At 41.0% G+C, this 68,309-nt stretch overlaps 8 protein-coding genes and 2 long non-coding RNA genes across 19 annotated transcripts in view; 7 read left to right on the top strand and 3 right to left on the bottom strand.

Moving 5' to 3' along the window:
• LOC307038179 (TOX high mobility group box family member 2-like) overlaps positions 1-6,455 on the bottom strand; it is a 108,828-nt gene extending 102,373 nt beyond the window's left edge. Inside the window, exon 1 of one of the 3 annotated variants that reach the window (XM_079679501.1) lies at positions 6,433-6,455. Coding sequence is in view for 2 of the 3 variants with exons in the window: in XM_079679497.1 (XP_079535623.1) it covers positions 5,653-5,742 (90 nt within the window). In the remaining variant the exon portion in view is untranslated. Of the gene's footprint in view, positions 1-5,652; positions 5,768-6,432 lie in introns of those variants that run through there. The other 2 variants (XM_079679497.1, XM_079679499.1) reach the window with 2 other exon arrangements.
• Positions 1,322-3,590, top strand: LOC307038180. Its single transcript, XR_013807914.1, has 2 exons — positions 1,322-1,571; positions 2,384-3,590. It is a non-coding gene; the product is annotated as an uncharacterized lncRNA (long non-coding RNA).
• Positions 6,456-11,006: 4,551 nt separating the features above from the next.
• LOC307037394 (uncharacterized protein) lies at positions 11,007-14,020 on the top strand. Of its 3 annotated transcripts, none has more exons than XM_079678235.1 (4): positions 11,007-11,166; positions 11,304-11,435; positions 12,480-12,623; positions 13,656-14,020. In XM_079678235.1, exons 1-4 carry the CDS (start codon positions 11,067-11,069, stop codon positions 13,793-13,795), a joined length of 516 nt encoding a protein of 171 aa, XP_079534361.1. In that variant the 5' UTR covers positions 11,007-11,066; the 3' UTR covers positions 13,796-14,020. The 3 variants fall into 3 exon arrangements, with proteins under 3 accessions (XP_079534361.1, XP_079534360.1, XP_079534359.1); XM_079678234.1 differs by having other exon boundaries at positions 11,304-11,447; positions 12,480-12,611; XM_079678233.1 differs by having other exon boundaries at positions 11,304-11,447.
• Positions 14,021-16,600: 2,580 nt separating this feature from the next.
• On the top strand, positions 16,601-20,574 carry LOC307037393 (uncharacterized protein). Of its 3 annotated transcripts, none has more exons than XM_079678232.1 (4): positions 16,601-17,707; positions 17,845-17,976; positions 19,021-19,164; positions 20,197-20,574. In XM_079678232.1, the coding sequence occupies exons 1-4, from the start codon at positions 17,491-17,493 to the stop codon at positions 20,334-20,336; spliced, it is 633 nt and encodes a 210-aa protein (XP_079534358.1). In that variant the 5' UTR covers positions 16,601-17,490; the 3' UTR covers positions 20,337-20,574. The 3 variants fall into 3 exon arrangements, with proteins under 3 accessions (XP_079534358.1, XP_079534357.1, XP_079534356.1); XM_079678231.1 differs by having other exon boundaries at positions 17,845-17,988; positions 19,021-19,152; XM_079678230.1 differs by having other exon boundaries at positions 17,845-17,988.
• Positions 20,575-23,777: 3,203 nt separating this feature from the next.
• On the top strand, positions 23,778-25,938 carry LOC307037396 (uncharacterized protein). Of its 2 annotated transcripts, none has more exons than XM_079678240.1 (3): positions 23,778-24,247; positions 24,385-24,528; positions 25,561-25,938. In XM_079678240.1, exons 1-3 carry the CDS (start codon positions 24,031-24,033, stop codon positions 25,698-25,700), a joined length of 501 nt encoding a protein of 166 aa, XP_079534366.1. In that variant the 5' UTR covers positions 23,778-24,030; the 3' UTR covers positions 25,701-25,938. The 2 variants fall into 2 exon arrangements, with proteins under 2 accessions (XP_079534366.1, XP_079534367.1); XM_079678241.1 differs by having other exon boundaries at positions 23,796-24,247; positions 24,385-24,516.
• A 2,215-nt stretch (positions 25,939-28,153) lies between these two features.
• Positions 28,154-32,479, top strand: LOC307037392 (uncharacterized protein). Of its 3 annotated transcripts, none has more exons than XM_079678227.1 (4): positions 28,154-29,612; positions 29,750-29,893; positions 30,926-31,069; positions 32,102-32,479. In XM_079678227.1, exons 1-4 carry the CDS (start codon positions 29,396-29,398, stop codon positions 32,239-32,241), a joined length of 645 nt encoding a protein of 214 aa, XP_079534353.1. In that variant the 5' UTR covers positions 28,154-29,395; the 3' UTR covers positions 32,242-32,479. The 3 variants fall into 3 exon arrangements, with proteins under 3 accessions (XP_079534353.1, XP_079534355.1, XP_079534354.1); XM_079678229.1 differs by having other exon boundaries at positions 28,157-29,612; positions 29,750-29,881; XM_079678228.1 differs by having other exon boundaries at positions 28,158-29,612; positions 30,926-31,057.
• Positions 32,480-35,903: 3,424 nt separating this feature from the next.
• Positions 35,904-37,823, top strand: LOC307035153 (uncharacterized protein). The gene is made up of 3 exons (XM_079674201.1): positions 35,904-36,149; positions 36,287-36,430; positions 37,463-37,823. Exons 1-3 carry the CDS (start codon positions 35,933-35,935, stop codon positions 37,600-37,602), a joined length of 501 nt encoding a protein of 166 aa, XP_079530327.1. The 5' UTR covers positions 35,904-35,932; the 3' UTR covers positions 37,603-37,823.
• Positions 37,824-47,861: 10,038 nt separating this feature from the next.
• LOC307035151 (uncharacterized protein) lies at positions 47,862-49,282 on the top strand. Its single transcript, XM_079674197.1, has 4 exons — positions 47,862-48,024; positions 48,165-48,308; positions 48,454-48,591; positions 48,676-49,282. The coding sequence occupies exons 1-4, from the start codon at positions 47,925-47,927 to the stop codon at positions 48,807-48,809; spliced, it is 516 nt and encodes a 171-aa protein (XP_079530323.1). The 5' UTR covers positions 47,862-47,924; the 3' UTR covers positions 48,810-49,282.
• Positions 49,283-49,847: 565 nt separating this feature from the next.
• pigt (phosphatidylinositol glycan anchor biosynthesis, class T) lies at positions 49,848-57,520 on the bottom strand. Its single transcript, XM_079674196.1, has 11 exons — positions 57,050-57,520; positions 56,251-56,428; positions 55,951-56,078; positions 55,685-55,785; positions 55,324-55,498; positions 55,079-55,176; positions 54,020-54,176; positions 53,257-53,457; positions 51,590-51,755; positions 51,364-51,447; positions 49,848-51,258 (listed from the first exon to the last, which is right to left on the bottom strand). Exons 1-11 carry the CDS (start codon positions 57,456-57,458, stop codon positions 51,009-51,011), a joined length of 1,947 nt encoding a protein of 648 aa, XP_079530322.1. The 5' UTR covers positions 57,459-57,520; the 3' UTR covers positions 49,848-51,008.
• Positions 57,521-60,324: 2,804 nt separating this feature from the next.
• LOC307036414 lies at positions 60,325-65,674 on the bottom strand. The gene is made up of 3 exons (XR_013807348.1): positions 65,545-65,674; positions 61,684-61,814; positions 60,325-60,795 (listed from the first exon to the last, which is right to left on the bottom strand). It is a non-coding gene; the product is annotated as an uncharacterized lncRNA (long non-coding RNA).
• Positions 65,675-68,309: the final 2,635 nt, after the last annotated feature.

The following is a 68,309-nucleotide window of genomic DNA, read 5'->3' as shown; positions in this document are numbered from 1 at the left end:
GCCAGAATCCTCGAGATTAAGAAACGGCCACACACAGCCGTATCGGCCCGTCTACACTACAGGCATGAACAAATCTTGAAGCTGGGCGTGTCTGAAGCTTGGCGATTTTTTGCGAGCAACCAATCACATGAATCTCCCACCCCCGACATACAAAGCAATAGCAATGTTAAAACGAAGTAAACTGGATATAAACTCTCCAAACAGGCGAAAAAACTATCAGTTTCACCCACTGTCTCTGCCACCTCCCTCCATGCCTGGTTCCTCCGGTTTGTATCCCGGTAAATAGTTCCGGTCGTAAAGAACCGGGTGATTTGCTACCGTAATATCTCGTTTGGAATATGAGGAAATGAACTGCGGTCTGGCTCTCCCAGCTTGCACGCGGTTTGATTGGCTGCGCTTGCACTGGCGGGATTTGCATAAACGGGATTTGATTGGCTGATGCCAAGCATCGAGCCTCAAAAGTTGAACATTGTTCAACTTTTGATGCCGATAGATGCTCGTGATGCTCGCAAAGCCATGCCATGCTCCCCACAATGCAGTTCGGCGAAGATTAAAAATCTTCTACGTCACCCCATTCAAGTGAATGGGCGAAACGTTGAAAGCATTTTTTGATGCCTGTAGTGTAGACGTACCGATAGGGTCCTTCTCAGGTCGATTAAATGGAATCCTTGCGTCCCTCACTTGCGTCACTTCCATAGGTCATTTCCCTGCGTTTAGTCCCTCCCACCAGGGAAGCATGGAGGGACGCAAGGAAACCACGAGAAGCAGGGAAATTAGTTTTAATAGCAATGGGACGTCCTTTCTTCCGGAGCGTCACGTGAAGCGACGTCCGTTTGTGATGACGCCGCACAGCTGTTCGTCTGACAGCAGCTCTGTTCCCGTTATTTTCACAAACACCCCCGCCTCTGTTAGTACACATTTACTGAAACAAACATTTGTATCATCTGTTGTAGACCCAAATACATTAAATAAAATAAGAACTGATTCTCAAAAAAGATAAACGCCATTCTTAAAATGTATAAACGCAAAAAAGCGATCATGAAAATGTTTCCAATAAATGAATAAAACATTTTTTGACAACTTTGTTGTTCAGACATATCACATATTTGTAACTAAATGATACATTAATTGAAACAAAACAGAGTATAGACTGAGGAATGACCCTCGTGAGTTTCATGTATTTTCTTCACTCCGCTGGGGTACTGCTCTCATGTCAAGAAGCATCAGATCAGTGCATGCCCTGCATTGTCCAATCAGTGAGCGATACACAGTAAGGGGGCGGAGCGAGTATCTGTGGTTTTCATCAGAGGATGGTCTGGGGATTTCTCGGTTATCGCTCCTCCATTATCGCTCCTCGCTCCTCGATCGTCGGTCCTCCGGCAGAAATAAGCGCCATGGGACGGTACTCAAGATGGCGCAGTCAAATCAAGTTCCGGTGATACCGAGGACCGAGGAGCGAGGAAATGAAAATAATCGACCTGAGAAGGACCCCTGGTCAGGTCGAACCAGATGACTGCGGGGCTAACGGACCATGTCGCTACCAGTCCGCTGACATGGCGTGTCAATCAACGGTAAGTTTTGCCCATTACTTCCCCAGTATTACTTTGAATATTATTATTGTGATTGAGGATTAAATCCGCAATGAAGACCACCGTTTTATATCGTGCAGTTTAGCGGCAAAAGGACGTCAGTTAGCCAGCTAACGCTAGCTTTGTTGAGTTTATGCTAGCTAAACAAGTAGTGGTTGTAGCCTATACAGAAGTAATTCATATATTATAGCCTACTGCTTTGGCACTAACGGTTAATAACCGTTTATGAAAATAAAACCATTTGAACTGTACTGAAATAATGACAAGTTTTATAATTGTCTTGGGCTCCTGCTGTTTTTAAAGCCTTTGTAAATTATCCATGCTATTTTCTATTTAGAACGAAGACTTCAGAATCTTAAAATCCCTTAACGTGTGTATGCAATTGTGCTAAATTCAACACTGGAATCAAGCAAATATGAATATGTTTGCATGACATTAGTTATTTATATTTTTGCCATCACTTAATTCTACGTGTAATACATTTAAGTCAAGCTAAGGTACATGTGATGGTAGCTAGTTAGTGCTTTTAACTATGAGGCCTCCTCCAAAAAGCATAATAACCAGACTGTATCATTACAACTAAGTACCAGTTCTAGATCCTTGACTTTAGACAAACAATTCAAAAGACAAAATGTACTTAAATACCTTATTTGAAAGTGCCTCTTAACCTGGGATATTAGTTATACAGTAATAGTATTGACAATCTAAAAAAACTGAGCAACTCAACGGTTCACTTTTATATTTCTTATTGTCTAAAGCATTTATTATTTTCATTTATCCCCTTTCATATTCAGTGTGGATGGATTGAGACAGCGTGGTGTCCAGAGAGCTGCAGAGACTTCAGGGAGAAACCTCCGTGTGATGGACATCCTGTCTGTTGGTTTGGAGAGGACTGAGGGTCTTTCATCAGCGAGGAGGACCAGGCCTGATGGAGGAGCCCATGCTGGGCATAGCTGATACCAACTGCGCAGGCCTAGTCTGTCACTTTATTTGACTAAATGTGTTTACTTATACATTTAATAGGTTTACACCTTCTTTCCATATGTACTTTTTATTTAAAACATGTTTGATTAACTTTTGGTTCACATTTCAATAAATTGTATTTGTATTTGCACTCCTTTCGTCCATTATTTTTTCTCTAAATGTTAGATTACACATTCACATCTGACTGAATATTGGCCCCATTTATTTGTGACTTTGCAAACTCTGCGGTACAGGGCAAAGGTGTTGTGAAGCTCATAAAGTGAGACAAATATAAATAATCAGCTGATGGAGTGTAGATGTAGAAATAGGTGCATTCGATCAGCTAACTGTGTTTTCACAATAAAAGTGTAGTTTCTTAGTGAATGTCCTGTACTGGTCTTAAAATCTCATAACATCAGCTTTTAATGTTCCTCTTGGATGTTCTTCTTGACCCTCAGAGAAGGTGAAAATGTTGAGTCGTGTCTTTCAGGCATGTCCTTTCCTAACAAAAATGACAGGAAACATAAAACATATTATTGCAGAACAAGTGTGTTATTTATGAAAGCGGTGTGTTTGTGTTTTTAGGGGCTGTAGATATAATTATTTTGTCATTTGAATGTTTTTTTCCAACAGTGACCTAGAAAGACAATCAGATTATGAATGAACAGTATGAAATTCATCAACATTGAAATATATTTTATTATCAAAATAATATTTAACTGTTATCAAAACGTAGTGCAACTGTAGAAGCTTGCTCTGTTGTCTCACTGAAAGAATAACTTTTACCACGTTTTTTACAGACAATATTGAGAGATAAATAGTAGCAGTTCTCACTATCTTTGCCTTCAATACATTAAATTAGAAAGCTGACAAAGTCATATTGCTTGTTAACATCTAAATGTAACTTTTTGCATGGAAAAAACACTCAACTTAACTGATGTGTAGGGATCTAGTATTTAGTATTGTTTAATGGAATGTATAGCAGTGTGTTCAAGTCAATACTTCATTTATTTAAACTAATATCTTTCTTGATTCTTTGTGCAGGATGAAAAAATAGTCTTTATACCTGTGCTGAAGTTCACTGCTGTGAGGAGTCCAGTTCTGTCTCTCACTCTCTGGTCCAGCCTGTCTGCATCACCTGGGGCCTCATTTATAAAGGGCTATACGCTCAAAAAATGGCGTACACCAGTTTCTACGCAATGTTTGCGATTTATATAATACTAACTTGACAGGAAAATGTGCGGTCCTCCACGCAAATTCTAACCCATGCGTACGCACTAAGCACATAAACGGGAGAGACGAGAAACTGCGGCGCCGTTGGCAGAAGGAAGAATGGAGAGAAATGTGTGGAAATAATTCCATAAATAAAATGTTTCCTCTCATTTATCATATATGAAGAATGCATTTTCACACATTGATTAAAGCCAATCTTAAAATGATTAAACAAACGCCTGTTTGAGACTCCTCAGTGCACACAAACACATAACTTGGAGAAATAAATAAATATGGAAATGTTATTGATCACCCCTGTTCTCTTGTTAAGAAATGTATTCTCATAAATGATGCGGTAAACAGAAGGACAGAATTACTTGAAACTGACGCCCTTTTGCTTTTCTATAGGTTGTATAGATACGAGCATGGTTTTATATACTATCATATTTAATCATGTTTTGTGCCATTCGCCAATAGCCTACTTGATAAGTCGCTCGTAAAACACAGGAGGTATGGAAACTAAGAACACCTATGTGGTCAATTGTACAGCTAATATAACACAACACATTCGTTGTATTTCCTTTAACTGGTGGATTATGGTTAGGCTATATAGTTGCTGATCAACAGCTGGAAAACAAACCACCAAATACAAACAAATAACAAATAATTCAGATCCAGTCGTCATGACTCCACTCCGGAGGGATTCCCCGATCGTTTCTTACAGTTTCTCAACAAGGGGGGGGGGGGGGGGGGGGGTGTCCTGTCTCCGCTACAAACACACTGCCTGAGGCATTTTTTTTGTCATTAACCTTTTTCGGACCACTTATTTATTTATTTTGGTGACGATCCGACCTCCATGCTGCTACTCTGGTTCAAACTGCATCCACCAAACAATAATGTATCTCGACCTCCCCAAAATAATCTAAATCTGACGCGGTGTGAGATGTCTTTTTTAGCTGTTCTGTCGTAATTTCCTGCGATCTTCTTCCTGCATTCAGTCAAAATGAATGAATGAATGGGCGTTTCTTTGACTAAAATATGGGCGTTACGTGAAGCCCGCAAAAGCTGCGCCGCATTTCGAGTTGATTGTGATTTATAAAGGGAAACAGGCGTAGGAAGTGCCATACGTACTTCCCTCGCTGATACGCAATGTTTACAAGGCGTTATAAATGAGGCCCCTGGACACCTTAAACAAACATATGTAAAGTACCATGTGTACAAACAATATAACTTATTCTCTTCTGTTGAACATCTTGCATTGTGCATTGTCCGAGTCAGGGTCCTTTTTATTTTACTGTAACTTTGGAAGTTGTGTTACTAATGCTTACTTTTTATTTGATACCAATGTGGTAATACAATTAATAAAAACAACAAGGTTTGGGTTCGTTCTTCAGATATGACTGACGTTAAGTTCATGTAAGCTCAATAATGAACTCCAGCTCAACCAACCATATTGTAATATCTAAGTAATCATCTTGAAATATGACATTAATAAAAATATACACACCTTATTGTGAGGTTGATCTCACATACACTACTTCGACATTAGCTTGTCTACATACTCGAGCATAGCGGATTTAAATTAACCTTAGCAATGCATACAGTTCCTACCTACATAATAAAATATCTCTCTAAGTTACAAGGATGACCTTATTTGATCAACCTCAAACAGAAGCCGTTTGTTCTACAGTATTATCCCACTTAACGCTTAACACTTGTCTATTTAGTTTTAACCTTTATATATAGTCGATGGTTTTAACTTGCAGGCTACGATTAGCATCATTAGCACATATGTAGCTACCACTCGCTTACTAACCCAAGCCTTAACATTCATTACGTAGCTGATTAAAATCATAAACACATAAATAAGTACTCAAATTTCCCTTACCGCAAAACCGCATTCATGCACCGTCTGTTTTAACCGCAGAGCGATAGTCCGATATAAGCATGAAGACACGACCGTTAGCACCGCAGTCATCTGGTTCGACGTGACTATGGCTGTGACTGTGTGACTGACCCTAGCCTCGTCGTTCTGATAGCTCCGCCCCTTCGTTCCAACCCCCCCTCCCCCCACATCTACAGGTGAAAATTACTTTTGCGACACATTCATTGCAAGAACTGTAGCAAAAGTCAAGGCCGCAGATTCGTCGATTTATACTACCACAGAGCAGATTTGTGAAGTTGTAATGACTGATTTGAGAGGTTGTATTTACCAAGTTGCAGTTGTAATGGAAAATATATTAAAAAAAAAAAAAATCTGCAAGTGAACATTTCAGCACTAAATTCATTTTTTTTCTACAATCTACAAAACTTATTTTTTTCTTCTGTGACTTCAAATGTGGTTCACAGATACGTGGATACTTTATACAAGTGTAAATGTATGCACACAAGCCCAGATCTTTTTTCTGCAAGTGCTCACATCAGGTTTTACACGCTCTCGCATTTTGCACCATATATCTACCTTCATAGCGGGTGGAACAGGCATTATAAAGCTAGATAAATAAAACAATGACATTGTTCATAGAATCAGCAGAATAAAACAGAGATGTTAAAACAATAAAAAAAAGGCCACCAAGCTGCAGCCACACACATTAAAGGTAAAAGCTGCTCAGTTTAAAAGGTAAATAATTAAGGTCTGCTCGAAAAAAGAGTATGTTGTTGTACTTACCTGTCTCTACGTCATTTGGCAATGGCACCAAGTCCTCCTCCTCAATCTGCTCCATCAAACTTTTCTGCTCCTTTTTTCTTAAATCCAGTCCACTCAGTCCACGTTGAGCTAAAAAGAGGCTCTGCTGTCACTAACAGTGGCAGGGCCTCACAATCCCTCACTGAAGGTAAAACTCCCTGAGTAAACACACAAGTTACAGGAGGGTCCACGGTTTAGCATTTACGCAGTTAGCATGTTAGCCAGATCCAAACTGCACCTGTAGGTCTGTTTGATTTAGGTCACTTAGCATGTTAGCATGTTAGCTGGGCGATGCATAACAATCTGTGATTTAGGCAGGTGCAACCTTTATTTATTGGAATTATCTATTATTTATACTTTCAATGTTAGGAAATAACTATAACCCAGTGAGTACAATTCTGTGCAATTGTTTACTTATAATCACTAACTATGAGCAGCAGGCCAGGTGAGGGACCTTCATGAATCATTTCCAGAGTTTTAGCTTCTTCTGCTGCTGCTTCTTTTTCATGTGACTATTATTTTCTATTGTTCTGCTACATAAAAACGTCTAACAGTTGCCTAAATATTTAGTCTAAATGTACAGTAAGCCTAATTAGTTCAACACCTGGTACAGCCAGAGCCAGCCCGACCCATTAAGCGACATAAGTGGCCGCTTAGGGCCCCACAGCCACTAAGGGCCCCCTAGCAAAAACAACAACGAAAAGATTTTATTTAAAAAAAAATGTTTAATCTCAATACACTGTCGCCATGATAAGTATGTTTAATTAATTTTGTTAATATGCCTAGATTGCCTACTCTCAAAATAATGTATTATATTATTGAGTCATTCATATAATACATTAACCATGCTTTACCTGAACTTCATCATGACACTAAAGAGGACGGCAGGATTGTAATTTCCCGTGTTCGGTGAATGCAACAGAGGCAAGGCACCAGACCAACCAGAGAGTAAAATGGAAATAAACATCTGTCTTATTGGCTGACAGGTACCTATCCTGTGAGCTGTGACAATATTTAAAATAAACTGTCTGTCTCAGACTCAGTTTTTGAAGATGGACATAAAAACATTTGTTCTTAAAAAAAGACGACAATTCTCAAGTGGTGGTTCACACAACAACCCCAGAGCCACCACTTGAGCCAAGAGAAATTATGTTGATGTTACTTTGAATCGCGGGGGTAAGCTAAACCGTTAGCAAGTAGCTATAGCTAGCCAGATATATTAAATAAACACTTTGTAATACAATCTAAATGTAATGTTTTTTAGCGTTACCTGGTGATTTCAAAGAAAGCTCTCTGGGAAATGTTGACTTACTGTTCGACATGAAGCTAGAAGCTACCTTACAGTACACAGTTGATCCTGAGTCCTGTCAGTTGAAGTGTTTCATAGTTAGCTTAGCTAAGCATCAACCTAGCACTGAAATATATGGATGTTATGTGACAGTATTTCTGAGAAAAAGTCAGCTGAAATGATGGTATAGTTGCCACTGCTTTAGTATCGACAGCATGTTTGAACGTATTTGCAGCAGTAAATGTGGCTGTTTGGCCAATGACGTTGCCATAACAACATCTGAATGTAAATGTGCAACCTCTTTTTGTGACAGATTTTTGCATGAAATTATAATTCTTCTGAATGATGTTCCTATTGACAGCTAGTTTTTATGTGAACATTATGAGATGGACAGCCAGAGAGAATAAATGAAAAACAGTTATGAAATACTATATGACAAAACAAGAATACAGTTTGAAAGTGGAGTGATATGTAAAATATCCATAAAGAAAAATCTGTTTAAATTTCATTTTCATATGGGTGTTGAGAGATGTATCCATTTATCTCTTAAAGGTCCCATGTCATGGCCATTTCCACTGATCATAATTCCATTTTTGAGGTATGCTAAAATAGAAAAATACTCTGCAATTTTCCAAACTCACATTGGTTTCGCATACAGCATCTCTGTAAAGTATGTGTATTCAGCAGTATTCACTTTCTCCACTAAACCCCCCCCCCCCCCCCCCCCCCTCCCTGTGAGCCCAGTGTGCTCTGATTGGTCGGTACGAATCGCGCTGAGCTCCGTGGAGGTGTGATTTCCCTGTTTAGCGATACACAGCCAAACACAGCCAAACTCAATCTGAACACACACAAAGTCACAGCCGAAATAAAAACAATAAGTGTGGCTTGATATTGAGTAAGAAAAATGTTTATTGGTTGATAAACGCTGTGAGAATGGGTCTGCAGAGAGAATTTCGCCGCGATCCCAACTGTCTGTTATCAGCCTTCAGCCAGGGAGGAGAGATCAGCAGAGCTGCATGCACTGGGTGTGTGTGTGGATTGGTCAATTTGGACCAATCAGCGGGGGCTTAACTTAACGGCTCCGCGGACGTAACATAACGGCTCCACGGATTGGCCCATTTAGTTCCGGGTACGTGCTTTCGTAAGCACGTACCCGGAAGAATCAAATGGATGATGACGTTTCACCAACGAGGCGTTTTGGGGAGGTATTTTCTGTGTTAGAGTTTTCACTACAGGGTGTACTTTAAGGGTTTTGACTCTGCACACCGTTTACCTGCAGAAAAACCTTCATAACACACAAGGGGACGGGTAGTAACCGGAAAAGCATGACATGGGACCTTTAATGTTGCTCTCAAAGTGCAACAGATTGATGCTTTTAACTTCAATATTTAAAACAAAATCTTCCCGGGGGAGCATGCCCCCGGACCCCCATAGAGGAGGTGAGAACCCCCTAGAGGATGTTAGGTCCACTGTGTTTACATGCTTATTTATACAATATGTGTGCTTATGCTAACATCATAAGACAAAAGTTGGTTCCATGTTGTGTGAAGTGAGAACGCGCGAGAGTGAGGGGGGACCCCAAGCCAAAGCTCGCTTAGGGCCCCCAAAAGTCTAGGGCCGGCCCTGGTTACAGCACATTTCACAGGGAGATATTACACCTATTTCCACATGCAATAATTAAACAGCTATATCTATAGCCTTCTTAGTTAGGCTACTCAACAGACTGGATTACATGTTTATATCATAGTTTAAGTTAGCTTGCTTTCGACCAGTTAGACCATTACAATGCAGCTTACAGTATCAACCACTATATTCTGCCTCCTTTCTGATAATATGGAGGTGAATGGTTCATGTGATATTACATTTAGAAACAAGGTACAGCAAATCATTCCATCTTTAGAAAAAGTAATTATGAAAATGTTCATGACTCTGTAGCTTTGACCGTCAGTGTAATGCTGATATGTTGTGCTTTCGGCTGGCATTACACAGCACATTATGTGCATGCATTGGCACCATCTTATCAGGATCAGGGGACTGGATCAGATAGTCTGGTCTTGTTGCTGCAGTGGGAGCCTCAGCCACTCTCATCTGAAATCTAATACATGCAAAGCTACTATCTGAATCATGGAGAAGCAAAATGCAATTGTGCAGACTATCTCTTGTTGTTTGTTTCTATCATGGCTCATGGGCTCTGTGATGGTTTTCATGCTCTTAAGCAAAGAAATCAGATTTCATTCATGGAATAACAATAATACTATAAGTGGAGTCATACTGGAAATAAAAAAAGGAAAAATAAAGATGATAGTAAAATCATAAGGGAATTAAAAAGTAACGAGGGAGAATATTTTAAATTAAACTTTCTGTTCCCTTCAATTTATATTTTGGCAAAACATATTTATTATTAATGTGTGATCATCTCCCTTCCTATAAAATGGTCAGCAAAAGCTAGAGTTAAATGAACACATACCTTTAATTGGGAGTAGTCCCCATATCTCGTCCAAATAAAATCGTTTTTTCCTTCATAACCATGGTGAATTGTAAAGAAAATACCATGTACAGTGCTTTAGGTGTGCATTGCAGCATAGTGTAACTGGGAACAGCTTACATGTAATTCCAGATGTTGCCAATAGATGGCCACACAGGGGCAGGCTGAGTCTCCATGCTTTGAGAGACACACAACATCAGAGGATCTTTATTGTTTCATTGTGTAGTTTAAGTTCCATTTGCATAAGAAAGACAACTGAAGCCACATTACAAAAAATAAAGCAACACACACAAAAACAACTTAGTAAATACAAAGTGCTGATCGAGTGCAGCCAAGTTATGACGGCACAAGGTTTTCATCTTAAAATAACATTAATGGAAACATGATCATGACTAATTTATTAAAAACAGTGTAATCACCATCTACTATAATTAGCTCAAAATAATTTAATTATGCCCAATCGTTGTAAGATTATTCATGCAATAATAAGCATGGCATTTTAAGTAAGTAATTGCTCCGTTTTTCCATGATAAACTAAAATGAAATCAAATGTTCTGCTGTAGTTTCATTCAAATCCAAATAAAATAGAGATGAATATGTTGGCCTAAGCACTCAAATTATGTTCAAACTATTACCTAAACTTCATGTAATTTCTAAATAAAGTCAGACACTCTTCATTATGAGGTCCACTAATGTACAAGCTCAGGACCCCTAAAGTGCAAAAATATGAATGTAACTCTACAGGCACGAAGACCCAGCATCCTTCTGGGCTGCTCAGCCTTCAGGTTGTGTACTGGGATATTTGTCCAAACAGGAGAACCTTCTTGTGAGAAAGACGGTAACATGGAGCAGCACTGGTCAGTTTGGGCACTGGTTTTAGCACTCAGTGCTTTGGTGCACTTTGACATCGTTTTTGCTGCAGATGCTGATGGCAATTTAACAAGTAAGTTTGTTTTTTAAAGTTCAACCTCCAAATGTGTTGTTTGTGTGAAACATTCCACTACAAGGACAATTCCATTAATGTAATCCAAGTTTCCACAGCTTATCCATTTATATGTTATTTTTCTCTTTTTCCTACAGCCAAGCCAGGAGTGTGCCCTCGCAGGAACGGCCCAGGACTGTGTGCTGAATTTTGCTCCAATGACAATGACTGCCCCAATGATGAGAAGTGCTGCCATAATGGATGTGGACATCAGTGCATTGCTCCGTACAGTGCGTACACAGGTTATATGTTAGTCAAATCGTCCAAATGTTCCTCTGGCAGGGTTTGAGTGATACATGTGTTGACAATGTCTTTATTTTGGTAGAGACCAGAATACATGACACAATGAATCTTTGTAATATATTTATATTCTCTAGTTTAAATAATCATACCAGTATTTAAACAATGTATGCTGGTCACATGGAATCCTGGTAAGCTTCCAGCATGGTATATTTAATACTATTATTAAACATAAACTGGTGATAGATGGATGCTGGTGACCAGCCCAGCATACCAGCATGCTGGTCTATGCTGTTTTTTTTAGCTGGCCAGGGTGGCTGGTTTAGCTGGTTTAGCTGGTGCACCAGCTAAACCAGCTAAACCAGCCATCCTGGCCAGCTAACTCTAAACCAGCCAGGCTGGTCAACTTAGCTGGCCAAGATGGTTGACCAGCCTGACCAGCTAAATTGGTCTAAGCGGTTTTTTTCAGCAGGGAAGTCCTCCTCAATCTGCTCCATCAAACTTTTCTGCTCCTTTTTTCTGAAATCCAGCTCACTCAGCCTGTGTCCCCCTGCAATCCGAAACGTTTTCAAACATGTTGAGCTAAAAAGAGGCTCTGCTGTCACTAACAGTGGCAGGGCCTCACAATCCCTCACTGAAGGTAAAAGTCCCTGAGTAAACACACAAGTTACAGGAGGGTCCACAGTTTAGCATTTACGCAGTTAGCATGTTAGCCAGATCCAAATTGCACCTGTAGGTCTGTTTCATTAGCCGCTTTCACACCAAGTACTTTTCCTTACTTATAGTGCGGGCACTTAGTGCCCCAGCACTGGCCAGTTTGGGCACTGGTTTTAGCACTCAGTGCTTTGTTGCACTTTGACATCTTTTTTGCTGCAGGTGCTGATGGCAATTTAACAAGTCAGTTTGTTTTTTAAAGTTCAACCTCCAAATGTGTCGTTTGTGTAAAACATTCCACTACAAGGACAATTCCATTAATGTAATCCAAGTTTCCACAGCTTATCCATTTATATGTTATTTTTCTCTTTTTCCTACAGCCAAGCCAGGAGTGTGCCCTCGCAGGAACGGCCCAGGACTGTGTGCTGAATTTTGCTCCAATGACAATGACTGCCCCAATGATGAGAAGTGCTGCCATAATGGATGTGGACATCAGTGCATTGCTCCGTACAGTGCGTACACAGGTTATATGTTAGTCAAATCGTCCAAATGTTCCTCTGGAAGGGTTTGAGTGATACATGTGTTGACAATGTCTTTATTTTGGTAGAGACCAGAATACATGACACAATGAATCTTTGTAATATATTTATATTCTCTAGTTTAAATAATCATACCAGTATTTAAACAATGTATGCTGGTCACATGGAATCCTGGTAAGCTTCCAGCATGGTATATTTAATACTATTATTAAACATAAACTGGTGATAGATGGATGCTGGTGACCAGCCCAGCATACCAGCATGCTGGTCTATGCTGTTTTTTTTAGCTGGCCAGGGTGGCTGGTTTAGCTGGTTTAGCTGGTGCACCAGCTAAACCAGCTAAACCAGCCATCCTGGCCAGCTAACTCTAAACCAGCCAGGCTGGTCAACTTAGCTGGCCAAGATGGTTGACCAGCCTGACCAGCTAAATTGGTCTAAGCGGTTTTTTTCAGCAGGGAAGTCCTCCTCAATCTGCTCCATCAAACTTTTCTGCTCCTTTTTTCTGAAATCCAGCTCACTCAGCCTGTGTCCCCCTGCAATCCGAAACGTTTTCAAACATGTTGAGCTAAAAAGAGGCTCTGCTGTCACTAACAGTGGCAGGGCCTCACAATCCCTCACTGAAGGTAAAAGTCCCTGAGTAAACACACAAGTTACAGGAGGGTCCACAGTTTAGCATTTACGCAGTTAGCATGTTAGCCAGATCCAAATTGCACCTGTAGGTCTGTTTCATTAGCCGCTTTCACACCAAGTACTTTTCCTTACTTATAGTGCGGGCACTTAGTGCCCCAGCACTGGCCAGTTTGGGCACTGGTTTTAGCACTCAGTGCTTTGTTGCACTTTGACATCTTTTTTGCTGCAGGTGCTGATGGCAATTTAACAAGTCAGTTTGTTTTTTAAAGTTCAACCTCCAAATGTGTCGTTTGTGTAAAACATTCCACTACAAGGACAATTCCATTAATGTAATCCAAGTTTCCACAGCTTATCCATTTATATGTTATTTTTCTCTTTTTCCTACAGCCAAGCCAGGAGTGTGCCCTCGCAGGAACGGCCCAGGACTGTGTGCCGAATTTTGCTCCAATGACAATGACTGCCCCAATAATGAGAAGTGCTGCCATAATGGATGTGGACATGAGTGCATTGCCCCGTACACAGGTTAGATCAGGGCCGTCCCTACAGGCCGATCATGCAGGCTGCATGGGGCCCCTGGTCTGCGTCATGGGGGGTCATTCGCGGGCAATTCCCCCCCAAAATGAGTCATTGTGCAACCCAACGCAGGGCGGGCCAGCCTTGCCACTTTGCCGTTTTTGTTGTTGTAATCATATCAGTGAAAACGTTTCCACTAAAAGTTTTTTGTGTGAAATAAATCAGAAATAAAGACTACAAATAGAAACACAGCCTGAGGTGTGCTCACTGCTGCTCTCTGATTGGTGTGTTGCTTGACCAATGACCCCCGACCTTTGTTTTGTTATCATTATGTGGCTGTGTGTTTAGATGAAAGCCCAGCGGCGATTTGTTCATCTACTGATTATACAGTAAAGCCATGGAAAATAATATGATATACAGTGCACAGTACAAATATGTCTGGGTCTTTGTGTTTCATTCAAGCTCGGCTCTGTGTGTGTGTGGCACGAGCGCATTTTGTGAGTGCGAGAGCGGTAACGTGGAATGTTGTTGTTAGCATCTGGTTAGCTAGCTATGCTAACGGATATAAAGAGCTGTTTCTACACCAAGGTGGAGGAGAGTCCTTTCCTGTCAGACTGAGACTGAGAGGATCTTATAACGTCAGCTCATTGAGGTAAAGGACTCTCTCAGTGTTTAGATAGTTCACTTTCGTCTAAGTTATCTCAGTGGGTCTCAAACGGTTTGGTCACTATTTATGAAAACAAGTATTTGCGAGGAACACCTTTATATGATCATTATAGTTATTACAAAATTAAAGAATAAATGAAAAACAGGTATGAAATACTATAGGACAATAACACAAGAATACAGTTTAGAAGGGGAGTGATTAGTAAAATATCCATAAAGAAAAAGTACATCTGTTTACAGTTCTGTTTCATATGGGTGTTGAGAGACGTATCCATAGATCTCTTCATTTTGCTTTCAAAGTGCACCAGATTGATGCATTTAACTTCAATATTTAAAAAAAAAATCTTCCCGGGGGAGCATGCCCCCAGACCCTCCAAGAGGATATTAGGTCCACCCCTCACCTAAAACATGTTCACATGAATAGGATACTAAATACATTTGCACACTTTTTATATGCTGGCCTATGTCCATATGTTTCTGTTTTGGTGGTCGTGACTCGTGCTACAACCGTGGATGTATGCACAAGTCATAGGTGCGCTATACAATAGCACTACACTCCTGCAATGTGTGTGAAAGACAATAGACTTTATAGCATGTTTTTTTAAATTGAAGTTGCGTTGCTGTTTCTGTGTTGGTTGTTGACGGCAGTGTGTGCCCCCCCCCCCCCGTGGTAAATGATTTCCCCCCCCATTGGATTTGTTCTAGAGCCGAGCCTGATGGGGCCTCACATTGCGCAGGGGGCCTCGGCTTATGAGCTCGGCTTGTGCGCAGCTCTCAGGCTGGTTGGCCAGCCTGACCAGCTAAATTGGTCGAAGCTGTTTTTTTCAGCAGGGAAGTCCTCCTCAATCTGCTCCATCAAACTTTTCTGCTCCTTTTTTCTTAAATCCAGTCCACTCAGCCTGTGTCCCCCTGCAATCCGAAACGTTTTCAAACATGTTGAGCTAAAAAGAGGCTCTGCTGTCACTAACAGTGGCAGGGCCTCACAATCCCTCACTGAAGGTAAAAGTCCCTGAGTAAACACACAAGTTACAGGAGGGTCCACGGTTTAGCAATTGCGCAGTTAGCATGTTAGCCAGATCCAAATTGCACCTGTAGGTCTGTTCAATTTAGGTCACTTAACATGTTAGCATGTTAGCTGGGTGATGCATAACAATCTGTGATTTAGGCAGGTGCAACCTTTATTTATTGGAATGATCTATTATTTATACTTTCAATGTTAGGAATTAACTATAACCCAGTAAGTACAATTCTGTGCAATTGTTTACTTATAATCACTAACTATGAGCAGCAGGCCAGGTGAGGGACCTTCATGAGTCATTTCCAGAGTTTTAGCTTCTTCTGCTGCTGCTTCTTTTTCATGTGACTATTATTTTTCTATTGTTCTGCTACATAAAAACAACTAACAGTTGCCTAAATATTTAGTCTAAATGTAAGCCTAATTAGTTCAACGCCTGGTACAGCACATTTCACGGGGAGATATTACACCTATTTCCACATGCAATAATTAAACAGCTACTGTATATCTATAGCTTTCTTAGTTAGGCTACTCAACAGACTGGATTACATGTTTATATCATAGTTTAAGTTAGCTTGCTTTCGACCAGTTAGACCATTACAATGCAGCTTACAGTATCAACCACTATATTCTGCCTCCTTTCTGATAATATGGAGGTGAATGGTTCATGTGATATTACATTTAGAAACAAGGTACAGCAAATCATTCCATCTTTAGAAAAAGTAATTATGAAAATGTTCATGACTCTGTAGCTTTGACCGTCAGTGTAATGCTGATATGTTGTGCTTTCGGCTGGTATTACACAGCACATTATGTGCATGCATTGGCACCATCTTATCAGGATCAGGGGACTGGATCAGATAGTCTGGTCTTGTTGCTGCAGTGGGAGCCTCAGCCACTCTCATCTGAAATCTAATACATGCAAAGCTACTATCTGAATCATGGAGAAGCAAAATGCAATTGTGCAGACTATCTCTTGTTGTTTGTTTCTATCATGGCTCATGGGCTCTGTGATGGTTTTCATGCTCTTAAGCAAAGAAATCAGATTTCATTCATGGAATAACAATAATACTATAAGTGGAGTCATACTGGAAATATAAAAAGGAAAAATAAAGATGATAGTAAAATCATAAGGGAATTAAAAAGTAACGAGGGAGAATATTTTAAATTAAACTTTCTGTTCCCTTCAATTTATATTTTGGCAAAACATATTTATTATTAATGTGTGATCATCTCCCTTCCTATAAAATGGTCAGCAAAAGCTAGAGTTAAATGAACACATACCCTTAATTGGGAGTAGTCCCCATATCTCGTCCAAATAAAATCGTTTTTTCCTTCATAACCATGGTGAATTGTAAAGAAAATACCATGTACAGTGCTTTAGGTGTGCATTGCAGCATAGTGTAACTGGGAACAGCTTACATGTAATTCCAGATGTTGCCAATAGATGGCCACACAGGGGCAGGCTGAGTCTCCATGCTTTGAGAGACACACAACATCAGAGGATCTTTATTGTTTCATAGTGTAGTTTAAGTTCCATTTGCATAAGAAAGACAACTGAAGCCACATTACAAAAAATAAAGCAACACACACAAAAACAACTTAGTAAATACAAAGTGCTGATCGAGTGCAGCCAAGTTATGACGGCACAAGGTTTTCATCTTAAAATAACATTAATGGAAACATGATCATGACTAATTTATTAAAAACAGTGTAATCACCATCTACTATAATTAGCTCAAAATAATTTAATTATGCCCAATCGTTGTAAGATTATTCATGCAATAATAAGCATGGCATTTTAAGTAAGTAATTGCTCCGTTTTTCCATGATAAACTAAAATGAAATCAAATGTTCTGCTGTAGTTTCATTCAAATCCAAATAAAATAGAGATGAATATGTTGGCCTAAGCACTCAAATTATGTTCAAACTATTACCTAAACTTCATGTAATTTCTAAATAAAGTCAGACACTCTTCATTATGAGGTCCACTAATGTACAAGCTCAGGACCCCTAAAGTGCAAAAATATGAATGTAACTCTACAGGCACGAAGACCCAGCATCCTTCTAGGCTGCTCAGCCTTCAGGTTGTGTACTGGGATATTTGTCCAAACAGGAGAACCTTCTTGTGAGAAAGACGGTAACATGGAGCAGCACTGGTCAGTTTGGGCACTGGTTTTAGCACTCAGTGCTTTGGTGCACTTTGACATCGTTTTTGCTGCAGATGCTGATGGCAATTTAACAAGTAAGTTTGTTTTTTAAAGTTCAACCTCCAAATGTGTTGTTTGTGTGAAACATTCCACTACAAGGACAATTCCATTAATGTAATCCAAGTTTCCACAGCTTATCCATTTATATGTTATTTTTCTCTTTTTCCTACAGCCAAGCCAGGAGTGTGCCCTCGCAGGAACGGCCCAGGACTGTGTGCTGAATTTTGCTCCAATGACAATGACTGCCCCAATGATGAGAAGTGCTGCCATAATGGATGTGGACATCAGTGCATTGCTCCGTACAGTGCGTACACAGGTTATATGTTAGTCAAATCGTCCAAATGTTCCTCTGGCAGGGTTTGAGTGATACATGTGTTGACAATGTCTTTATTTTGGTAGAGACCAGAATACATGACACAATGAATCTTTGTAATATATTTATATTCTCTAGTTTAAATAATCATACCAGTATTTAAACAATGTATGCTGGTCACATGGGATCCTGGTAAGCTTCCAGCATGGTATATTTAATACTATTATTAAACATAAACTGGTGATAGATGGATGCTGGTGACCAGCCCAGCATACCAGCATGCTGGTCTATGCTGTTTTTTTTAGCTGGCCAGGATGGCTGGTTTAGCTGGTTTAGCTGGTGCACCAGCTAAACCAGCTAAACCAGCCATCCTGGCCAGCTAACTCTAAACCAGCCAGGCTGGTCAACTTAGCTGGCCAAGATGGTTGACCAGCCTGACCAGCTAAATTGGTCTAAGCGGTTTTTTTCAGCAGGGAAGTCCTCCTCAATCTGCTCCATCAAACTTTTCTGCTCCTTTTTTCTGAAATCCAGCTCACTCAGCCTGTGTCCCCCTGCAATCCGAAACGTTTTCAAACATGTTGAGCTAAAAAGAGGCTCTGCTGTCACTAACAGTGGCAGGGCCTCACAATCCCTCACTGAAGGTAAAAGTCCCTGAGTAAACACACAAGTTACTTGAGGGTCCACAGTTTAGCATTTACGCAGTTAGCATGTTAGCCAGATCCAAATTGCACCTGTGGGTCTGTCTCATTAGCCGCTTTCACACCAAGTACTTTTCCTTACTTATAGTGCGGGCACTTAGTGCCCCAGCACTGGCCAGTTTGGGCACTGGTTTTAGCACTCAGTGCTTTGTTGCACTTTGACATCGTTTTTGCTGCAGGTGCTGATGGCAATTTAACAAGTCAGTTTGTTTTTTAAAGTTCAACCTCCAAATGTGTCGTTTGTGTAAAACATTCCACTACAAGGACAATTCCATTAATGTAATCCAAGTTTCCACAGCTTATCCATTTATATGTTATTTTTCTCTTTTTCCTACAGCCAAGCCAGGAGTGTGCCCTCGCAGGAACGGCCCAGGACTGTGTGCCGAATTTTGCTCCAATGACAATGACTGCCCCAATGATGAGAAGTGCTGCCATAATGGATGTGGACATCAGTGCATTGCTCCGTACAGTGCGTACACAGGTTATATGTTAGTCAAATCGTCCAAATGTTCCTCTGGCAGGGTTTGAGTGATACATGTGTTGACAATGTCTTTATTTTGGTAGAGACCAGAATACATGACACAATGAATCTTTGTAATATATTTATATTCTCTAGTTTAAATAATCATACCAGTATTTAAACAATGTATGCTGGTCACATGGGATCCTGGTAAGCTTCCAGCATGGTATATTTAATACTATTATTAAACATAAACTGGTGATAGATGGATGCTGGTGACCAGCCCAGCATACCAGCATGCTGGTCTATGCTGTTTTTTTTAGCTGGCCAGGATGGCTGGTTTAGCTGGTTTAGCTGGTGCACCAGCTAAACCAGCTAAACCAGCCATCCTGGCCAGCTAACTCTAAACCAGCCAGGCTGGTCAACTTAGCTGGCCAAGATGGTTGACCAGCCTGACCAGCTAAATTGGTCTAAGCGGTTTTTTTCAGCAGGGAAGTCCTCCTCAATCTGCTCCATCAAACTTTTCTGCTCCTTTTTTCTGAAATCCAGCTCACTCAGCCTGTGTCCCCCTGCAATCCGAAACGTTTTCAAACATGTTGAGCTAAAAAGAGGCTCTGCTGTCACTAACAGTGGCAGGGCCTCACAATCCCTCACTGAAGGTAAAAGTCCCTGAGTAAACACACAAGTTACAGGAGGGTCCACAGTTTAGCATTTACGCAGTTAGCATGTTAGCCAGATCCAAATTGCACCTGTGGGTCTGTCTCATTAGCCGCTTTCACACCAAGTACTTTTCCTTACTTATAGTGCGGGCACTTAGTGCCCCAGCACTGGCCAGTTTGGGCACTGGTTTTAGCACTCAGTGCTTTGTTGCACTTTGACATCGTTTTTGCTGCAGGTGCTGATGGCAATTTAACAAGTCAGTTTGTTTTTTAAAGTTCAACCTCCAAATGTGTCGTTTGTGTAAAACATTCCACTACAAGGACAATTCCATTAATGTAATCCAAGTTTCCACAGCTTATCCATTTATATGTTATTTTTCTCTTTTTCCTACAGCCAAGCCAGGAGTGTGCCCTCGCAGGAACGGCCCAGGACTGTGTGCCGAATTTTGCTCCAATGACAATGACTGCCCCAATGATGAGAAGTGCTGCCATAATGGATGTGGACATGAGTGCATTGCCCCGTACACAGGTTAGATCAGGGCCGTCCCTACAGGCCGATCATGCAGGCTGCATGGGGCCCCTGGTCTGCGTCATGGGGGGTCATTCGCGGGCAATTCCCCCCCAAAATGAGTCATTGTGCAACCCAACGCAGGGCGGGCCAGCCTTGCCACTTTGCCGTTTTTGTTGTTGTAATCATATCAGTGAAAACGTTTCCACTAAAAGTTTTTTGTGTGAAATAAATCAGAAATAAAGACTACAAATAGAAAACACAGCCTGAGGTGTGCTCACTGCTGCTCTCTGATTGGTGTGTTGCTTGACCAATGACCCCCGACCTTTGTTTTGTTATCATTATGTGGCTGTGTGTTTAGATGAAAGCCCAGCGGCGATTTGTTCATCTACTGATTATACAGTAAAGCCATGGAAAATAATATGATATACAGTGCACAGTACAAATATGTCTGGGTCTTTGTGTTTCATTCAAGCTCGGCTCTGTGTGTGTGTGGCACGAGCGCATTTTGTGAGTGCGAGAGCGGTAACGTGGAATGTTGTTGTTAGCATCTGGTTAGCTAGATATGCTAACGGATATAAAGAGCTGTTTCTACACCAAGGTGGAGGAGGGTCCTTTCCTGTCAGACTGAGACTGAGAGGATCTTATAACGTCAGCTCATTGAGGTAAAGGACTCTCTCAGTGTTTAGATAGTTCACTTTCGTCTAAGTTATCTCAGTGGGTCTCAAACGGTTTGGTCACTATTTATGAAAACAAGTATTTGCGAGGAACACCTTTATATGATCATTATAGTTATTAAAAAAATTAAAGAATAAATGAAAAACAGGTATGAAATACTATAGGACAATAACACAAGAATACAGTTTAGAAGGGGAGTGATTAGTAAAATATCCATAAAGAAAAAGTACATCTGTTTACAGTTCTGTTTCATATGGGTGTTGAGAGACGTATCCATAGATCTCTTCATTTTGCTTTCAAAGTGCACCAGATTGATGCATTTAACTTCAATATTTAAAAAAAAAAAACTTCCCGGGGGAGCATGCCCCCAGACCCTCCAAGAGGAGATTAGGTCCACCCCTCACCTAAAACATGTTCACATGAATAGGATACTAAATACATTTGCACACTTTTTATATGGTGGCCTATGTCCATATGTTTCTGTTTTGGTGGTCGTCACTCGTGCTACAACCGTGGATGTATGCACAAGTCATAGGTGCGCTATACAATAGCACTACACTCCTGCAATGTGTGTGAAAGACAATAGACTTTATAGCATGTTTTTTTAAATTGAAGTTGCGTTGGTGTTTCTGTGTTGGTTGTTGACGGCAGTGTGTGCCCCCCCCCGTGGTAAATGATTTCCCCCCCCATTCGATTTGTTCTAGAGCCGAGCCTGATGGGGCCTCACATTGCGCAGGGGGCCTCGGCTTATGAGCTCGGCTTGTGCGCAGCTCTCAGCCTGGTTGGCCAGCCTGACCAGCTAAATTGGTCGAAGCTGTTTTTTTCAGCAGGGAAGTCCTCCTCAATCTGCCCCATCAAACTTTTCTGCTCCTTTTTTCTTAAATCCAGTCCACACAGCCTGTGTCCCCCTGCAATCCGAAACGTTTTCAAACATGTTGAGCTAAAAAGAGGCTCTGCTGTCACTAACAGTGGCAGGGCCTCACAATCCCTCACTGAAGGTAAAAGTCCCTGAGTAAACACACAAGTTACAGGAGGGTCCACGGTTTAGCAATTGCGCAGTTAGCATGTTAGCCAGATCCAAATTGCACCTGTAGGTCTGTTCGATTTAGGTCACTTAACATGTTAGCATGTTAGCTGGGTGATGCATAACAATCTGTGATTTAGGCAGGTGCAACCTTTATTTATTGGAATGATCTATTATTTATACTTTCAATGTTAGGAATTAACTATAACCCAGTAAGTACAATTCTGTGCAATTGTTTACTTATAATCACTAACTATGAGCAGCAGGCCAGGTGAGGGACCTTCATGAGTCATTTCCAGAGTTTTAGCTTCTTCTGCTGCTGCTTCTTTTTCATGTGACTATTATTTTTCTATTGTTCTGCTACATAAAAACAACTAACAGTTGCCTAAATATTTAGTCTAAATGTAAGCCTAATTAGTTCAACGCCTGGTACAGCACATTTCACGGGGAGATATTACACCTATTTCCACATGCAATAATTAAACAGCTACTGTATATCTATAGCTTTCTTAGTTAGGCTACTCAACAGACTGGATTACATGTTTATATCATAGTTTAAGTTAGCTTGCTTTCGACCAGTTAGACCATTACAATGCAGCTTACAGTATCAACCACTATATTCTGCCTCCTTTCTGATAATATGGAGGTGAATGGTTCATGTGATATTACATTTAGAAACAAGGTACAGCAAATCATTCCATCTTTAGAAAAAGTAATTATGAAAATGTTCATGACTCTGTAGCTTTGACCGTCAGTGTAATGCTGATATGTTGTGCTTTCGGCTGGCATTACACAGCACATTATGTGCATGCATTGGCACCATCTTATCAGGATCAGGGGACTGGATCAGATAGTCTGGTCTTGTTGCTGCAGTGGGAGCCTCAGCCACTCTCATCTGAAATCTAATACATGCAAAGCTACTATCTGAATCATGGAGAAGCAAAATGCAATTGTGCAGACTATCTCTTGTTGTTTGTTTCTATCATGGCTCATGGGCTCTGTGATGGTTTTCATGCTCTTAAGCAAAGAAATCAGATTTCATTCATGGAATAACAATAATACTATAAGTGGAGTCATACTGGAAATATAAAAAGGAAAAATAAAGATGATAGTAAAATCATAAGGGAATTAAAAAGTAACGAGGGAGAATATTTTAAATTAAACTTTCTGTTCCCTTCAATTTATATTTTGGCAAAACATATTTATTATTAATGTGTGATCATCTCCCTTCCTATAAAATGGTCAGCAAAAGCTAGAGTTAAATGAACACATACCCTTAATTGGGAGTAGTCCCCATATCTCGTCCAAATAAAATCGTTTTTTCCTTCATAACCATGGTGAATTGTAAAGAAAATACCATGTACAGTGCTTTAGGTGTGCATTGCAGCATAGTGTAACTGGGAACAGCTTACATGTAATTCCAGATGTTGCCAATAGATGGCCACACAGGGGCAGGCTGAGTCTCCATGCTTTGAGAGACACACAACATCAGAGGATCTTTATTGTTTCATAGTGTAGTTTAAGTTCCATTTGCATAAGAAAGACAACTGAAGCCACATTACGAAAAATAAAGCAACACACACAAAAACAACTTAGTAAATACAAAGTGCTGATCGAGTGCAGCCAAGTTATGACGGCACAAGGTTTTCATCTTAAAATAACATTAATGGAAACATGATCATGACTAATTTATTAAAAACAGTGTAATCACCATCTACTATAATTAGCTCAAAATAATTTAATTATGCCCAATCGTTGTAAGATTATTCATGCAATAATAAGCATGGCATTTTAAGTAAGTAATTGCTCCGTTTTTCCATGATAAACTAAAATGAAATCAAATGTTCTGCTGTAGTTTCATTCAAATCCAAATAAAATAGAGATGAATATGTTGGCCTAAGCACTCAAATTATGTTCAAACTATTACCTAAACTTCATGTAATTTCTAAATAAAGTCAGACACTCTTCATTATGAGGTCCACTAATGTACAAGCTCAGGACCCCTAAAGTGCAAAAATATGAATGTAACTCTACAGGCACGAAGACCCAGCATCCTTCTAGGCTGCTCAGCCTTCAGGTTGTGTACTGGGATATTTGTCCAAACAGGAGAACCTTCTTGTGAGAAAGACGGTAACATGGAGCAGCACTGGTCAGTTTGGGCACTGGTTTTAGCACTCAGTGCTTTGGTGCACTTTGACATCGTTTTTGCTGCAGATGCTGATGGCAATTTAACAAGTAAGTTTGTTTTTTAAAGTTCAACCTCCAAATGTGTTGTTTGTGTGAAACATTCCACTACAAGGACAATTCCATTAATGTAATCCAAGTTTCCACAGCTTATCCATTTATATGTTATTTTTCTCTTTTTCCTACAGCCAAGCCAGGAGTGTGCCCTCGCAGGAACGGCCCAGGACTGTGTGCTGAATTTTGCTCCAATGACAATGACTGCCCCAATGATGAGAAGTGCTGCCATAATGGATGTGGACATCAGTGCATTGCTCCGTACAGTGCGTACACAGGTTATATGTTAGTCAAATCGTCCAAATGTTCCTCTGGCAGGGTTTGAGTGATACATGTGTTGACAATGTCTTTATTTTGGTAGAGACCAGAATACATGACACAATGAATCTTTGTAATATATTTATATTCTCTAGTTTAAATAATCATACCAGTATTTAAACAATGTATGCTGGTCACATGGGATCCTGGTAAGCTTCCAGCATGGTATATTTAATACTATTATTAAACATAAACTGGTGATAGATGGATGCTGGTGACCAGCCCAGCATACCAGCATGCTGGTCTATGCTGTTTTTTTTAGCTGGCCAGGATGGCTGGTTTAGCTGGTTTAGCTGGTGCACCAGCTAAACCAGCTAAACCAGCCATCCTGGCCAGCTAACTCTAAACCAGCCAGGCTGGTCAACTTAGCTGGCCAAGATGGTTGACCAGCCTGACCAGCTAAATTGGTCTAAGCGGTTTTTTTCAGCAGGGAAGTCCTCCTCAATCTGCTCCATCAAACTTTTCTGCTCCTTTTTTCTGAAATCCAGCTCACTCAGCCTGTGTCCCCCTGCAATCCGAAACGTTTTCAAACATGTTGAGCTAAAAAGAGGCTCTGCTGTCACTAACAGTGGCAGGGCCTCACAATCCCTCACTGAAGGTAAAAGTCCCTGAGTAAACACACAAGTTACAGGAGGGTCCACAGTTTAGCATTTACGCAGTTAGCATGTTAGCCAGATCCAAATTGCACCTGTAGGTCTGTTTCATTAGCCGCTTTCACACCAAGTACTTTTCCTTACTTATAGTGCGGGCACTTAGTGCCCCAGCACTGGCCAGTTTGGGCACTGGTTTTAGCACTCAGTGCTTTGTTGCACTTTGACATCTTTTTTGCTGCAGGTGCTGATGGCAATTTAACAAGTCAGTTTGTTTTTTAAAGTTCAACCTCCAAATGTGTCGTTTGTGTAAAACATTCCACTACAAGGACAATTCCATTAATGTAATCCAAGTTTCCACAGCTTATCCATTTATATGTTATTTTTCTCTTTTTCCTACAGCCAAGCCAGGAGTGTGCCCTCGCAGGAACGGCCCAGGACTGTGTGCCGAATTTTGCTCCAATGACAATGACTGCCCCAATAATGAGAAGTGCTGCCATAATGGATGTGGACATGAGTGCATTGCCCCGTACACAGGTTAGATCAGGGCCGTCCCTACAGGCCGATCATGCAGGCTGCATGGGGCCCCTGGTCTGCGTCATGGGGGGTCATTCGCGGGCAATTCCCCCCCAAAATGAGTCATTGTGCAACCCAACGCAGGGCGGGCCAGCCTTGCCACTTTGCCGTTTTTGTTGTTGTAATCATATCAGTGAAAACGTTTCCACTAAAAGTTTTTTGTGTGAAATAAATCAGAAATAAAGACTACAAATAGAAAACACAGCCTGAGGTGTGCTCACTGCTGCTCTCTGATTGGTGTGTTGCTTGACCAATGACCCCCGACCTTTGTTTTGTTATCATTATGTGGCTGTGTGTTTAGATGAAAGCCCAGCGGCGATTTGTTCATCTACTGATTATACAGTAAAGCCATGGAAAATAATATGATATACAGTGCACAGTACAAATATGTCTGGGTCTTTGTGTTTCATTCAAGCTCGGCTCTGTGTGTGTGTGGCACGAGCGCATTTTGTGAGTGCGAGAGCGGTAACGTGGAATGTTGTTGTTAGCATCTGGTTAGCTAGCTATGCTAACGGATATAAAGAGCTGTTTCTACACCAAGGTGGAGGAGAGTCCTTTCCTGTCAGACTGAGACTGAGAGGATCTTATAACGTCAGCTCATTGAGGTAAACGACTCTCTCAGTGTTTAGATAGTTCACTTTCGTCTAAGTTATCTCAGTGGGTCTCAAACGGTTTGGTCACTATTTATGAAAACAAGTATTTGCGAGGAACACCTTTATATGATCATTATAGTTATTACAAAATTAAAGAATAAATGAAAAACAGGTATGAAATACTATAGGACAATAACACAAGAATACAGTTTAGAAGGGGAGTGATTAGTAAAATATCCATAAAGAAAAAGTACATCTGTTTACAGTTCTGTTTCATATGGGTGTTGAGAGACGTATCCATAGATCTCTTCATTTTGCTTTCAAAGTGCACCAGATTGATGCATTTAACTTCAATATTTAAAAAAAAAATCTTCCCGGGGGAGCATGCCCCCAGACCCTCCAAGAGGATATTAGGTCCACCCCTCACCTAAAACATGTTCACATGAATAGGATACTAAATACATTTGCACACTTTTTATATGGTGGCCTATGTCCATATGTTTCTGTTTTGGTGGTCGTGACTCGTGCTACAACCGTGGATGTATGCACAAGTCATAGGTGCGCTATACAATAGCACTACACTCCTGCAATGTGTGTGAAAGACAATAGACTTTATAGCATGTTTTTTTAAATTGAAGTTGCGTTGCTGTTTCTGTGTTGGTTGTTGACGGCAGTGTGTGCCCCCCCCCCCCCGTGGTAAATGATTTCCCCCCCCATTGGATTTGTTCTAGAGCCGAGCCTGATGGGGCCTCACATTGCGCAGGGGGCCTCGGCTTATGAGCTCGGCTTGTGCGCAGCTCTCAGGCTGGTTGGCCAGCCTGACCAGCTAAATTGGTCGAAGCTATTTTTTTCAGCAGGGAAGTCCTCCTCAATCTGCTCCATCAAACTTTTCTGCTCCTTTTTTCTTAAATCCAGTCCACTCAGCCTGTGTCCCCCTGCAATCCGAAACGTTTTCAAACATGTTGAGCTAAAAAGAGGCTCTGCTGTCACTAACAGTGGCAGGGCCTCACAATCCCTCACTGAAGGTAAAAGTCCCTGAGTAAACACACAAGTTACAGGAGGGTCCACGGTTTAGCAATTGCGCAGTTAGCATGTTAGCCAGATCCAAATTGCACCTGTAGGTCTGTTCAATTTAGGTCACTTAACATGTTAGCATGTTAGCTGGGTGATGCATAACAATCTGTGATTTAGGCAGGTGCAACCTTTATTTATTGGAATGATCTATTATTTATACTTTCAATGTTAGGAATTAACTATAACCCAGTAAGTACAATTCTGTGCAATTGTTTACTTATAATCACTAACTATGAGCAGCAGGCCAGGTGAGGGACCTTCATGAGTCATTTCCAGAGTTTTAGCTTCTTCTGCTGCTGCTTCTTTTTCATGTGACTATTATTTTTCTATTGTTCTGCTACATAAAAACAACTAACAGTTGCCTAAATATTTAGTCTAAATGTAAGCCTAATTAGTTCAACGCCTGGTACAGCACATTTCACGGGAGATATTACACCTATTTCCACATGCAATAATTAAACAGCTACTGTATATCTATAGCTTTCTTAGTTAGGCTACTCAACAGACTGGATTACATGTTTATATCATAGTTTAAGTTAGCTTGCTTTCGACCAGTTAGACCATTACAATGCAGCTTACAGTATCAACCACTATATTCTGCCTCCTTTCTGATAATATGGAGGTGAATGGTTCATGTGATATTACATTTAGAAACAAGGTACAGCAAATCATTCCATCTTTAGAAAAAGTAATTATGAAAATGTTCATGACTCTGTAGCTTTGACCGTCAGTGTAATGCTGATATGTTGTGCTTTCGGCTGGCATTACACAGCACATTATGTGCATGCATTGGCACCATCTTATCAGGATCAGGGGACTGGATCAGATAGTCTGGTCTTGTTGCTGCAGTGGGAGCCTCAGCCACTCTCATCTGAAATCTAATACATGCAAAGCTACTATCTGAATCATGGAGAAGCAAAATGCAATTGTGCAGACTATCTCTTGTTGTTTGTTTCTATCATGGCTCATGGGCTCTGTGATGGTTTTCATGCTCTTAAGCAAAGAAATCAGATTTCATTCATGGAATAACAATAATACTATAAGTGGAGTCATACTGGAAATAAAAAAAGGAAAAATAAAGATGATAGTAAAATCATAAGGGAATTAAAAAGTAACGAGGGAGAATATTTTAAATTAAACTTTCTGTTCCCTTCAATTTATATTTTGGCAAAACATATTTATTATTAATGTGTGATCATCTCCCTTCCTATAAAATGGTCAGCAAAAGCTAGAGTTAAATGAACACATACCCTTAATTGGGAGTAGTCCCCATATCTCGTCCAAATAAAATCGTTTTTTCCTTCATAACCATGGTGAATTGTAAAGAAAATACCATGTACAGTGCTTTAGGTGTGCATTGCAGCATAGTGTAACTGGGAACAGCTTACATGTAATTCCAGATGTTGCCAATAGATGGCCACACAGGGGCAGGCTGAGTCTCCATGCTTTGAGAGACACACAACATCAGAGGATCTTTATTGTTTCATAGTGTAGTTTAAGTTCCATTTGCATAAGAAAGACAACTGAAGCCACATTACAAAAAATAAAGCAACACACACAAAAACAACTTAGTAAATACAAAGTGCTGATCGAGTGCAGCCAAGTTATGACGGCACAAGGTTTTCATCTTAAAATAACATTAATGGAAACATGATCATGACTAATTTATTAAAAACAGTGTAATCACCATCTACTATAATTAGCTCAAAATAATTTAATTATGCCCAATCGTTGTAAGATTATTCATGCAATAATAAGCATGGCATTTTAAGTAAGTAATTGCTCCGTTTTTCCATGATAAACTAAAATGAAATCAAATGTTCTGCTGTAGTTTCATTCAAATCCAAATAAAATAGAGATGAATATGTTGGCCTAAGCACTCAAATTATGTTCAAACTATTACCTAAACTTCATGTAATTTCTAAATAAAGTCAGACACTCTTCATTATGAGGTCCACTAATGTACAAGCTCAGGACCCCTAAAGTGCAAAAATATGAATGTAACTCTACAGGCACGAAGACCCAGCATCCTTCTAGGCTGCTCAGCCTTCAGGTTGTGTACTGGGATATTTGTCCAAACAGGAGAACCTTCTTGTGAGAAAGACGGTAACATGGAGCAGCACTGGTCAGTTTGGGCACTGGTTTTAGCACTCAGTGCTTTGGTGCACTTTGACATCGTTTTTGCTGCAGATGCTGATGGCAATTTAACAAGTAAGTTTGTTTTTTAAAGTTCAACCTCCAAATGTGTTGTTTGTGTGAAACATTCCACTACAAGGACAATTCCATTAATGTAATCCAAGTTTCCACAGCTTATCCATTTATATGTTATTTTTCTCTTTTTCCTACAGCCAAGCCAGGAGTGTGCCCTCGCAGGAACGGCCCAGGACTGTGTGCTGAATTTTGCTCCAATGACAATGACTGCCCCAATGATGAGAAGTGCTGCCATAATGGATGTGGACATCAGTGCATTGCTCCGTACAGTGCGTACACAGGTTATATGTTAGTCAAATCGTCCAAATGTTCCTCTGGCAGGGTTTGAGTGATACATGTGTTGACAATGTCTTTATTTTGGTAGAGACCAGAATACATGACACAATGAATCTTTGTAATATATTTATATTCTCTAGTTTAAATAATCATACCAGTATTTAAACAATGTATGCTGGTCACATGGGATCCTGGTAAGCTTCCAGCATGGTATATTTAATACTATTATTAAACATAAACTGGTGATAGATGGATGCTGGTGACCAGCCCAGCATACCAGCATGCTGGTCTATGCTGTTTTTTTTAGCTGGCCAGGATGGCTGGTTTAGCTGGTTTAGCTGGTGCACCAGCTAAACCAGCTAAACCAGCCATCCTGGCCAGCTAACTCTAAACCAGCCAGGCTGGTCAACTTAGCTGGCCAAGATGGTTGACCAGCCTGACCAGCTAAATTGGTCTAAGCGGTTTTTTTCAGCAGGGAAGTCCTCCTCAATCTGCTCCATCAAACTTTTCTGCTCCTTTTTTCTGAAATCCAGCTCACTCAGCCTGTGTCCCCCTGCAATCCGAAACGTTTTCAAACATGTTGAGCTAAAAAGAGGCTCTGCTGTCACTAACAGTGGCAGGGCCTCACAATCCCTCACTGAAGGTAAAAGTCCCTGAGTAAACACACAAGTTACTTGAGGGTCCACAGTTTAGCATTTACGCAGTTAGCATGTTAGCCAGATCCAAATTGCACCTGTGGGTCTGTCTCATTAGCCGCTTTCACACCAAGTACTTTTCCTTACTTATAGTGCGGGCACTTAGTGCCCCAGCACTGGCCAGTTTGGGCACTGGTTTTAGCACTCAGTGCTTTGTTGCACTTTGACATCGTTTTTGCTGCAGGTGCTGATGGCAATTTAACAAGTCAGTTTGTTTTTTAAAGTTCAACCTCCAAATGTGTCGTTTGTGTAAAACATTCCACTACAAGGACAATTCCATTAATGTAATCCAAGTTTCCACAGCTTATCCATTTATATGTTATTTTTCTCTTTTTCCTACAGCCAAGCCAGGAGTGTGCCCTCGCAGGAACGGCCCAGGACTGTGTGCCGAATTTTGCTCCAATGACAATGACTGCCCCAATGATGAGAAGTGCTGCCATAATGGATGTGGACATCAGTGCATTGCTCCGTACAGTGCGTACACAGGTTATATGTTAGTCAAATCGTCCAAATGTTCCTCTGGCAGGGTTTGAGTGATACATGTGTTGACAATGTCTTTATTTTGGTAGAGACCAGAATACATGACACAATGAATCTTTGTAATATATTTATATTCTCTAGTTTAAATAATCATACCAGTATTTAAACAATGTATGCTGGTCACATGGGATCCTGGTAAGCTTCCAGCATGGTATATTTAATACTATTATTAAACATAAACTGGTGATAGATGGATGCTGGTGACCAGCCCAGCATACCAGCATGCTGGTCTATGCTGTTTTTTTTAGCTGGCCAGGATGGCTGGTTTAGCTGGTTTAGCTGGTGCACCAGCTAAACCAGCTAAACCAGCCATCCTGGCCAGCTAACTCTAAACCAGCCAGGCTGGTCAACTTAGCTGGCCAAGATGGTTGACCAGCCTGACCAGCTAAATTGGTCTAAGCGGTTTTTTTCAGCAGGGAAGTCCTCCTCAATCTGCTCCATCAAACTTTTCTGCTCCTTTTTTCTGAAATCCAGCTCACTCAGCCTGTGTCCCCCTGCAATCCGAAACGTTTTCAAACATGTTGAGCTAAAAAGAGGCTCTGCTGTCACTAACAGTGGCAGGGCCTCACAATCCCTCACTGAAGGTAAAAGTCCCTGAGTAAACACACAAGTTACAGGAGGGTCCACAGTTTAGCATTTACGCAGTTAGCATGTTAGCCAGATCCAAATTGCACCTGTGGGTCTGTCTCATTAGCCGCTTTCACACCAAGTACTTTTCCTTACTTATAGTGCGGGCACTTAGTGCCCCAGCACTGGCCAGTTTGGGCACTGGTTTTAGCACTCAGTGCTTTGTTGCACTTTGACATCGTTTTTGCTGCAGGTGCTGATGGCAATTTAACAAGTCAGTTTGTTTTTTAAAGTTCAACCTCCAAATGTGTCGTTTGTGTAAAACATTCCACTACAAGGACAATTCCATTAATGTAATCCAAGTTTCCACAGCTTATCCATTTATATGTTATTTTTCTCTTTTTCCTACAGCCAAGCCAGGAGTGTGCCCTCGCAGGAACGGCCCAGGACTGTGTGCCGAATTTTGCTCCAATGACAATGACTGCCCCAATGATGAGAAGTGCTGCCATAATGGATGTGGACATGAGTGCATTGCCCCGTACACAGGTTAGATCAGGGCCGTCCCTACAGGCCGATCATGCAGGCTGCATGGGGCCCCTGGTCTGCGTCATGGGGGGTCATTCGCGGGCAATTCCCCCCCAAAATGAGTCATTGTGCAACCCAACGCAGGGCGGGCCAGCCTTGCCACTTTGCCGTTTTTGTTGTTGTAATCATATCAGTGAAAACGTTTCCACTAAAAGTTTTTTGTGTGAAATAAATCAGAAATAAAGACTACAAATAGAAAACACAGCCTGAGGTGTGCTCACTGCTGCTCTCTGATTGGTGTGTTGCTTGACCAATGACCCCCGACCTTTGTTTTGTTATCATTATGTGGCTGTGTGTTTAGATGAAAGCCCAGCGGCGATTTGTTCATCTACTGATTATACAGTAAAGCCATGGAAAATAATATGATATACAGTGCACAGTACAAATATGTCTGGGTCTTTGTGTTTCATTCAAGCTCGGCTCTGTGTGTGTGTGGCACGAGCGCATTTTGTGAGTGCGAGAGCGGTAACGTGGAATGTTGTTGTTAGCATCTGGTTAGCTAGCTATGCTAACGGATATAAAGAGCTGTTTCTACACCAAGGTGGAGGAGAGTCCTTTCCTGTCAGACTGAGACTGAGAGGATCTTATAACGTCAGCTCATTGAGGTAAAGGACTCTCTCAGTGTTTAGATAGTTCACTTTCGTCTAAGTTATCTCAGTGGGTCTCAAACGGTTTGGTCACTATTTATGAAAACAAGTATTTGCGAGGAACACCTTTATATGATCATTATAGTTATTACAAAATTAAAGAATAAATGAAAAACAGGTATGAAATACTATAGGACAATAACACAAGAATACAGTTTAGAAGGGGAGTGATTAGTAAAATATCCATAAAGAAAAAGTACATCTGTTTACAGTTCTGTTTCATATGGGTGTTGAGAGACGTATCCATAGATCTCTTCATTTTGCTTTCAAAGTGCACCAGATTGATGCATTTAACTTCAATATTTAAAAAAAAAATCTTCCCGGGGGAGCATGCCCCCAGACCCTCCAAGAGGATATTAGGTCCACCCCTCACCTAAAACATGTTCACATGAATAGGATACTAAATACATTTGCACACTTTTTATATGGTGGCCTATGTCCATATGTTTCTGTTTTGGTGGTCGTGACTCGTGCTACAACCGTGGATGTATGCACAAGTCATAGGTGCGCTATACAATAGCACTACACTCCTGCAATGTGTGTGAAAGACAATAGACTTTATAGCATGTTTTTTTAAATTTAAGTTGCGTTGCTGTTTCTGTGTTGGTTGTTGACGGCAGTGTGTGCCCCCCCCGTGGTAAATGATTTCCCCCCCCATTGGATTTGTTCTAGAGCCGAGCCTGATGGGGCCTCACATTGCGCAGGGGGCCTCGGCTTATGAGCTCGGCTTGTGCGCAGCTCTCAGGCTGGTTGGCCAGCCTGACCAGCTAAATTGGTCGAAGCTGTTTTTTTCAGCAGGGAAGTCCTCCTCAATCTGCTCCATCAAACTTTTCTGCTCCTTTTTTCTTAAATCCAGTCCACTCAGCCTGTGTCCCCCTGCAATCCGAAACGTTTTCAAACATGTTGAGCTAAAAAGAGGCTCTGCTGTCACTAACAGTGGCAGGGCCTCACAATCCCTCACTGAAGGTAAAAGTCCCTGAGTAAACACACAAGTTACAGGAGGGTCCACGGTTTAGCAATTGCGCAGTTAGCATGTTAGCCAGATCCAAATTGCACCTGTAGGTCTGTTCAATTTAGGTCACTTAACATGTTAGCATGTTAGCTGGGTGATGCATAACAATCTGTGATTTAGGCAGGTGCAACCTTTATTTATTGGAATGATCTATTATTTATACTTTCAATGTTAGGAATTAACTATAACCCAGTAAGTACAATTCTGTGCAATTGTTTACTTATAATCACTAACTATGAGCAGCAGGCCAGGTGAGGGACCTTCATGAGTCATTTCCAGAGTTTTAGCTTCTTCTGCTGCTGCTTCTTTTTCATGTGACTATTATTTTTCTATTGTTCTGCTACATAAAAACAACTAACAGTTGCCTAAATATTTAGTCTAAATGTAAGCCTAATTAGTTCAACGCCTGGTACAGCACATTTCACGGGGAGATATTACACCTATTTCCACATGCAATAATTAAACAGCTACTGTATATCTATAGCTTTCTTAGTTAGGCTACTCAACAGAATGGATTACATGTTTATATCATAGTTTAAGTTAGCTTGCTTTCGACCAGTTAGACCATTACAATGCAGCTTACAGTATCAACCACTATATTCTGCCTCCTTTCTGATAATATGGAGGTGAATGGTTCATGTGATATTACATTTAGAAACAAGGTACAGCAAATCATTCCATCTTTAGAAAAAGTAATTATGAAAATGTTCATGACTCTGTAGCTTTGACCGTCAGTGTAATGCTGATATGTTGTGCTTTCGGCTGGCATTACACAGCACATTATGTGCATGCATTGGCACCATCTTATCAGGATCAGGGGACTGGATCAGATAGTCTGGTCTTGTTGCTGCAGTGGGAGCCTCAGCCACTCTCATCTGAAATCTAATACATGCAAAGCTACTATCTGAATCATGGAGAAGCAAAATGCAATTGTGCAGACTATCTCTTGTTGTTTGTTTCTATCATGGCTCATGGGCTCTGTGATGGTTTTCATGCTCTTAAGCAAAGAAATCAGATTTCATTCATGGAATAACAATAATACTATAAGTGGAGTCATACTGGAAATAAAAAAAGGAAAAATAAAGATGATAGTAAAATCATAAGGGAATTAAAAAGTAACGAGGGAGAATATTTTAAATTAAACTTTCTGTTCCCTTCAATTTATATTTTGGCAAAACATATTTATTATTAATGTGTGATCATCTCCCTTCCTATAAAATGGTCAGCAAAAGCTAGAGTTAAATGAACACATACCCTTAATTGGGAGTAGTCCCCATATCTCGTCCAAATAAAATCGTTTTTTCCTTCAGAATCATGGTGAATTGTAAAGAAAATACCATGTACAGTGCTTTAGGTGTGCATTGCAGCATAGTGTAACTGGGAACAGCTTACATGTAATTCCAGATGTTGCCAATAGATGGCCACACAGGGGCAGGCTGAGTCTCCATGCTTTGAGAGACACACAACATCAGAGGATCTTTATTGTTTCATAGTGTAGTTTAAGTTCCATTTGCATAAGAAAGACAACTGAAGCCACATTACAAAAAATAAAGCAACACACACAAAAACAACTTAGTAAATACAAAGTGCTGATCGAGTGCAGCCAAGTTATGACGGCACAAGGTTTTCATCTTAAAATAACATTAATGGAAACATGATCATGACTAATTTATTAAAAACAGTGTAATCACCATCTACTATAATTAGCTCAAAATAATTTAATTATGCCCAATCGTTGTAAGATTATTCATGCAATAATAAGCATGGCATTTTAAGTAAGTAATTGCTCCGTTTTTCCATGATAAACTAAAATGAAATCAAATGTTCTGCTGTAGTTTAATTCAAATCCAAATAAAATAGAGATGAATATGTTGGCCTAAGCACTCAAATTATGTTCAAACTATTACCTAAACTTCATGTAATTTCTAAATAAAGTCAGACACTCTTCATTATGAGGTCCACTAATGTACAAGCTCAGGACCCCTAAAGTGCAAAAATATGAATGTAACTCTACAGGCACGAAGACCCAGCATCCTTCTAGGCTGCTCAGCCTTCAGGTTGTGTACTGGGATATTTGTCCAAACAGGAGAACCTTCTTGTGAGAAAGACGGTAACATGGAGCAGCACTGGTCAGTTTGGGCACTGGTTTTAGCACTCAGTGCTTTGGTGCACTTTGACATCGTTTTTGCTGCAGATGCTGATGGCAATTTAACAAGTAAGTTTGTTTTTTAAAGTTCAACCTCCAAATGTGTTGTTTGTGTGAAACATTCCACTACAAGGACAATTCCATTAATGTAATCCAAGTTTCCACAGCTTATCCATTTATATGTTATTTTTCTCTTTTTCCTACAGCCAAGCCAGGAGTGTGCCCTCGCAGGAACGGCCCAGGACTGTGTGCTGAATTTTGCTCCAATGACAATGACTGCCCCAATGATGAGAAGTGCTGCCATAATGGATGTGGACATCAGTGCATTGCTCCGTACAGTGCGTACACAGGTTATATGTTAGTCAAATCGTCCAAATGTTCCTCTGGCAGGGTTTGAGTGATACATGTGTTGACAATGTCTTTATTTTGGTAGAGACCAGAATACATGACACAATGAATCTTTGTAATATATTTATATTCTCTAGTTTAAATAATCATACCAGTATTTAAACAATGTATGCTGGTCACATGGGATCCTGGTAAGCTTCCAGCATGGTATATTTAATACTATTATTAAACATAAACTGGTGATAGATGGATGCTGGTGACCAGCCCAGCATACCAGCATGCTGGTCTATGCTGTTTTTTTTAGCTGGCCAGGATGGCTGGTTTAGCTGGTTTAGCTGGTGCACCAGCTAAACCAGCTAAACCAGCCATCCTGGCCAGCTAACTCTAAACCAGCCAGGCTGGTCAACTTAGCTGGCCAAGATGGTTGACCAGCCTGACCAGCTAAATTGGTCTAAGCGGTTTTTTTCAGCAGGGAAGTCCTCCTCAATCTGCTCCATCAAACTTTTCTGCTCCTTTTTTCTGAAATCCAGCTCACTCAGCCTGTGTCCCCCTGCAATCCGAAACGTTTTCAAACATGTTGAGCTAAAAAGAGGCTCTGCTGTCACTAACAGTGGCAGGGCCTCACAATCCCTCACTGAAGGTAAAAGTCCCTGAGTAAACACACAAGTTACAGGAGGGTCCACAGTTTAGCATTTACGCAGTTAGCATGTTAGCCAGATCCAAATTGCACCTGTGGGTCTGTCTCATTAGCCGCTTTCACACCAAGTACTTTTCCTTACTTATAGTGCGGGCACTTAGTGCCCCAGCACTGGCCAGTTTGGGCACTGGTTTTAGCACTCAGTGCTTTGTTGCACTTTGACATCTTTTTTGCTGCAGGTGCTGATGGCAATTTAACAAGTCAGTTTGTTTTTTAAAGTTCAACCTCCAAATGTGTTGTTTGTGTGAAACATTCCACTACAAGGACAATTCCATTAATGTAATCCAAGTTTCCACAGCTTATCCATTTATATGTTATTTTTCTCTTTTTCCTACAGCCAAGCCAGGAGTGTGCCCTCGCAGGAACGGCCCAGGACTGTGTGCCGAATTTTGCTCCAATGACAATGACTGCCCCAATGATGAGAAGTGCTGCCATAATGGATGTGGACATGAGTGCATTGCCCCGTACACAGGTTAGATCAGGGCCGTCCCTACAGGCCGATCATGCAGGCTGCATGGGGCCCCTGGTCTGCGTCATGGGGGGTCATTCGCGGGCAATTCCCCCCCAAAATGAGTCATTGTGCAACCCAACGCAGGGCGGGCCAGCCTTGCCACTTTGCCGTTTTTGTTGTTGTAATCATATCAGTGAAAACGTTTCCACTAAAAGTTTTTTGTGTGAAATAAATCAGAAATAAAGACTACAAATATAAAACACAGCCTGAGGTGTGCTCACTGCTGCTCTCTGATTGGTGTGTTGCTTGACCAATGACCCCCGACCTTTGTTTTGTTATCATTATGTGGCTGTGTGTTTAGATGAAAGCCCAGCGGCGATTTGTTCATCTACTGATTATACAGTAAAGCCATGGAAAATAATATGATATACAGTGCACAGTACAAATATGTCTGGGTCTTTGTGTTTCATTCAAGCTCGGCTCTGTGTGTGTGTGGCACGAGCGCATTTTGTGAGTGCGAGAGCGGTAACGTGGAATGTTGTTGTTAGCATCTGGTTAGCTAGCTATGCTAACGGATATAAAGAGCTGTTTCTACACCAAGGTGGAGGAGGGTCCTTTCCTGTCAGACTGAGACTGAGAGGATCTTATAACGTCAGCTCATTGAGGTAAAGGACTCTCTCAGTGTTTAGATAGTTCACTTTCGTCTAAGTTATCTCAGTGGGTCTCAAACGGTTTGGTCACTATTTATGAAAACAAGTATTTGCGAGGAACACCTTTATATGATCATTATAGTTATTACAAAATTAAAGAATAAATGAAAAACAGGTATGAAATACTATAGGACAATAACACAAGAATACAGTTTAGAAGGGGAGTGATTAGTAAAATATCCATAAAGAAAAAGTACATCTGTTTACAGTTCTGTTTCATATGGGTGTTGAGAGACGTATCCATAGATCTCTTCATTTTGCTTTCAAAGTGCACCAGATTGATGCATTTAACTTCAATATTTAAAAAAAAAATCTTCCCGGGGGAGCATGCCCCCAGACCCTCCAAGAGGAGATTAGGTCCACCCCTCACCTAAAACATGTTCACATGAATAGGATACTAAATACATTTGCACACTTTTTATATGGTGGCCTATGTCCATATGTTTCTGTTTTGGTGGTCGTGACTCGTGCTACAACCGTGGATGTATGCACAAGTCATAGGTGCGCTATACAATAGCACTACACTCCTGCAATGTGTGTGAAAGACAATAGACTTTATAGCATGTTTTTTTAAATTGAAGTTGCGTTGGTGTTTCTGTGTTGGTTGTTGACGGCAGTGTGTGCCCCCCCCCCGTGGTAAATGATTTCCCCCCCCATTCGATTTGTTCTAGAGCCGAGCCTGATGGGGCCTCACATTGCGCAGGGGGCCTCGGCTTATGAGCTCGGCTTGTGCGCAGCTCTCAGCCTGGTTGGCCAGCCTGACCAGCTAAATTGGTCGAAGCTGTTTTTTTCAGCAGGGAAGTCCTCCTCAATCTGCCCCATCAAACTTTTCTGCTCCTTTTTTCTTAAATCCAGTCCACTCAGCCTGTGTCCCCCTGCAATCCGAAACGTTTTCAAACATGTTGAGCTAAAAAGAGGCTCTGCTGTCACTAACAGTGGCAGGGCCTCACAATCCCTCACTGAAGGTAAAAGTCCCTGAGTAAACACACAAGTTACAGGAGGGTCCACGGTTTAGCAATTGCGCAGTTAGCATGTTAGCCAGATCCAAATTGCACCTGTAGGTCTGTTCGATTTAGGTCACTTAACATGTTAGCATGTTAGCTGGGTGATGCATAACAATCTGTGATTTAGGCAGGTGCAACCTTTATTTATTGGAATGATCTATTATTTATACTTTCAATGTTAGGAATTAACTATAACCCAGTAAGTACAATTCTGTGCAATTGTTTACTTATAATCACTAACTATGAGCAGCAGGCCAGGTGAGGGACCTTCATGAGTCATTTCCAGAGTTTTAGCTTCTTCTGCTGCTGCTTCTTTTTCATGTGACTATTATTTTTCTATTGTTCTGCTACATAAAAACAACTAACAGTTGCCTAAATATTTAGTCTAAATGTAAGCCTAATTAGTTCAACGCCTGGTACAGCACATTTCACGGGGAGATATTACACCTATTTCCACATGCAATAATTAAACAGCTACTGTATATCTATAGCTTTCTTAGTTAGGCTACTCAACAGACTGGATTACATGTTTATATCATAGTTTAAGTTAGCTTGCTTTCGACCAGTTAGACCATTACAATGCAGCTTACAGTATCAACCACTATATTCTGCCTCCTTTCTGATAATATGGAGGTGAATGGTTCATGTGATATTACATTTAGAAACAAGGTACAGCAAATCATTCCATCTTTAGAAAAAGTAATTATGAAAATGTTCATGACTCTGTAGCTTTGACCGTCAGTGTAATGCTGATATGTTGTGCTTTCGGCTGGCATTACACAGCACATTATGTGCATGCATTGGCACCATCTTATCAGGATCAGGGGACTGGATCAGATAGTCTGGTCTTGTTGCTGCAGTGGGAGCCTCAGCCACTCTCATCTGAAATCTAATACATGCAAAGCTACTATCTGAATCATGGAGAAGCAAAATGCAATTGTGCAGACTATCTCTTGTTGTTTGTTTCTATCATGGCTCATGGGCTCTGTGATGGTTTTCATGCTCTTAAGCAAAGAAATCAGATTTCATTCATGGAATAACAATAATACTATAAGTGGAGTCATACTGGAAATATAAAAAGGAAAAATAAAGATGATAGTAAAATCATAAGGGAATTAAAAAGTAACGAGGGAGAATATTTTAAATTAAACTTTCTGTTCCCTTCAATTTATATTTTGGCAAAACATATTTATTATTAATGTGTGATCATCTCCCTTCCTATAAAATGGTCAGCAAAAGCTAGAGTTAAATGAACACATACCCTTAATTGGGAGTAGTCCCCATATCTCGTCCAAATAAAATCGTTTTTTCCTTCATAACCATGGTGAATTGTAAAGAAAATACCATGTACAGTGCTTTAGGTGTGCATTGCAGCATAGTGTAACTGGGAACAGCTTACATGTAATTCCAGATGTTGCCAATAGATGGCCACACAGGGGCAGGCTGAGTCTCCATGCTTTGAGAGACACACAACATCAGAGGATCTTTATTGTTTCATAGTGTAGTTTAAGTTCCATTTGCATAAGAAAGACAACTGAAGCCACATTACAAAAAATAAAGCAACACACACAAAAACAACTTAGTAAATACAAAGTGCTGATCGAGTGCAGCCAAGTTATGACGGCACAAGGTTTTCATCTTAAAATAACATTAATGGAAACATGATCATGACTAATTTATTAAAAACAGTGTAATCACCATCTACTATAATTTGCTCAAAATAATTTAATTATGCCCAATCGTTGTAAGATTATTCATGCAATAATAAGCATGGCATTTTAAGTAAGTAATTGCTCCGTTTTTCCATGATAAACTAAAATGAAATCAAATGTTCTGCTGTAGTTTCATTCAAATCCAAATAAAATAGAGATGAATATGTTGGCCGAAGCACTCAAATTATGTTCAAACTATTACCTAAACTTCATGTAATTTCTAAATAAAGTCAGACACTCTTCATTATGAGGTCCACTAATGTACAAGCTCAGGACCCCTAAAGTGCAAAAATATGAATGTAACTCTACAGGCACGAAGACCCAGCATCCTTCTAGGCTGCTCAGCCTTCAGGTTGTGTACTGGGATATTTGTCCAAACAGGAGAACCTTCTTGTGAGAAAGACGGTAACATGGAGCAGCACTGGTCAGTTTGGGCACTGGTTTTAGCACTCAGTGCTTTGGTGCACTTTGACATCGTTTTTGCTGCAGATGCTGATAGCAATTTAACAAGTAAGTTTGTTTTTTAAAGTTCAACCTCCAAATGTGTTGTTTGTGTGAAACATTCCACTACAAGGACAATTCCATTAATGTAATCCAAGTTTCCACAGCTTATCCATTTATATGTTATTTTTCTCTTTTTCCTACAGCCAAGCCAGGAGTGTGCCCTCGCAGGAACGGCCCAGGACTGTGTGCTGAATTTTGCTCCAATGACAATGACTGCCCCAATGATGAGAAGTGCTGCCATAATGGATGTGGACATCAGTGCATTGCTCCGTACAGTGCGTACACAGGTTATATGTTAGTCAAATCGTCCAAATGTTCCTCTGGCAGGGTTTGAGTGATACATGTGTTGACAATGTCTTTATTTTGGTAGAGACCAGAATACATGACACAATGAATCTTTGTAATATATTTATATTCTCTAGTTTAAATAATCATACCAGTATTTAAACAATGTATGCTGGTCACATGGGATCCTGGTAAGCTTCCAGCATGGTATATTTAATACTATTATTAAACATAAACTGGTGATAGATGGATGCTGGTGACCAGCCCAGCATACCAGCATGCTGGTCTATGCTGTTTTTTTTAGCTGGCCAGGATGGCTGGTTTAGCTGGTTTAGCTGGTGCACCAGCTAAACCAGCTAAACCAGCCATCCTGGCCAGCTAACTCTAAACCAGCCAGGCTGGTCAACTTAGCTGGCCAAGATGGTTGACCAGCCTGACCAGCTAAATTGGTCTAAGCGGTTTTTTTCAGCAGGGAAGTCCTCCTCAATCTGCTCCATCAAACTTTTCTGCTCCTTTTTTCTGAAATCCAGCTCACTCAGCCTGTGTCCCCCTGCAATCCGAAACGTTTTCAAACATGTTGAGCTAAAAAGAGGCTCTGCTGTCACTAACAGTGGCAGGGCCTCACAATCCCTCACTGAAGGTAAAAGTCCCTGAGTAAACACACAAGTTACAGGAGGGTCCACAGTTTAGCATTTACGCAGTTAGCATGTTAGCCAGATCCAAATTGCACCTGTGGGTCTGTCTCATTAGCCACTTTCACACCAAGTACTTTTCCTTACTTATAGTGCGGGCACTTAGTGCCCCAGCACTGGCCAGTTTGGGCACTGGTTTTAGCACTCAGTGCTTTGTTGCACTTTGACATCGTTTTTGCTGCAGGTGCTGATGGCAATTTAACAAGTCAGTTTGTTTTTTAAAGTTCAACCTCCAAATGTGTCGTTTGTGTAAAACATTCCACTACAAGGACAATTCCATTAATGTAATCCAAGTTTCCACAGCTTATCCATTTATATGTTATTTTTCTCTTTTTCCTACAGCCAAGCCAGGAGTGTGCCCTCGCAGGAACGGCCCAGGACTGTGTGCCGAATTTTGCTCCAATGACAATGACTGCCCCAATGATGAGAAGTGCTGCCATAATGGATGTGGACATCAGTGCATTGCTCCGTACAGTGCGTACACAGGTTATATGTTAGTCAAATCGTCCAAATGTTCCTCTGGCACGGTTTGAGTGATACATGTGTTAACAATGTCTTTATTTTGCTAGACACCAGAATACATGACACAATGAATCTTTGTAATATATTTATATTCTCTGGTTTAAATAATCATACCAGTATTTAAACAATGTATGCTGGTCACATGGAATCCTGGTAAGCTTCCAGCATGGTATATTTAATACTATTATTAAACATAAACTGGTGATAGATGGATGCTGGTGACCAGCCCAGCATACCAGCATGCTGGTCTATGCTGTTTTTTTTAGCTGGCCAGGATGGCTGGTTTAGCTGGTTTAGCTGGTGCACCAGCTAAACCAGCTAAACCAGCCATCCTGGCCAGCTAACTCTAAACCAGCCAGGCTGGTCAATTTAGCTGGTCAAGATGGCTGACCAGCTAAATTGGTCTAAGCTGTTTTTTTCAGCAGGGAAGTCCTCCTCAATCTGCTCCATCAAACTTTTCTGCTCCTTTTTTCTGAAATCCAGTCCACTCAGCCTGTGTCCCCCTGCAATCCGAAACGTTTTCAAACATGTTGAGCTAAAAAGAGGCTCTGCTGTCACTAACAGTGGCAGGGCCTCACAATCCCTCACTGAAGGTAAAAGTCCCTGAGTAAACACACAAGTTACAGGAGGGTCCACAGTTTAGCATTTACGCAGTTAGCATGTTAGCCAGATCCAAATTGCACCTGTAGGTCTGTTTCATTAGCCGCTTTCACACCAAGTACTTTTCCGTACTTATAGTGCGGGCACTTAGTGCGCCAGCACTGGCCAGTTTGGGCACTGGTTTTAGCACTCAGTGCTTTGTTGCACTTTGACATCTTTTTTGCTGCAGGTGCTGATGGCAATTTAACAAGTCAGTTTGTTTTTTAAAGTTCAACCTCCAAATGTGTCGTTTGTGTGAAACATTCCACTACAAGGACAATTCCATTAATGTAATCCAAGTTTCCACAGTTTATCCATCTATATGATATGTTTCTCTTTTTCTGCACCCAAGCCAGGAGTGTGCCCTCGCAGGAACGGCCCAGGACTGTGTGCTGAATTTTGCTCCAAAGACAATGACTGCCCCAATGATGAGAAGTGTTGCCATAATGGATGTGGACATGAGTGCATTGCCCCGTACACAGGTTAGATCAGGGCCGTCCCTACAGGCCGATCATGCAGGCTGCATGGGGCCCCTGGTCTGCGTCATGGGGGGTCATTCGCGGGCAATTCCCCCCCAAAATGAGTCATTGTGCAACCCAACGCAGGGCGGGCCAGCCTTGCCACTTTGCCGTTTTTGTTGTTGTAATCATATCAGTGAAAACGTTTCCACTAAAAGTTTTTTGTGTGAAATAAATCAGAAATAAAGACTACAAATAGAAAACACAGCCTGAGGTGTGCTCACTGCTGCTCTCTGATTGGTGTGTTGCTTGACCAATGACCCCCGACCTTTGTTTTGTTATCATTATGTGGCTGTGTGTTTAGATGAAAGCCCAGCGGCGATTTGTTCATCTACTGATTATACAGTAAAGCCATGGAAAATAATATGATATACAGTGCACAGTACAAATATGTCTGGGTCTTTGTGTTTCATTCAAGCTCGGCTCTGTGTGTGTGTGGCACGAGCGCATTTTGTGAGTGCGAGAGCGGTAACGTCGAATGTTGTTGTTAGCATCTGGTTAGCTAGCTATGCTAACGGATATAAAGAGCTGTTTCTACACCAAGGTGGAGGAGAGTCCTTTCCTGTCAGACTGAGACTGAGAGGATCTTATAACGTCAGCTCATTGAGGTAAAGGACTCTCTCAGTGTTTAGATAGTTCACTTTCGTCTAAGTTATCTCAGTGGGTCTCAAACGGTTTGGTCACTATTTATGAAAACAAGTATTTGCGAGGAACACCTTTATATGATCATTATAGTTATTACAAAATTAAAGAATAAATGAAAAACAGGTATGAAATACTATAGGACAATAACACAAGAATACAGTTTAGAAGGGGAGTGATTAGTAAAATATCCATAAAGAAAAAGTACATCTGTTTACAGTTCTGTTTCATATGGGTGTTGAGAGACGTATCCATAGATCTCTTCATTTTGCTTTCAAAGTGCACCAGATTGATGCATTTAACTTCAATATTTAAAAAAAAAATCTTCCCGGGGGAGCATGCCCCCAGACCCTCCTAGAGGAGATTAGGTCCACCCCTCACCTAAAACATGTTCACATGAATAGGATACTAAATACATTTGCACACTTTTTATATGGTGGCCTATGTCCATATGTTTCTGTTTTGGTGGTCGTGACTCGTGCTACAACCGTGGATGTATGCACAAGTCATAGGTGCGCTATACAATAGCACTACACTCCTGCAATGTGTGTGAAAGACAATAGACTTTATAGCATGTTTTTTTAAATTGAAGTTGCGTTGGTGTTTCTGTGTTGGTTGTTGACGGCAGTGTGTGCCCCCCCCGTGGTAAATGATTTCCCCCCCCATTCGATTTGTTCTAGAGCCGAGCCTGATGGGGCCTCACATCGGCTTATGAGCTCGGCTTGTGCGCAGCTCTCAGGCTGGTTGGCCAGCCTGACCAGCTAAATTGGTCGAAGCTGTTTTTTTCAGCAGGGAAGTCCTCCTCAATCTGCTCCATCAAACCTTTCTGCTCCTTTTTTCTTAAATCCAGTCCACTCAGCCTGTGTCCCCCTGCAATCCGAAACGTTTTCAAACATGTTGAGCTAAAAAGAGGCTCTGCTGTCACTAACAGTGGCAGGGCCTCACAATCCCTCACTGAAGGTAAAAGTCCCTGAGTAAACACACAAGTTACAGGAGGGTCCACGGTTTAGCAATTGCGCAGTTAGCATGTTAGCCAGATCCAAATTGCACCTGTAGGTCTGTTCAATTTAGGTCACTTAACATGTTAGCATGTTAGCTGGGTGATGCATAACAATCTGTGATTTAGGCAGGTGCAACCTTTATTTATTGGAATGATCTATTATTTATACTTTCAATGTTAGGAATTAACTATAACCCAGTAAGTACAATTCTGTGCAATTGTTTACTTATAATCACTAACTATGAGCAGCAGGCCAGGTGAGGGACCTTCATGAGTCATTTCCAGAGTTTTAGCTTCTTCTGCTGCTGCTTCTTTTTCATGTGACTATTATTTTTCTATTGTTCTGCTACATAAAAACAACTAACAGTTGCCTAAATATTTAGTCTAAATGTAAGCCTAATTAGTTCAACGCCTGGTACAGCACATTTCACGGGGAGATATTACACCTATTTCCACATGCAATAATTAAACAGCTACTGTATATCTATAGCTTTCTTAGTTAGGCTACTCAACAGACTGGATTACATGTTTATATCATAGTTTAAGTTAGCTTGCTTTCGACCAGTTAGACCATTACAATGCAGCTTACAGTATCAACCACTGGATGTTCTTCCTCCTTTCTGATAATATGGAGGTTCATGTGATATTACATTTAGAAATGAGGTACAGCAAATCTTTCCATCTTTAGAAAAAGTAATTATAAAAATTGTTCATGAATCTGTAGCTTTGACCGTCAGTGTAATGCTGATATGTTGTGCTTTCGGATGGCATTACACAGCACATTAAAGTGCATGCATTGGCACCATCTTATCAGGATCAGGGGACTGGATCAGATAGTCTGGTCTTGTTGCTGCAGTGGGAGCCTCAGCCAATCTCATCTGAAATCTAATACATGCAAAGCTGCTAGCTGACTCATGGAGAAGCAAAATGCAATTGTGCAGTCTATCTCTTGTTGTTTGTTTCTATCATGGCTCATGGGCTCTGTGATGTTTTTCATGCTCTTAAGCAAAGAAATCAGATTTCATTCATGGAATAACAATAATACTATAAGTGGAGTCATACTGGAAATAAAAAAAGGAAAAATAAAGATGATAGTAAAATCATAAGGGAATTAAAAAGTAACGAGGGAGAATATTTTAAATTAAACTTTCTGTTCCCTTCAATTTATATTTTGGCAAAACATATTTGTTATTAATGTGTGATCATCTCCCTTCCTATAAAATGGTCAGCAAAAGCTAGAGTTAAATGAACACATACCCTTAATTGGGAATAGTCCCCATATCTCGTCCAAATAAAATCGTTTTTTCCTTCATAACCATGGTGAATTGTAAAGAAAATACCATGTACAGTGCTTTAGGTGTGCATTGCAGCATAGTGTAACTGGGAACAGCTTACATGTAATTCCAGATGTTGCCAATAGATGGCCACACAGGGGCAGGCTGAGTCTCCATGCTTTGAGAGATACACAACATCAGAGGATCTTTATTGTTTCATAGTGTAGTTTAAGTTCCATTTGCATAAGAAGGACAACTGAAGCCACATTACAAAAAATAAAGCAACACACACAAAAACAACTTAGTAAATACAAAGTGCTGATCGAGTGCAGCCAAGTTATGACGGCACAAGGTTTTCATCTTAAAATAACATTAATGGAAACATGATCATGACTAATTTATTAAAAACAGTGTAATCACCATCTACTATAATTTGCTCAAAATAATTTAATTATGCCCAATCGTTGTAAGATTATTCATGCAATAATAAGCATGGCATTTTAAGTAAGTAATTGCTCCGTTTTTTCCATGATAAACTAAAATGAAATCAAATGTTCTGCTGTAGTTTCATTCAAATCCAAATAAAATAGAGATGAATATGTTGGCTGCAAGCACTCAAATTATGTTCAAACTATTACCTAAACTTCATGTAATTTCTAAATAAAATCAAACACTCTTCATTATGAGGTCCACTAATGTACAAGCTCAGGACCCCTAAAGTGCAAAAATATGAATGTAACTCTACAGGCACGAGGACCCAGCATCCTTCTGGGCTGCTCAGCCTTCAGGTTGTGTACTGGGATATTTGTCCAAACAGGAGAACCTTCTTGTGAGAAAGACGGTAACATGGAGCAGCACTGGTCAGTTTGGGCACTGGTTTTAGCACTCAGTGCTTTGGTGCACTTTGACATCGTTTTTGCTGCAGGTGCTGATGGCAATTTAACAAGTAAGTTTGTTTTTTAAAGTTCAACCTCCAAATGTATTGCTTTTGTGAAACATTCCACTACAAGGACAATTCCATTAATGTAATCCAAGTTTCCACTGCTTATCCATCTCCTCTTCTGCTTTACTGTTTCTTTCTCTCAGCGATTCTTCCCAAACCAGGCCACTGCCCACGCCTTCTTAATGTTATCCCATCAAATAAGGGGTGTGAGTGTGATGAAGACTGTCCTGCTGACAACAAATGCTGTGTCTTTGACTGTGGAGCTGTCTGTGTCCCCCCTGCGTTCAGTACGAGCCTTAAACCTTTTCTCAAGTGGACAGCTGTTTAAACTTCTGTTACATTTTTCAGTGACGCGGGAAAATGGACAGGTTCTTGTAACTAATTTCTGCTTCATCCATCTTTGTATATGTTATTTTTCACTTTTTCCTACAGCCAAGCCAGGAGTGTGCCCTCGCAGGAACTGGGGTTCAGGAATGTGTGCTGAATATTGCTCCAATGACAATGACTGCCCCAATGATGAGAAGTGCTGCCATAATGGATGTGGACATGAGTGCATTGCCCCGTACACAGGTTAGATGTTAGTCAAATCGTCCACATGTTCCTCTGGCAGGGTTTGAGTGATAAATGTGTTGACACTGTGATTTGTCTCTTCAGTGAAGCGGGGTCGCTGCGCTCTTCCCCAGGGGACCTCCATGTGTGCCGAGTACTGCTATCATGACGGTCAGTGCCCAGGAGAACAGAAGTGCTGCAAGACAACCTGCGGCCACGCCTGCAGCGAGCCCTGCTGATTGGACAGCTCGGGACTCAGCTGCATGTGGAGAGACAATGTGTCATGTTCTCTTTTTCAACTCCATAAAAGCACCCTTTGGAACTATATCCCAGTGTTGATTTGCACAAAGTTGGATTCTTTGGGGAGGAGAGAAATGTGTCATTCAAATATAGTTAGGATATTATTTTATGCACCTGTACTTTAATAACTAAAATAAAAGTATTTTACTCGTCATTTAAAGAAGCGTTGGCAGGGTGCCATGCATAGTCTTCACAAACCCTACATTATGTTTGCAATCTTATCTTATGCTATAACATCTGGGTTTTTTACCGGTTTTGTGTAAGGGTTTTGATATAACACCCCTCATCTCAATTGATGAAAAATGTACTGTACTAGTATACTGCAATTCTTTGTATTTCAACCAATAAACCTGTTTGCAGAACTTAGGAATGTCTTATGTATTTCAACCAATAAACCTGTTTCCAGAACTTAGGAATGTCTTATGTATTTCTCACCTAGCTGGTTATAGGTCTTGGGTTTAACAGGTCTCTTTTGTGGACTTATTAGGCGAGAGCTTGGCTGAATAAACAAAGATGAAATATGCGAAGAATGGAAAGTGCTTACTGGCAGAAACAAGACTATTAAAAGAGGTGGCCAAGATTTTCTGCAACTCAAACTCTGAAACATACATTGTACCATAGCTGTGAGGAGCCACTCATTATTGAAGATAAGCATCCTTAACAGACTGTTTTCTCTGGCTGTGTTTATGTACTTGATTGGAAAGAAAACATAGTTTGCAGTGGAGCAGATATGAACATCATTTAGGTGGAATGCTGCTCTTTTCTTTGTTTTTGTTCCATGTTGCCAAACGTGAAGGGGTGAGAATCACTGACCGGCCAAACACAGAGTCGTCTGTGTTGGTTCTCTCGAGTCTGCCAGAAGTGGGGCCAAGTTTGTTTACACAAAAATGTGGGCGCTCGGTGGGAAGTAATACAGCTCCAGTGCAGTTTACACTGGCGTACCTTCTTTCTCAGCAAGAAATGTAAATACAATGAAATAAACATGTTTTAGTTTATTGTAAAAGCAATAAAGAACATACATTTTTCCACACACACAAAGTACCGCTTCAAACATTCTGTGAGCTTTTTCCCAGCCAGGGGACCAGAATGGACGGACAAACATAAACGCATGGTAGTGTTTCATGGTAGGGTACGGTCTTCTCCATAATGTAGGACTTGTTTTTGCTATAAGACACACCGAAACTGCATTGAACTAATGAGTGAGTTAGGCCGACAAACTAAAAGGCAATATATTACGAAGAGACCTTCAGACAATCGCGTTAAACATTCAAGCATGCATCCAAAAAAAAAGTGCAAAATTAATGTTTGGTAAGAGGGCTGTCCCTTTTCTGTGGAGCAAGTAGTTCCAAACAAGCAATGCTATAGTTTTGATTACTTTTCATAGTTTTTGTTGACATGTCTTCTTTTCTTATATATTAAAACTACTATAAAACAGTTGTCAGATACCACAAATGAGTTAGGGACAAATAAATAAAAGAACACGCCACTCGGTGTCCCATAGTTACATTTTGATGCTGTGTACATTTCTGGTTTGACATGGGAAAGTTATTTGATATCCTATAATGACATAATGTGACATTTGAATTGAGTGATTATATGCATCTTTTTCAGCAGGAAGATAACAAAACAACAGGTAAGGAATAGAGTATAAAAACAAAGATGATCATCCTTTTTTCCATTCAGCTCTGAGGCTTTTTATGCTGTGAGAGGCAATCAGTTTCATATTTGTAGAAACATCATCTTACCCTATTGTAACAAAATGGCTAAAATATTATGTTGTAATGGAGTTATGGCTTAAAACATTCAAAAAACAATAATATTCGAACCAACCCACAGTGACGAGCTATCCGCTGCAGCATAGTTCATAGCTTTGGTTCCTTACAATAACAGAGCTCTTACTTTCCGTCTAGGTAGAGAAACTTCTTTATGTACTTGTCCTTCCCCGGCATAATAATTCAATATTCAGAAAAACGATTTGTTGTCTGTCATTTAAAAAAACAAACCTTCAAGATGACTGTTTAGAGAAACATTCATAGCAGTGCTTGACTCAGTCCCTGAGTGTCACATGTTTACCAGTGGTTTCACCAAGAGGAGAACATCCATCCTAAAAGTAGATCCAGTTGGCCTTCAGTCCAGCCTCAGAGTGGCGGTACGCCCCTCATCCTGCGGATGATGTTGGCTAACCGCTTGGCCAATCCCGGGCTGGGCTCATCTATCTGGAAGCTCCGGGTCAGTAGGTTATAGAGCGAGCCGTAGCCCACGGCAACCACAGTGCAGGTCAGGCAGATTACGTTGTATGGCATGCTGAAGTCTGGAGTGGGCAGGTTGACCAGCAGAGGCTCCGTGTAGACGCGCACAAAGAAGCTGGACTCCTCTTTACAAGGGAAACTGGGGGAGATGGGAAATGTGATCATTGGTCAATTATAAATAGACTGTACAATGTGTTCCTCCACAGGAAGTCAACATCAGAAAAACAAAACACTGTATACTTACAAGCTGCTGAAAAGTGGCCGATCCATCGTTATGTTTGTATCCATGGCGACAATGCTCGGTACAAGAGAGCTGATTACTGAAGACCTAAATGTTGGAGAAAACAATGTTAGTCATTACGAAAGAGAGGAACTTTAAAGACCTTCCACTCTTACACCCTGAAACTCACGCTACACCAGAGAAGAGACACAGATAACATGTGCTGGAAACAATCCTACATGTTGCTTACCCAACATAGAAGCCGTGGTTGGGATCGGGGGTGTATTCAGTCCACTTGAGCAGAGCCCTCTCAAACTGCACCGTGACCTCGGTCACGGAGTTGGGAGGAAGCTGGACGAGCATCTCCAACAGGTGGGGCCTCAGGCGATCCTTAGATGGCTGGTAGTGGATGTAGCCTGGTGCAGGAAGAAGACCATTAATACACTATTGTCATTTTTATGCTAGACCGCTGCAATTTCACAAGTTTTATATACTTATTGAACAACGTGAAAGTGAAACTCGATGACTGTGCCTTTTTTGCTGGACTGACAAAGAAGCTCTTAAATTAGTCCGGCTTTTCCAGAAGCTAAATATTTGATCATATCTATTTAATTCTCAATTTTCGTAGATTTCCAGTAGAAAATAAAGAACAGATTCAGGGTATATGCAGGAATCCTGGAGTCAAATGTAATACCTTTCAATACCTTTTTTAAGACCCTTTCCATACATTTTAAGACCTCATCGCCACTTCGAGTTTTAACCGGTTACATTGGCGACACACTTTACCTCACATTTACTATATACAGTATTGATTGTCCTTCCTCCTTATCTTCCAATAGGACGCAATAGTCCCAATAGTCCAATAGTCCAATAGTCCCAATAGTCCCAATAGGACGAAAACTTGCATTTCCCCATAACGATGTTGTTTAACAACCGGCGTAAACGGACCATCACGCGCTGTCAAGCAGCAGTCAGTGCGATGTCCTGTTCAGATGACGTCCAATCCAACGGGATGCCATAAATAAACTTCACAGAATCACACTACACACCTACGCAATGATTACATTCAGGCACACTGTAGAATACAACCTCTTTGGACCATTATTATACTTATTGAAGACAAGCTACAAAATGTAATACCTTGGAAAATGCCGTTTAATACTTTTTAATAGCCTTAATTTACGCTAAATTGATTTATCAACTTTTAATACTTTTTAAGACCCCACGGACACCCTGAGATTGTAAAATACTTCTTTAATGTTTTTAAATCCATGAATGGCTCAGCCCCTTCTTTGGTCGTTGACATGCTCAGTGAATGAAAAGAAAAGGGAAAAGAAAGAGTTGCTAGAAAATCTGACTCAAGTTCTCCTCCCTCTGGTGAGAAGAAGCAATTGCAGGAAATTAGATAAAACAATGAATCCTGTAGGGAGGCTAATGTCCAGTGTGTAACTTATGAAGCTACAATAATTAACCTAGCTATGAAGTGTTTTTAGGCTTAAGGTGTGCAATCTCAAACAATAAAAGCAGTGTAATTAATAGGTACAAATATTGGCCAGAAATGTTCTGCTGTTATCCGTGCGGCTGACAATGCATACTACCGTTGGTGTGAGTGGGACATGATGGTAGTTTTAACTACATTTGAGGGGAAGTAATTGTGTGTACAATACAGGGAAAACATTTTGCATAGTTAATTAAAGTACATTTAAATAGAAATGTCTCACTTAATGTTTGCTTTTTGTTTGTTTATTGATTGCTATAATCTCCAAATGTAACCACTTGTGAGTTTCTTCCAATAATGAACCAATGATAGAAGAATAGCTCCAGCAATTGGCACAATTCTAACTGTTAATCTCAGACCCTAATAGATGTTAATGTGTGGAGCGCAGTCATACGTCTGGACTTTCTAAAGTGACTCACTGGGCGTGTTGTCCTTCCCCTTGCTGGTCACAGTGAGGGTGTGGATGTAGAGACGGAGGTACCACGGCACGGTGTCCAGCAGCAGCACAGGGAACGACCTGTACGGGTGGTTGTTGTACATCAGAGTGTGAATCTCTCCTGTCTGCAGCCCGTAACCTGCCACGTAACGCTCAGCATGGAGCAGGGGACGCAGCATGTCTCCTGCAAGGGGGGGGGGGGGGGGGTATGAGACATGGAGGATTATTGTTCAACCATATGGGAAACATTGTGCAGAGACAATAAGACACATGGGTAATGTTTAATTCCATGAAGTCAGAGAATATCATTTATGACTGAACTAAAAAATATCTGTTAGTATGACTAATGTTGAGAAACTAGGGAGCGTCTGGGGACAAATGAAAACTATTTGTCTTCGGTACAAAACACAATTATCTCAGACACAAGAAGTGTTTTCTTCTTTGCCTTTTTGGCTTGAATAAATGTTTTGTAAAAACTGTCACATGTTGCAATCTTAAAGTGACTTCAGCTGCTGCCCATTACTGACTTTCAGTCCCAAAACAGAGAACAGGTTGCAGATAGAAATGATGACAGCAAACCCTGAGAGTAGCAGAACAGACGATGTAGCCAAGAGAGCGATGACAAACAGATGCAGTTGAAACATTTTGTTGACTCCTTTATAGTCCGTCCGGTTGCATTAAATGTGTGAGAATACTGTATGTCCGGCCTCTTGTACAAAGCGGCGTGTCATCCTCTGCTCACTCACCCTCACTGGATTTCCAGCGGATCAGCGGGTTGAGAGAGCGCACGGTGCCGAAGGTGACTGGCTGCGTCAGATCGTAGACGGAGAAGGTCCGCCTGTCCCCGAGCACCATCGCCTGGCTCAGCAGGGGAGTGGCCGGGCTCAACTCAAACAGCTCGCCCTGCAGAATCACATCAAATGTTTCTTTAGTTGCAAAACCCATACACACACTATAAAAGATAGAATCTATTTTGACATGTTTCTACGTCTGATCAAGTTATCTCTAACAGGTACCGTGTGGAGTTTCCTTATAGCAAACTAATGTTGTGTTTACATTCAGTGTCAGACATTTTTGCTAATCCTTAACTCTAACAAATGTGTTCAGTGCATTTATTCCATCAAACATAGAAATGTTGTTTATTTAAAATCTTTTATTTTATTTATCGTAATATATATCCTCCATTGTTAACGCCATGTTTAGTTGTGAGCAGTATTCTTCTTCACTGCTTTTGTTTGCGCATTGCTGCACATTTTGCCAGCTCATCAACAAACAGCTCCATAGCTACTAAAGGTCAAACATTTCAAAGGGGGTTGGAGGTCACCCTGGTAGATGATATGCCCCATGCAATAGTCCTTACCGCGGGCTGGGTGTGATCCGACCCACCGCCCATGTCCCCTCTATTTCTCCTTTTGTGTTTATCCTTTTACTATAGAAGTCTTTCCAAATTGTCCTCACTTCCTAATTTTATCCTATAAAATAGGCATTTGTGCAAATGGTCATACAAAGCGTATACATTTTATAGTTACGCTCAAAGACGTGTTTTGTGATGTCACAGTGATTTTTGACCACCAACTTAGATTATCTTTGAGTTCAAGTTGATGTCTTTGCCGAATCTGAATAAATTGCTTTTAGATGTTCCTGAGATATCGCCTTCACAAAAATGAATAGACGGTCATCTCAACAGAGGCCATAACAAATATTAAACTCTGAAGGGAAGCTTTGACGGTTCAGTAAAACTAAAATGTTTTGCTTTGAGGGAATAACTAAGACTGGGTTAAGGGCATATTATGTAGGAGTCAAACCTGAGGGTCGTCTGTGATGTCGATGTAGATTTTACTGGAGGAGGCCAGTGGACAGGCTTCTGTCAGGGTCCGAGAGAACATCTTAAACAGAGACCACTCTGAAACAACAAACAGCTTAGGTCAAAACAAAGGTAGGTTAAACAGGCCGGGGGGGGGGGGCTGATCTTCGATTCCAATATAAAACACACAAAAACACCAATCAATCAATGTTGGATGAATGATGAAAAGAATGCACTTTTGCTCACCTCGTTTGCCCTGTCCAGAGGTGTGCAGGTCAAACACGACATTCAGAGTCTGCCTCAGCTCCCAGGAGGTGGTCTTACACTGCCAGTCCTGGCACACGGGTCTGATGTGCACTGCTTGGGAATGAAAACTGCTGTGGAACAGTTTCTCTGACTTCAACAGGACAGTGAGACCAGCCTATGAATCCAACATCGCCGAAAAAAGAAACAGAAGGAGGAACTGCGTTAGCTGCAGTCAGAATGTCCGCCTCATATAGTTTCCAGACATGGTTCAAGATGTGAGCGGGTATATAATACAAAGGAGACAACGTGAATTTTGAGGTCTGTTAAAAATACAGATACAGACACAAACATAGACGCCCACCTTGGATCCACATGGCAAGAGTTTCTTCCAGGGTGTCAAATTCTCAGTACAAACTATCTCTCGTGGGAGGGTGGCATAGCGGAGGAAGCGGTGGTCTGTCACTGCAAGTTCAACACAAAAAAAACATAAATAATGCATCTTGGAACGTCTCTGTAGCACTGGCACGCTGCCATAATTTAAGGTTTCCAATTATACCATTAGCTTTTATTCAGGATAATCAATAGAGCGCTTTACAAAATGCAAAGGGAGATAAAGCATCACTTTACCGTTCCCTATTCCCAGCGGTTTGAAAGACGCACTGGGCTGAACTGTGTTGGTGGAGTCAATGAAGTTCAGCGAAGCACAGAAGATTCCAGAAAGAACATTTGTCAGCTCCTTCCACGTGCCATCAACACTGAAAAATGAAAGGAAATGTTATGAGCATATTGAAAAAACTGACAAAGCTCGTCCAATGAGTTGGATGGTAGTGCTAGTGTTTAGGGATGAACTTCTTTATAAGAAAAACATAAACACAGAAAATATATTTCTCCTCTGATGCCCTGCAGCCACCAGAGGGCCGTACTCACTCGGTAACTGAGTCCTGGAACCACACCCAGAGCTCAGCTCCAGGGGGGGCCGGCTGGAAGGGCTGCCCCCACTGCATGGTCCTCCAGTAGCCCTGTGTGAAGGAGATGTGCAGCTCTCGCACTGAGAACTTGGAGATGACCTGGCCCAGAGACTTTGGAAAAAGCCGGTAGTGGGACACTGAGAAACAAACATTACACAGTTAAGGCTTATAGTTAGCAAACTCATTGTCTAATGATGTGGGGTGTGACTGAACAAAAGGAAAAACTGGTATTTATCAAAATCATCAAGCTATGCAACTTTGTTTACAGTTTACCAGTGGTCATAGTGTGAAGCTCACTTTGTGGTGAAAAATAGAAGCCTGGCTAATAGCCTGAATGAAAAACACTTTGGTACCCTTCTAAAATGTTGATATTAATGCAATACATTTGTTAGTATAGTTTATACAATAATATATCGTTCCTGAGGTAAATACAAGTGTGCCTGCAAGTTACAATTTTAGTAAGGTCTTTTTGGACCTCCTTAAGTCAATCAGTAGAGTAAGTAAATCCAAATGTATAACTAAAAAAGCAAACTAAACACAAAAAATACCGTTTAAGGAGCTCATATGTTCCATATTCTTACCAGACTATAAAAGTGAACCAGTTCAAAACCTGAATATTCACTTCAAGACCATTATAGAACTTCCGTGTACACTACAATCGTCACCTTCGTTTAAATGGAGCGTTTGAATAATAACATTAGATAAATTAGAAGGTGTGTTTCTGACTCAAATTAAATCAGTGCTAACAGTTAGCTTACCTTTGTTTCCACTCATGAAGTCAGTCTCCCACAGGGTGCGGAACTGGAAGCTGGCATAAATATCTCCTGAGTGCAGCGGTCTGATGATCAGCTCCTCCTGGAAGTCGTCTTTGGGCTGTGGTACCGGGGAGGGGGCCTCGGTTTCAGGGGCAGGAGTGTCTTGTTTGTCGGCTGCAGCTTCATGGAGAGTCGCCTCTTCAACCTCAGTAGCTTCCCAGCTCCTCTCCTCCACCGCGGGCTGCTCGGACGTTTTTCCCGCTGCTTCTGTGGCTGCTTGTGGATTATCCTCGACCGCAGCAACATGGTGACCACCAGATAGAGACGTGTCTTGACTGTCTGCGACAATAAACACTGACACACTGCAAATAATCAGCAGCAGAGCCGAGTAGCTGCAGCCGTGCGCTGCCATCTTTCTCTTCCGGCGGTGGTTCACTTCCGCATTACGCGTCACTCGTTGAATAAACCAATGGGCTGCTTCCATATGTATTTCTGTGTCAATGCTGGACCTTCTTTGTTTTAACCAAACATATTGTAATTTAAAAGATATGTACGGGAAAATGCTCATATAAAAGTGTAACATGTTTTATTTTAAGCAATTACTTTAAACATAATAATATTGTAAAATAGCTTATAAGGGGTTTTATGCAAGGTAGCATAGAGTGTCATTGCTTGGATTTTAGATACGGGGTTTTTATACACAATGTGCTTTTAACCATGTGCATATTAGGTTTTCTGACTTAAAACTTTGTTAGTTCGTTTTTTTATAAATAGATTTTTCTTTTAGAGTTTGCATTTTCTGAAATAAATGCTCTGTTGGCACCCACACATATAATAGATAGGCTATTGATCAATGCACCTTTTCAGTATTTCCACATATAGGCCTATTAAGAGTAAAGCCAATGTTTGCCACCAGTGGGCCAATATGGTGCATTTTAAATAATAAACAAATTAAAGGCGATGTCATAAATTCTTGATAAATAAGCTTGCGTTCTCGACTTAATCTGGCATTTTATAGCGTTATACTAGGGCTGATTAACCCTATAATTAAGCTTATAGACACAAAATAAACGATGCGAGAGGGCGATTTGTTATGAAAATAAAGTACATAAATACACGCTCCAAAAATGTATCAATGTTTGCAACATGCTGGATATGTGTTGAATATTTTTGTCGTGTTGCTGGACAGGGGCGGGCATCATCGGGGGCATACAGTATCACCCCTCCCACATCCACACATCGACGCGCGCGCACACACACACACACACACACACACACACACACACACACACACACACACACGCACACACACACGCACACACACACGCACACACACACGCACGCACACACACACGCACAAGCAGACACACACACACACAGCTCAGCCATGGCTCCCTGGTAGATGCTCAAAGCGGCGGTTGTCGGAGCGAATTAAATCTGTACTCGCTCGCTGCTTTCCTCCTGACCTTGCTTGCCTCTGGTTGGGTTTTCAATATTTTATTCAGGATTCCAGTGCTGTCTCCCCATGGCTACATCGGATGGACTAGACGGCTGTCTGAATCGAGGCAGATCTCAAAGTGACCCGAACATACTCACCGAACCGGGCATCGATTTGGCTCATGGCACAGGTAAGATAAGCGCGTCATTGTCTGGATATTAATGTATGCAAGTGTTTTTATGTTTCCTCTTATTTGGCGATGCAGCGGTTTCCAGCAGGCATCATCGCTTTCCCAGCGGGATATAGCAACACTGAGGGATAATTAGCGCATATGCCTCCAATCTTGGACGTAAAATGCAGGCTGTAACACTGAATCGTTGAGCTGCAAATTGAAAATTAATGTGCCATATCAGCGCGTCTGTGAATGGCTGCATGCCTCTCCAGATTTGCGCGTTATAAAGCTGCCTGTAGCCCTTAGAGCTGGAAGTAGTATTTACGAACAAGCATGAATGCCTTTCTAATGCCTTTCAGTCCATATTGCCACATGATAACCTCCCTCTGTAGCGCGTATATTTTTCGTCACAAAATCCGCATGCTTGTGGTCCAAGATGCTAAACTGAGTGTATTTTGTTGTTTTATAAGCCACCATTATCGCTTCATTATTCAGGAGACACATGGGTGTTTTGGTTTTAGTGTTTCAAAGGGCACAAGCACATCTTTTTTTTCTATAAAGCCCTTCGCTCTGACCCTGGGTATTGACAGCTCTGTCACCCCCACCCCCTTCACTCTTCCTCTCACTGAAATGATCACTGTGTTGATCAATGACCGGCCGTCCACGTGATGTAGGCTTTGGGTGGAAATACACCAATTCTGCACAGCTTTTCACGCGGTTCACCAATTCATACCTCCTGCTGCATGTGTGCTTTTCCAACATGGAGCATTTGTTTATCTCTCCTGTGGTCTGTTAGTCATAACGAATAATGAATTGATCTTTCATTAATAAAATGAGAACACCAGGGAGCAGTCTGGTTGTGAACTACCCTGATGAACTCCTGCAAATAGACTTCAGGTGGGTCTTGTGTTTGCTGTGAATCCTCCTCGCTCCACAATCTTTCCTCCGCTGCAAATACAATGTTAGATTTTTACGTAAGTGAGGCTATTTATGGTCACATTGTGTGGGCTTAGAAAGAGTCATTTGCTATACTCCCACGCATGGTGAGTTTTACGCACATGAACAATGCTTGACTGGATGATTCAGAAGAAAAAAATACACTGTCCCTCACCTTTCCACTGTTTACTAATGAGGCCGGTCTTTTTCACATCTCTAAAATCGCACCTGTCTGCAATCATCAACTGCCCATGGCACATTTTAATGGACCCTTGCTGAAATAAACCCTCCCGTGGATGATTTAATTCACACGTTGTTGGATGTGATAATGTCACACTGGGTCTGAATAAACAACCCAGCAGCCTGGCAGATCAGCCATTGCTAGTGTTGAGAGCTACAGCTATTGGGGAACATTGAATATCATCCTCTTGCGCTCGAATATGCACAACTGCACTACTGTCAAATATGTGAACACCGTTGTCAATACACTGCAAGGACAATGTCAGTGTCTGGTGACCCAAAGTACACAAAACATGGCCCATCCCCTCTCTGCGTGGATCATCACTGCGCTAGCTTCTGGGACACCAGTCTTTGCCAAAGGATTACTTTGGCAAAGACTGCCTTTTTCCCCCAACACAGTGGCCTTTGCAGATGCAGAGGCTGACACTGTATTCATCCCCTTACTCATAAATGAGGAGAAGAGTCAAGAGAGACAGAAGTCACAGATGCACATCAGAGAATCCTAGCTGTTTTTTCTCTTAATGAAGGTGCAGTTATAATACAGCAGGACGTCCTGAAAACAATCTAACCCTACTTCTTTTTTAGTGTGTTGAGTCACATTTGCAAAAGTTTTCAGGTTTATCTCTCAAGGATTTATAGTAATGTTGCAATTGTTTGTCTTGTAGTCTGAGTGGAGACATTCTCTTTGAGCGGTTGCTGTTATATACTGTATATCAAAGATATTTAGGAAGTCCAGTCAAAGGTGCCGTATTGTAAAAACATGTTAAGTCAGTTTGTCCAGACAAGGGCCCTTTAGATTGTCCTGCTAATGAAATGTCACTTTCACTCCAACTTACACTTAGTCATTGCAGAGTGTCGGTCAAGGTAATGGTGTGGAGAGGACACCTTGAGGCTTTGCGGACAGGGAGCGTGTCCAAACAGGGCTGTCCCTGTAGCTTCATGCCTCTGAGTCATTCCACTGTCCTACAGAAGGATGTAAACAGCAAGAGAAGCAAGGTATATTTAGGCAGGAAGTTTGAAAATAGTTACATCGGACACACAGGGTGCTGTGTTTGCAATAATCTGGCAATAACATATGTGTCATGATATAAAGAAAACAATTCAACATTTTGCAATATATTGTGATACTGTAAAACAATGCGATATATATTGCACAATTTACAAATAAAATGTTACATCAACCGTAGTATAAAAAACACACCATATTTGCATACAATCTGAGTCAAATGTTTTACTGTTTTTTCAATCAGCACATTAGGATCATAATTGATCTCCATGCCTCTGACATCCAACATCATAGCACTGTTTTTTGTGCAATCTGAGCCACTGTGACAATATCACAATACTCAAGTGTATCAATGTGTTCCTATTTGCTACATTAGACCTATATCAGGATAGAGTAGAATGGGAAAATCAGCAAAAATTCAGTTTATAAACACAAATTGAGAAATGGCTGCAACTAACAGCTATTCCTATCAACAGCTCAGGTAAAAGTGCTTATCACAATTTACCAGAGCATAAAAGGATGTCTTCAGACAGCTAGAGCAGGAACTTACATTTGTAAGTAACTTTTATTTTGTGTTAACCTATTTTATTTGTTTATTGACTCTTTGTTTTAGCATCACTGTATGTGCAAATCACCAAAGCTGTAATATTTCATGTCTTTTCACTTGCCCTGTCTCTTGGGAAGTCAGAGCTCAGGGTAAATGAAAGAACAGTGTCCTCAGAGCTGACAGGTATTAGTCACTTTGCTCAAGGCGACTTCAGCCTGGTGGATCTCAGCCCACATGGCGGCTTAAACCCTTGAACAATCGGACCCAATTTGTTCGGTGATAGGACAGTGTCTCTTACCACAAGTGTCCCACTGATCAGTGATCTTGTTGGTCTCATCCTCTTCCGCTGGCCTGACTGATACCTGGGTAATCCTCTCAGATCTGACATCAGAAGAATCTCTGAGGATTGCAGGTTTAAGTGGAGCCCCCCTAATGAACAAGGAGACACGTCAAACCCTGTGAAAGCGGATATTGAGGCATGACGATGACTCACTCCAAACCAGAGCAGAGCAATGTATGAGATATAATACCTCATGCCTTCATGATTAAATAAGGGAAAATCCGAGCTAGCGGGTATTATATCATATTTTCCCCATGCATTTACCAAAGCTTTGGTTGAAAATGAAGAAGTAATAATGGCAGAACATTGTATTCTTGCCACAGGAAAATCTCTATCCATCCATCCATCCATCCATCTATCCATCCATCCATCCATCCATCCATCCATCCATCCATCCATCTATCCTGATTTCAGATATGAGCTCTTTAAACCTACTGTACATTGGGCGTGGTTGCTCATTCACAGAGTCCTCCATGTTTAAACAATAGTTTAGAGAGGACAATCCCAACACTGGCTCAATAGGGCTTTTTCACATGTGTACTCTGAAGGCCACTAGACATCTATTTTCTACACCTATGTTTTGCTCCTAAAATGTGTTGTGGGAATAAAGGTTTCTGAGTGTGGTATGGGCCTAAAAAATACCGTTATACGTTACTACGGTTTAACAGACAGCGGCTAGTTTCCACAGTTGTGTAAAAGGGAAGGGTGAGCGGAATTTACTCTAAGCTAGATGCCACCAAATCCTAAACAATGTCCCTTTAAATCCCGTTATACTGAATATCTTTCACTTAAGACAAGTTCAAGTCACTTAATAACATCACTTTGGAATTTGGAAAAATTATATTCACATTAATAATTGTATTTTGACCTTTTATAGATGAAACAATCAAAAAAATAGTGTGAAACTATTTGTGTATAGAATGTTCTTTAGTTGACACATTTCGTTTTCAGAAGAAGCACCCACAACTACAGGAAGCCTGAACTTATTTAGGTCTTTCTTTCTTCTTTTTTGGTAGCGGAGCTGTAATTCACACAAGCGTAACTACTCACTCCTCATGGTCACCCTGAAGGGACTGAGTCAGTCGAGGCCACCTGTTAGTGGTAGCCACTGGAGAGCAATTCATTTCCATCTTTCTTGATGCTATAGAGGTCCCCACAGGGGCCAAGGAGAGACGCTCAGCCATCGAGTCTGAGAGCAGTAACAAAATATCTGCTCTCAGGAGCCATCCGGAAATGTTTACTGTAGTATTATTAATTGATGTGGTTGAGACTGTATGCTTTAAAGCTGGCACTTTGAGAAAGTGATACATATCTGTTGATCCACGACTAGAAGCACGGATTCATTCACTGAGTTATTTTCACGTCTGATCCCTGAGTAAGGGTAGGCCATATCAATAAAAGTATTATAAAACATTATATGCAGTAAGGAATCTGTCTTACTGCTTTACCAGGTGAGGGACCAAGCTGCCATAACAATATATTTTAAACCATTATAGTCACCGGCATAAAAATACGAACAAAGATTTTAGAAACACAGACTTCTGTTCGGGGCATAAGGACTCACTAAATGGTTTAATTAAAATTATATGAATCATATGCTGTGACATTTACAGTCTTATTTCAGACTTTTCAGATCAACATGTTCTCTACGCACAGTTAAATATATTTATGAGGAATGTTGTTCATTCACTCCGGTTAATATCTTAGAGACTTCTCACTTTTTCACGTTGGTTTTAACTTTTAATTAATTGTTTTATTTATATAAGTAGGGTTCTTCCTATTCGATGGAAAAATGATATGTTATAATTAATGAGTTCAGAATTCTAGTTTTTGACTAGTCAATTTAAACACGCGACAATTAAGGCACTTTTTCCCTTTATATAAAATAAACAATGCAATAAAATCACTGATTGCAACACCGCCCACATTGGCTTGATTCAATTAAAGACGTTTACATTATACCTTTCTGGAAAATGTATGGTAATATATTTACTGGACGAGGAAAATTCAGGAAAGACTTCATTGTTGTCTTTTAGACATTGCTGCAACTAACTTTATTCATTGAGACTATTTATTTTAAAGAGATAACATAACGATACAACCATAACCATCATAGTTTCATCACAAAGTCAAATATCTTGTTTTTTTCCAATCATCTGTCTGTAAAAAAAAACAAATGTTTTCAACTTACAATGTTACAAAACACAAAAGCAGCCTCATTTTACATTTGATAAGCCTGGGCCAGCCATTGGCTTTGTGTAAGTCTATCTTTCTCCTCTCTGTCTCTAACATAACTGCATGTTGTTCCAACTGAACTGTCACATTGTGGATGCTCGACCGCTGAGTAGTGAATGGGGATAAGCTGCATCTGGACGCCTTGTTGAGCCCCGCTCTCTGCGGACGCCTTAACTCTCTTTCAGCCGCCCATGAAAATAGAGCACAAAAATGAGGAGAACTACACAAGCCCTACATCATTCCTGCTCCCTATGGAAGGGGGAGCACATTAGGCATTTGACAGTGTTTGAGCCATGTGTGTCTGCGCTTGTTGTTTGCGTGCGTACACCTGCGTGTTTCTTTTTTTGGCAGGTGCATCCAAGTGTGCATTGATCTGCAGGAGAACTGGCAGGCCTGAGCAGATTCGTGCAATGAAAGAAATCACAAAATCAGAGCCAGAATATGCAGGAGCCAGACAGGAAGGCAGGTGGAGAACACAGAATTAGGACCCAAGCAGACTCAACATATTTCCCCAGCGTAAAGGCAATATGTAATGGTGCTATTTAGCCTTTAGAGACTAAGGTTACATGAAGTTCAGGAAGTAGCATGCACTATGCTGTGAAGGGTAAATAGCTAAGAGAGGGAAACACATTTTTGGAGGAAAGGAGAGGGAAATGACAGAGCAACAAGAGAAAGTGATGAGGAGAAGGCTGCCTCTGTTGGAAAACAACCAAGAAGTTGTCCCTGTTGCTAACTGGCCGTGTTGAGATGATGGATAGTCTACAGCAGACCATTAACACAAAGCCAGTGGCTGTGTGGCTCTGATTTGGAAATGCTCGGCATGAGTAGCACGGGACAGTTTCCCATGGATCCCGTTCAACCTTAACGTGATGTAGAAATCTGAACTATTTATTTTGTCACAGAAATAGGAAAAGATAGGTACAATTTTTGTTTGATTGATTATTTAAATAATGTAGAACTAGTGTCTTTCATTGAATATGTTCCTTTTCTTTTGAACGTTGTAAACTATTTATAATGAATTTGCTTCAACATTAACACCGCAAGTTGTGTCCTTTAAACTAAAGTCATAATCCTGTTTTCGTATTGTACATTTTTCCGAATAGCTACCCAAAACATTCACTCTTCTTTCATTGTAGCTCTGGTTTTGGTCCCTTCACATGGCTGCTTTAACAGCTTATTGCTCCGCTATGTTCACCATATACTGTAGTTTCTAAATGTGCCAGTCTGCTATTTGTTGCTGGGCCGGTAGCCTACAGTGAGTTTCTAGAGTTGTTAAAGCTGCCCGTTGCTGCCAAAAACAACGCTATGAGAGCAGCGTGAGCGAAACAAAACGGTACAATTTCAGGCAATAATACAAAAACAATGAACTGCAGAGCTGGGTTGATTACAGTGTGTCCATCCTTGCATGCATCTTATTCAAGTATTCATGTGATTTATCAATATAAAAAAAGTGATTGGATTCGCTTTTAATATGTCTCGCTCCCTCCTCCCCCAGTCAGTACGTTTGTAACATCAGCAGCACACCCTCTCCTTCTTTCTCACACACAGAGACACTCATAAATCGATGTTTTTTTACCCTCACACCTGTTCTTATCCGTCGTGTCCCTCTCTCCTAACAAACCTGCCAGATTCAGTCAGAGATGGATGAAGAGGGCAGAGGGGAGTCCCCGGCCCCATAAACGATAAACGCTCCTGTCTGGGACGGAGAAACAAAGTGGACAGGCAGGAAGGAGGCATACATTAAGGATGGTGTGAGGGAGAAAGACGAAAAACCAGAGGCAGGTAGAGCCTAAACTTTAGTAAGGGAGGTATAATGAGGCAGAGTGACAGACTTTAAATCACCGCAGAGTTAAGATAAAGTGGCTTGAGGCCTTCCATAGAGTGACTGTTTGATGGGCACTTACACTATACAGTATTGTTGAACATCTCCACCAGGGCCTCTCAGGAGATGCTAAATTAAATACATAGCCGGATCAGATAACTGCACAAGAAGTATTACGGTCATAAAGAGGAAATGAATCGAAGCTTTTCATTGTGTTGTTCAACTGACTGTGTGTGAAGTAAAAAAAAACAAGTATATTTAAGGGAAGTGAGTGGAGGCTGAGAGAGTCTGTTCAGAAATACTCCGTTCATTCAATAGTCCCTATATAGTGAAAGAGCCCTCACTAGTTTACTTATTTTGAAATGTATTTATGATTTGTGTTTAAGTACATATTTGCTAAAGCCAAATACCAAAACACAAAGATACATTTTGAGTTTCACATATTGATTCTCAACATACTTTATATGTACAAAGGTAAAGTAAATCCAGGTTTTGGACACCATTGTTTAGCACCATCACTGATTGTTGTAATGTCATATAGCGATTGTTTTTACATCTGTCAAAGGGGAATGCCGGCAGTGTGTGAATTTAAGCAAAAGTGTATAATACATATGCTAAGTAGGCAATTTTGCTTATTTTTTTATCTGGAGTATGCTTCTTTTTTTTTTTTACCTTTGACGGCACATTGCGCTCTGTGAACTTGATATTAGACATTTTTTCTTAATTTCTGACATACACTAAAAGGTTCATTAAGAAGAAATAAATAACATGAATGCGGACGCATCCTTCTTCTTGCTACAATATCACACATTCTGTGTGTGATAATGTGGACAGTTTCCACACGAACAGTTTAACAAAAGAATGGAAGGGAAATATATTGCACTGAACTGCTAATGATTAAGCTAGTGATGCTGGACTTGGTTTCTCCTGTATTTCAGCAGTGGTTTTCAGCACCATGGAGAGCACCAGGCTTAGCTCTGCAGCGGAGCCGTGCTCTGAGAGCTGATCAGTCCGTCCCGGATCACAGAGGCCTCGTCCCAGCCGGGCTTCTGATCTGCCGGGGAAAGGACCCGGCATGTCTCTCTTCCTACCCTTGCACTGATGACACATTAGTGAGGAAAGCACATTGTGCAGATCCAGGCACAAATTCCATTAATTTAATCATCCCATACATTCATGTAAGCCAAAAGCTCAAATCCAATCCCATTAAAACTGCTATTAGAACTGAGGCCAAGCCTGTAGTACTGAGTGTGGTCATTATTGATGAGTTAGTAGCTTCTAGCACCTTCTCCATCAACACTGATTCATCATATAGCCCAAACCTGTTGGACTACCAGATACTGTCTTTTTTCCCAGCCCTACAGCGTCCCTGTGGCACTGTGACACTGCAGGGAAGCCTTTGTGCTGTGTTTGTGGACAGTTTTCCGGTCTGCCATCATTCCCAGGCAGCGCTTACAACAGTTTCTGATCCAGAACTGGCTCATTTTTGACCAAAACAGCAGACCGCTTTTTTCCTCTTTAAATCATTTCAGTTAAGATATACAGTACCGAGATCTACGTGCAAGTGTTTAGAATTAAGTTGGATGCATAAAATCAATACTTTAAGAGATGAAGCATAAAATCAATTTGGCAGCAGAAGCTTAGATTTAATTACTAAGGTCATCATTTTAACTGCTGTGATTATATTACGCACACATTACATTTCCTATCTGTGATCTCTCATTAGAACCAGTAGGCAGCGTATTTGTTTGACCCCTTGTCCTCAGTATGTTCCATCATATGCATGAGATGGCTATTGACATGGTTATTACATGGTTTGATGAGAAGTGCCTGTACTGCCTGGCTTGTTTAAGTATATCTGTATGTCCGAGACAAATTAGGTTACTGGACGGTTAGCGCACTGACTCGTGTCTGTGCTGTTTGACGTCACAAAATGAGCCATTGGCGACTGTTCATCCTGGCCGGCATGATATCCAGAACATGGGATAAACACAGCTTTTGGGGCAATAACATAATTACAATGTCATGCTGGGTTGTGTTCCCTTGCAGCTTTGCACACATCACGGTACACTGTGATTAGGTTCCTAGCCTAAACCACTGCTTAGGCTGGGACATCAAGTTGATTTTTAGTAGGGCCAAGCTGTCCCAGGCTCCTACACTTGAGGGAATCTGAATGCGAGTGGCATCCTTGCCGTGGGAACACGTTTGGAGATACAGCGCTGACAGTGGTGATTTGTTCAGGTCCTCTGTGCACCTCCCATTGTCTTTCCTGCCTGGAGACCGTGGTGTGCTCTCCTCCCTGTAGAGCCAGAAGCCCTGTGGAACTGAGCTATCTGCTTCTATATCAAGTGTAGACACACAAACATGTAGACAGACTCATGTAATCACACAGATTGGGGTTGCAGTGAATATTTACTCCCCTGCTCTCCCTCTCTGTCTCACACACACACTCCATATGCTTTGTAGGAATGTTTCAGGCAGGAACAAACTACACACAACCGCTCACCCACCTGACTCTGATACTGGA

This window comes from Notothenia rossii (genome assembly GCF_949606895.1).
Source record: "Notothenia rossii genome assembly, chromosome: 4".
In the NCBI taxonomy this organism is placed as follows: Eukaryota; Metazoa; Chordata; class Actinopteri; order Perciformes; family Nototheniidae; genus Notothenia; species Notothenia rossii.
The sequence above is the reverse complement of the archived record's forward strand: the minus strand, read 5'-3'. Positions and strand labels throughout refer to the sequence as shown.

Excerpts from the sequence above, each read along its gene's own strand:
- LOC307037394 (XM_079678233.1), top strand. The coding sequence starts at position 11,067 with ATGGAGCAGCACTGGTCAGTTTGGGCACTGGTTTTAGCACTCAGTGCT. Across the intron at positions 11,167-11,303 it reads TGCTGATGGCAATTTAACAA|CCAAGCCAGGAGTGTGCCCT; the intron begins GTAAGTTTGTTT and ends TTTTTCCTACAG. Across the intron at positions 11,448-12,479 it reads TCCGTACAGTGCGTACACAG|CCAAGCCAGGAGTGTGCCCT; the intron begins GTTATATGTTAG and ends TTTTTCCTACAG.
- LOC307037393 (XM_079678230.1), top strand. The coding sequence starts at position 17,491 with ATGAATGTAACTCTACAGGCACGAAGACCCAGCATCCTTCTAGGCTGC. Across the intron at positions 17,708-17,844 it reads TGCTGATGGCAATTTAACAA|CCAAGCCAGGAGTGTGCCCT; the intron begins GTAAGTTTGTTT and ends TTTTTCCTACAG. Across the intron at positions 17,989-19,020 it reads TCCGTACAGTGCGTACACAG|CCAAGCCAGGAGTGTGCCCT; the intron begins GTTATATGTTAG and ends TTTTTCCTACAG.
- LOC307037396 (XM_079678240.1), top strand. The coding sequence starts at position 24,031 with ATGAATGTAACTCTACAGGCACGAAGACCCAGCATCCTTCTAGGCTGC. Across the intron at positions 24,248-24,384 it reads TGCTGATGGCAATTTAACAA|CCAAGCCAGGAGTGTGCCCT; the intron begins GTAAGTTTGTTT and ends TTTTTCCTACAG. Across the intron at positions 24,529-25,560 it reads TCCGTACAGTGCGTACACAG|CCAAGCCAGGAGTGTGCCCT; the intron begins GTTATATGTTAG and ends TTTTTCCTACAG.
- LOC307037392 (XM_079678227.1), top strand. The coding sequence starts at position 29,396 with ATGAATGTAACTCTACAGGCACGAAGACCCAGCATCCTTCTAGGCTGC. Across the intron at positions 29,894-30,925 it reads TCCGTACAGTGCGTACACAG|CCAAGCCAGGAGTGTGCCCT; the intron begins GTTATATGTTAG and ends TTTTTCCTACAG. Across the intron at positions 31,070-32,101 it reads TCCGTACAGTGCGTACACAG|CCAAGCCAGGAGTGTGCCCT; the intron begins GTTATATGTTAG and ends TTTTTCCTACAG.
- LOC307035153 (XM_079674201.1), top strand. The coding sequence starts at position 35,933 with ATGAATGTAACTCTACAGGCACGAAGACCCAGCATCCTTCTAGGCTGC. Across the intron at positions 36,150-36,286 it reads TGCTGATGGCAATTTAACAA|CCAAGCCAGGAGTGTGCCCT; the intron begins GTAAGTTTGTTT and ends TTTTTCCTACAG. Across the intron at positions 36,431-37,462 it reads TCCGTACAGTGCGTACACAG|CCAAGCCAGGAGTGTGCCCT; the intron begins GTTATATGTTAG and ends TTTTTCCTACAG.
- LOC307035151 (XM_079674197.1), top strand. The coding sequence starts at position 47,925 with ATGGAGCAGCACTGGTCAGTTTGGGCACTGGTTTTAGCACTCAGTGCT. Across the intron at positions 48,309-48,453 it reads CTGTGTCCCCCCTGCGTTCA|CCAAGCCAGGAGTGTGCCCT; the intron begins GTACGAGCCTTA and ends TTTTTCCTACAG. Across the intron at positions 48,592-48,675 it reads GTGCATTGCCCCGTACACAG|TGAAGCGGGGTCGCTGCGCT; the intron begins GTTAGATGTTAG and ends TTGTCTCTTCAG.
- pigt (XM_079674196.1), bottom strand. The coding sequence starts at position 57,458 with ATGGCAGCGCACGGCTGCAGCTACTCGGCTCTGCTGCTGATTATTTGC. Across the intron at positions 55,499-55,684 it reads TCTTGCCATGTGGATCCAAG|GCTGGTCTCACTGTCCTGTT; the intron begins GTGGGCGTCTAT and ends TTGGATTCATAG. Across the intron at positions 53,458-54,019 it reads CCGCTGGAAATCCAGTGAGG|GAGACATGCTGCGTCCCCTG; the intron begins GTGAGTGAGCAG and ends CCCCCCTTGCAG.